This window comes from Pyrus communis, chromosome 14 (genome assembly GCF_963583255.1).
Source record: "Pyrus communis chromosome 14, drPyrComm1.1, whole genome shotgun sequence".
NCBI classification, from domain to species: Eukaryota; Viridiplantae; Streptophyta; class Magnoliopsida; order Rosales; family Rosaceae; genus Pyrus; species Pyrus communis.
Window position 1 is genome coordinate 16,211,911 of NC_084816.1, and position 61,784 is coordinate 16,273,694.

At 37.3% G+C, this 61,784-nt stretch overlaps 3 protein-coding genes, 2 long non-coding RNA genes and 3 pseudogenes across 6 annotated transcripts; 6 read left to right on the forward strand and 2 right to left on the reverse strand.

Moving 5' to 3' along the window:
• Positions 1-9,418: 9,418 nt before the first annotated feature.
• On the forward strand, positions 9,419-11,290 carry LOC137714769 (uncharacterized). Its single transcript, XR_011065459.1, has 3 exons — positions 9,419-9,745; positions 9,898-9,962; positions 10,855-11,290. It is a non-coding gene; the product is annotated as an uncharacterized lncRNA (long non-coding RNA).
• A 760-nt stretch (positions 11,291-12,050) lies between these two features.
• LOC137714447 (copper-transporting ATPase HMA4-like) lies at positions 12,051-12,784 on the forward strand. The gene is made up of 3 exons (XM_068453663.1): positions 12,051-12,138; positions 12,195-12,431; positions 12,684-12,784. Exons 1-3 carry the CDS (start codon positions 12,051-12,053, stop codon positions 12,782-12,784), a joined length of 426 nt encoding a protein of 141 aa, XP_068309764.1.
• A 2,593-nt stretch (positions 12,785-15,377) lies between these two features.
• On the forward strand, positions 15,378-19,819 carry LOC137714101 (probable LRR receptor-like serine/threonine-protein kinase At3g47570). Its single transcript, XM_068453390.1, has 6 exons — positions 15,378-15,997; positions 16,170-16,241; positions 16,896-17,255; positions 17,352-18,117; positions 18,193-19,352; positions 19,449-19,819. The coding sequence occupies exons 1-6, from the start codon at positions 15,385-15,387 to the stop codon at positions 19,817-19,819; spliced, it is 3,342 nt and encodes a 1,113-aa protein (XP_068309491.1). The 5' UTR covers positions 15,378-15,384.
• Positions 19,820-20,326: 507 nt separating this feature from the next.
• On the reverse strand, positions 20,327-24,249 carry LOC137714448 (inactive beta-amylase 4, chloroplastic-like; annotated as a pseudogene).
• Positions 24,250-31,262: 7,013 nt separating this feature from the next.
• Positions 31,263-31,727, forward strand: LOC137714449 (uncharacterized). The gene is made up of 2 exons (XM_068453664.1): positions 31,263-31,434; positions 31,495-31,727. The coding sequence occupies exons 1-2, from the start codon at positions 31,263-31,265 to the stop codon at positions 31,725-31,727; spliced, it is 405 nt and encodes a 134-aa protein (XP_068309765.1).
• A 1,510-nt stretch (positions 31,728-33,237) lies between these two features.
• LOC137714450 (inactive beta-amylase 4, chloroplastic-like) lies at positions 33,238-51,059 on the reverse strand (annotated as a pseudogene).
• On the forward strand, positions 43,961-45,626 carry LOC137714383 (uncharacterized). Of its 2 annotated transcripts, none has more exons than XR_011065423.1 (3): positions 43,961-44,303; positions 44,714-45,256; positions 45,363-45,626. It is a non-coding gene; the product is annotated as an uncharacterized lncRNA (long non-coding RNA). The 2 variants fall into 2 exon arrangements; XR_011065424.1 differs by having other exon boundaries at positions 44,714-44,824.
• Positions 51,060-55,649: 4,590 nt separating the features above from the next.
• On the forward strand, positions 55,650-60,179 carry LOC137716440 (probable LRR receptor-like serine/threonine-protein kinase At3g47570; annotated as a pseudogene).
• Positions 60,180-61,784: the final 1,605 nt, after the last annotated feature.

Sequence of the window (61,784 nt, forward strand, 5' to 3'; positions counted from 1 at the left end):
GGCATGCAAGAGAAGCGAGAGCAAGACAAGATGGTCTTAGCAGCACAATAGAAGATCATCCTAGCACCAAAAATTGGTTAAGTGATGATGAATAGAGTAGTTTTTGTAATCGGAGCTCATAATTTTCCAATCACTTTGGGTTGTAATTTATTATTTATTGAATATAGTACTTTATGTTGTTTCCAATTTAATGAATTTAGTACTTTATTTAAAGTAAGAATAAATTTATTGAATTTGGTAAGTTATTTATACCAAGAGAATATTTATTCAAATGACAAAAACACACCGAATAAAATTACATAAACATACCGAATAATAAAAAAACTCACTAAAGCTGAACTAAAAAAAAAACACACCAACTAAAATTAAATAAACACACCAAATAAAAACAAACACACTAAATGAACTTAATTATCTTCAGCTTGTTTCAATGCCCACTAGTGCTCTATCAAGTCATTTTGCCGAGCATTGTGCATACATGGCCTTTGAAGTGCAGTATATCGTTGAATGACCAATTCATTGTAACGTCCATCCCTTTCTAATGGCTCATGTTGCACGGGTTCTTTGGTGGCGTCATGAGCGCAACATATACGTGTTCTTGAATTGTTCATCGTGTTCGGCTCATATTCATCAATGGCATCATAATCGTACTCATCTTCCACAATCATGTTGTGAAGAATGATGCACGTCATTATGATGGATCGAAGTGACTCTACATCAAACAATCTGACAGCACCCCTGACGATTGTCCAACGAGCTTGGAGGATACAAAACAACGTTCCACGTCCTTCCTGCACCCCTCTTAATAGCTTGCAAAGTGTTTTTCCTTTATACTTTGCGGACGTGGCACTATTTTGACAAATGTTGACCACCTTGGGTAAATGACATCAGCTAAGTAGTATGGCTCGTCGTACATACGTCCGTTGACATAGTACGTGACTTTTTGTGCCTTTCCTTGCAGGACATCGTTGAACACTAGGGATTGGGTAAGGACGTTGAGTCATTTTGAGTTCCTGGAACCCCGAAAAAGGCGTGCTAAATCCATGTATCAAAAGATGCCACCGCCTCCAAAATGATACTTTTTGATCATTTTCTGTCCCCATAACCGCCTTGCCATGCACTTGGACAGTTTTTCCATGTCCAGTGCATACAATCAATGCTTCCAATCATCCCAGGAAAACCACGCATCTCGGCCTTCTTCAGAAGCCTTTGCAAGTTCATGTTTGTAGGTTTCTGGAGGTACTCTGCGGTGTAGATATATTCGATTGCTCCGCAAAACCTTATCAGGGACTCAAGAATGGTTGATTTCCCCATCCTCATTATCTCATCCACTTGGTCTGCAGCTGCTCCATATGCAAGCATAAGCAAGGCAGCAGTAATTTTTTGTTGAGGAAGGAGACCCATAACACCAAAAGCATCATTCTTTTGGACAAAGTAAGAATCATGGTTGCAAACAGCAATCATGATTTTGTTGAACAAATATTGTTCCATTCTAAAACGAAGTCTAAAGTACGTATCAGGGAATGCACTATTACGGACAAAATAATCGTCCAAGAGTTTCATACCTTGTCGTTGCCTGCTTCTATCAAGGTTTCTGGAATGGCTGGGCTTGCAGATCTGACCCACAGCTTGAATGACTCAACGGGAATGTGAGGCTTTGCCCATTCTTGCTTCGTCATCTCTCATTCTACGCTCCTTATCCTCTTCTCTCTCATTTTTTGCCACCTGGAGATTGAACATTCCTTCTGATTGGTTAAACAATTCTTCCTCTTGCTGATCGAGTTCCCACATCATCCTTGACGAAGAAGAAGACATTGTAAGAAAGAAGCAGAAATTATAAATAATGATACAGATTTTTGTGAAGAAGGAAGCAGAAACTATGAATAATGATAGAGATTTTGGTGAAGAACGAAGTAGAAACCATGAATAATGATAGAGATCTTGAGAAAATTGGTGTGAGATTTGTGACGATGGATGGTAGATTATATGGAGGATTCAGAAAGGATTAGGTTGTAGATAATGCCACGTGGTGTGCCGTCATTTGTTAAAAATCTGATGGAAATCTATCCTCAAAGATTGTAAACAGATTATGACACGTGGCGCGACGTGATTGGTTAATAATCTTATCAGAAATCTTTCACCAATAATTGTATTTTTGGATAATGACACGTGGCATGCCGTCATTCATTAAAAATCTGATGGAAAACTATCCTCTAAGATTGTAAACAGATTATGACAAGTGGCGCGACGTGATTGGTTAATAATCTTATCAGAAATCCATCACCAATAATTGTATTTTCGGATAATGACACGTGGTGCAACGAGTACGATTAAAAATCTTATCCGAAATCCATCCCCAATAATTGTCTTTTCGGATTTTATGACAAGTGACGCAACGAGAACGATTAAAAATCTTATCCGAAATTACAAATAAAATTATTTTGTATTATTTAATAATTTTTCAGATAATGACATGTGGCGCAACAAGAACGATTAAAAATCTTATCCGAAATTACAATTAAAATTATTTTTTATTATTTTATAAATAAAAAAAATACTAATATTTTATTGCTTATTGACAGGGATATTGAAGTGCAAAGGTGGAGATGCAAAAGGCGATTACTATTCATTAAGGGCAGTTACTGTTTACTGGGTGGATAGCATAGTGTATTGCCTGGAGGGAGGTTTCACACGCTGGAACTGCTCTTACACATGCGTGACTTGCCACTTGGCACTAACAAACAAACTAGTAAAATAAAATACCACTTAAAAACTGTAAATTGCAAATTGATCCCAAACTATTACAATTTGACCCCAACTTGATTTCTTATGATCAAAGAAATCACAGAACATAACAGTGGTCAGCACGAATCATTTCCAAATTGAAAGGTAAAAATCATTTCCAAATCTTCTGTGCCACTGAGCCTGGATTCTCATTTCTAACCCTAGCCATTTGTGTCTCTCATTTTCTCTCTGCCCTCGAGCCCAGAGCCACCCCCTTCATCTCACAGTCCCCGCAAGAACCACGCAGACAGTAAATCGCCTCCGTCGTTTTCCTCCTCTCGCCTCCGTCTCCCTCCTCTCCCCTTCGTCATCTCCCTCCTCCTCTCTCCCTCTTTCTGGAATCGATCGATCTTCGAAGAGGATAAAATTATATGAAATGGTGTTTAGGTACGCTACTTTTTGACACTTTCGTTTTCTATTTTTAATTTAATTTTTTCCCATTTCTGAAATCAATTCTTGCTATTTCTTCTGCGTATTTGCTAAAATTCCTGTTCAATTAGTATTAGATATGAATCTACAACTAAAAGCATAAACTAACTTCAGCACGCCTAATACTATCGTCTCAAAAAACCCTTCCCGTGGGCGACTCCAAGTCTCAAATTTCTAACGGTACGAGGTTTGTCTTGAACTCAAAGTATGCATTTTTTTTATTGTCTACTCATTCAACCGCCAATAAAAGTTGCACCCTTTTATTTTATTTTCTGTATTTTCTTGGGTTTGCTTCTTCTACTGTGAGTATGTGTATTTTATTTTTTGGGTTCAGCTTCTTCGGTTATTCCACTGTCTATTTGTTTCCCAAAAGAGTAAATTGCTAATTTAGTCTTTGAAATATTACCTGAGTAAAAATTAGGTCCTTAAACTTTTAAAAAAAAAAAAATCAGTCCTTGAATTATAACAATCTGCCAATTACATCCCACTAGATTCGAATGTACTATATTCAATTTTTCGTCAATTTAACTCATGTTACTTGCATGTGATATGTCACATCCCGACTCGGGAGGGACCACTTCCCGGGCCCGCTACACCACCGTAGCACGATATTGTCCGCTTTGGGCTTACCATTCCCTCACGGTTTTGTTTTTGGGAACTCACGAGCAACTTTCCAGTGGGTCACCCATCATGGGATTGCTTTAAGCCCCCATCTCGCTTAACTTCGGAGTTCCTACAGAACCCGAAGCCAGTGAGCTCCCAAAAAGGCCTCGTGCTAGGTAGGGATGAGAATATACATTTAAGGATCACTCCTCTGAGCGATGTGGGATGTCACAATCCACCCGCTTAGGGGCTCGACGTCCTTGTCGGCACACACGCGACCAGGGTTAGGCTCTGATACCAAATTGTCACATCTCGGCCTGGGGCAGATCACTTCCCAGGCCTGCTCCACCACCGTAGCACGATATTGTCCGCTTTGGGCTTACCATTCCCTCACGGTTTTGTTTTTGGGAACTCATGAGCAACTTCCCAGTGGGTCACCCATCATGGGATTGCTCTAGCCCCCTTCTCGCTTAACTTCGGAGTTCCTACGGAACCCGAATCTAGTGAGCTCCCAAAAGGCCTCGCGCTAGGTAGGGATGAGAATATACATTTAAGGATCACTCCTCTGAGCGATGTGGGATGTCACATGATACACATTGGAGGGTAGACTGGTAATTTTCTATAAAGAAATAGTGTATGAAGTTAACTTTGAGGCTAAATTAGATGTTAGATTCGCACCCTATATGAAACATTAAGGGCATGGCAAGAAAATGACGTTATTACACTCTAAAGTGTGTCAAGTGGCTTAAGTTGACGAAAAATTGGATAAAAAGACTTTGAATATAAGAGTAGGGATGAAATTAGCAATTTTTAATGAATAGGGATTTATTTTACCGAAAATATTTCAAGGACCTAATTTTCATTAAGGTGATAGTTCAATGACTAAACCGGCCCTTCACCCTTACCAAAATAATAATTTTTGTACATTTTGTTATATTTCATTGCAATATCAAATAAAGTTCGTATTTTAAAATCTCACTGCAATTTTTTTTGTTATACTGTTGGTTGGTATCTCTAATTATGCCCTGAAGAAGGAAGACAAAGGGAGGACAAACCTGGGTTTGGGGCACAAAAGGGATCTTTAGATTTTTGGAAAAATACTTTGTGTCTTTTTGCTATTGGTGATGAGTGTCCATGAGTATTTATGCTTTAATATAGCTGTTACAGGAGCAAGTTGTTTAACTAAAATCCTAAGAAGATTAAGGTAAAGAACAGAGGACAAACGAATAAAGAACATTCTGGATGTCTCATTATTGATAGTCTGAATTTCTGGAATCTCTGAGATATATTTGGGATAATTTTTTAGTGATATTCGTCAAGGTTCAAGAAAAACTTTGCTGCACTGCAATATAAAAGTATCTGGTTAGAGAAATTTTTCTGATTTAAGCATTTAGCTCCTGGATTGCATGAAATTAGTATTTAAAGAATTTTTTTGTATGAGAATGCATTGATAGAAATTTTTTTTTCTCGAAAAATTAACTCACAGAGCTTCCTTCAACTTTTGACTTAAATTTTTTTTAGCATTATTATCTTCCTTTTTCTCCTTTTTTTTTTTTTTTTTTTTTTTTTTTTTGATCTCTGATGCTGTTTATTTTTTATTTTTATGCGACGTTCATCTGTGTAGGCACTCAAATTAATTTTTTGTGGTGCATCTTGATCGGACCACCACAAAAGAGAAAACGGAAGCAAAAATCAGAGCCATCAAAACAAACAAATGCTGGTCTATCCTAAAAAAGGTTGGTTTGTGTACTTTCGAAGAATATATGGAAAAAGAGAATATTGATCATGGTGTAGAATCTGATGGTAATGTGGTTGAAAAAGATAAAATGTTGCATGAAAAGATCTCGGAACTCATTGACGAAATATGCAGCAGCGAGCTGAGTTGATAAGGAGAAACAAGGAGAAGTGTGAAACAATTGAGCGGCTTTTGTCCCATGTGCATAAGCTAACGGATGAGAACAAAATTTTGAGGATTCATCTGGGAATCCATAAGGATACTACTGATCATACAATTACAATCCATATGAATGCTACTGATCATACAATTACAAGGCAAAACAAGCCTCAGTTTTCAAGGTCTAAGTCCACGGGGCCATCTTTCCTTGGAAGGCTCACTGGATGCACTGGCACCTGATCTTAATTAGCGACTTTTTAACTTAATTACGTAGCTTTATAAGTTTTCAAATGTATCTGTTTATATGCTTTCATAATACAAATGAAGATTCCGAGTAAATTATAACATATTTCAATTTTCAATTTGCTGTGCGTAGAAATGGAACTGAATGCTTCGTTATTTTGATCTTGCATCTGAAGCCGAGTCTGGATTAAGAGAAAAATCTCATGGCAGGAATCATGGACTTGAGGAAGGTGAGGTTAACGAAGTGTGCTTTAGCACCAAGATTGAGTTTTGTTTTGTTACGATTTTTCGATAATCTAGATGCGGAAATACTTGGAGTTGGAATTAATAAGAATCGATTGAAACATGGATTTTTTATTAGATTGGTATGGCTGACATAGTTAAGAAGTAGTTTAAGATGCACTGCAGTGATTAGGGAATTTCTTTAACTGAACATATTTGTTTTCATGAGGTAGGTAGAATCCTCTGTAATTTAATTAATTAGATTGAAATTTGGAGCCATGTCTGGATTCTTAAACTATGGTGGTTAATGTGGTTTTTAGGTGATTTTTTCAAGTGGGGAAAAAGAGGTGGGTGTGGGATTTATATTGTTATTCTCAGTTGGTATATAAGTACTTGAATGTGCAAGACATGGATACCATACAAGAAATGCAAGAACTGAAATTAGAAGGTATGAAGGCATTTTGCAGAGGGTGGGTTCGAGTATGGTAAAACTCGCCTAGGTGGCGAGATTAATGGTGATGGTTTCGTGACGGCGTAGTTCGCCGTGAAAAATGGCTACGGTGGTCGCCTTGCTGTTTCTGTGCAGCGAGCACAGTATCGAGAGAAAGAGGTTAGGGAAATAGGGAGAGTGTAGAGAGGGAGTGAGACATGAGGGTGGTGGCAAGGTGGTGCCTCAACGGAGTGGCGAGTGAGGTGGTGATGGCTGCTCGAACAGGAGATTGATGTTGCACTGGAGAACTTGACTCCTCGCTCAGTCTAGTCTATGGAGAAGAAAACCAAACAGAGCTGTGCATTAGCAAAGTTTGAAATGAGGGGTTTTAATCTTTGGCATGCTCTTTATTTAATCTTCTTTGAATAAAATTCCGATGGACAAGTGAAATAAACTGAATGAAAACTTGGAGAAGAAGTACTGATTTTTAATATCTTCAGTCGGGGATTATTGCGATGCCCTTGACAATTGAAATGTGAATACATTATGTTGCTTAGAACACAAGTCAAAAAATTTTAAACTGGAACAAAAGTCCATTATCTAGACTCGAGTTTTTCTAAAATTGTTTTATAAATTCCAGTGTACTTAACAAAAAGAATAAACTTATGAAAAATGTTAGCTTGAGGTTGGATTGTAGGTAAATACGTGCTATCCCAGACAATGGAATTGCATCATGAGTTTCTATATTTTCTTGAACAAATTTACTAAAAATGTTTCCAACACCTAGGGGTTCAAAGATATTCAACTAGAACTTTAATCTTCAGACTTTCTCATTGTTGCAGTCTCTAATGGTTTAGTTAATCCTATTAGGCTATTGTTAGATCAATTAAAAGAGTGTTTTAGCCTATTGATAGTGTATTGTCTTATATACTTTCTCATTGTTAGATCAGTTGTGATTCTGTGTAGTTTATGTTTCTGGGTGTAAAATTGTTCACACAATCTCACTTTTTCATCTAATTAGTGAGCCAAAAAGAAAATTTTTAACATTTTAAATCCTAATTATCTCCATTTCAGCCAATGCACATTTTTTCTACCTAAAAGTCTTTGATGCATGTCCTTTTTTTTTTTTTTTAAGCATTGAAACATACATTGTTCGAAATTTGTTGAGCACTTGAAACTTTAGAAGTTAAGTTTTTCATTCCTTCCTCCTCCACCTCTTCATCCTTGCTCCACCACGAATTGAAACTAAAAGTTGCTCATCCAAATCAATTTCGGTTCACTCAAATCCTTGGAACCCTAAAACCCAAATTTCTCCAGATCATTCCAAAATTCAACGGCAAACACAAAACCCAGATCCTTAAACTCACTTGATAACGTGTCAAAGGCTGGGCATCCAGTTCTCATACGTGGCTCCCGTTGGATCCAGTATGCTTTTGCTGCTGCCGATCTACAGGTAAAGCTTAAATTTACATACAATTTTTTTATTTTTCTTGATTGGAATTTGGGCATTTTGTTCGTCCTTAATCCCAAAGTTCTGTAATTTATGCAACTTCAATCGAAAGACATGTTTTTTATTGCTGAAAATTGTTAACCCCTGTTTAGATATTCATTTGCTCATTAAAATAGCGTTTTGGGTTCCATAACCGAACCTCCTTGCTCGGAGGCTGCCCTTCCATGCCCTCTTATTTTGTACGGTCACGGTTAAACCACATTAATATTTTATATTTTTATTACTTTGTGTCTTATTATCTCTATTAAAAAATTAATATAAAATGTTGACGTGGCTTAACCGTGATCGCACAAATAGGAGGGCATGAAAGGGCATCACAACTAGGAGGGCAGACAATCTGCCTCCCTCCTTGCTCCTCTTTTAACTCTAGAATCTTCAGAATATATGTGGGTTTTGCTTTGAATTTGATAAACCTGACACGCCCCAACCCCGATATCCCTAAATATCAGGGTAGGCATGTGTTGGCGGACACTCGAGGGTGACGAAGTCATTTTAAACATGCATACAATTAAAACAAATATGCAATTAGAACAATTATACCAAAGCAGAAACGTTTTCAGAGCGTACATCTATTAAGAATAATGTGGGAAAATTACTAGGAAACTGTGCCAGCCCAAAAATGATACATATACTGAGAAGACTCGAGAATAACTACGCCGAAGTGTCCTGATGCCGGGATCCTGTGCCTCGAATCTAAATCCTAAGGGGGCACAAAACAGAAAAGGTGAGTGGACCATAATCTATATTAATACTAGTAATACCAAAAACCATTTTAATGTGAACATAATAACCCCTTGTTTTGAAAACATATATAATACTACATAGTAGATTTCCTAAAAACCCTAGCATGTTGTGCATTCATTAGGAAAACATATATGCGTAAAATGATATTCGAAGATGGTAGTAAAACCACCCGAAGGCAAATCTGTAAAACCTCTGCCCAAAGGCAAATCCATAACTCTCAATAAAATTATACTCTTTACAGGTATCATGGTCGCCCGAAGGCAATACTTGTCCATCATCCAAATGTGAAGTTGTACGATACTGGGTTACACCAGTGAAGAAACATGGTAGGCCTCATCACCCGAAGGTGAAGTTGTACGACTCCGAGTTATGCCGGAGAAGAAACTCTATAACATCTCACACCAACACTAGCAGTGGCTAGTGAAGCTGTCCGACACTGCTTTCAGTAGTGAAGCTTAACAAAGCCCAAGAATTTGGGCCGAGTGAACAAACCAAATTCTATGGCAAACTTGTAAATTATCCTAAAATTTTAAAACAGACTATTACAAAACCTCTCTGTGTTCGTGAGCTGATACAGTTTTTGGGTACTAAGTCGAAATTTTGTTGGATAGGAACCCATAAGCAAATATGAGGAAGTGTGTGAATCTTCACTCAGCAAGGGTGATTGGCGATAGAAATTGGGTTATTCCATTCATTACTGGCTTTATCATATTCATTACCCTCTTTTTCTTAAAAGGGTTTTGGCTTTGGAAGGAGATGGAGATCAGTGACAATGATCAGAGTTCGTCACTGTGTGGATGATCCCAGTGTAGCGCTGGTTTTCAACTCTGGTGATTTGTATGGTTTTGGGGGCGTGAATTTTTGGGGATTTCGTTTGGATTTCTGGGTAGGCAGTTGTACCTCTATTCAACTTAAATTTATTTCCCTCTTTTGTTTCTCAAATTTGTTTGATGGAAAGATTGTTTTATCCTTTACTAAACAGTTGTTAGGATTAATAGTTTTGATCTCTTTTGATTTATTTTTTATTTTATTTTGAAGCCCTGATTTTTTCAAGAACTGTCTACCCTGTATGTACACCAGATGCTCCTGACATTTCAAATAAGGTAACTTCCCAAACACTGATGTTTCGCTTTTTTACTGGTATATGTAATCCATTGAGTTCTGTAACTTTACTAATATTCGTTTACTATGCAAGTTAAATTCTTATTTTTCGGTTTGTCAATAATTTTGCTTTTCTACTCTACTTCCTGGATTAAGAGGTTGCCACATCAAGGAGTTCAAGTTTTGCTTAATAGATAACAGTTGTTTTTAAGCTAGTCTGTAATCTGTATGGTCTTGATCATGTCTTTTATTTTGGTGGCGGTTAGGTGTCACTAGATGGTCTACTAAAGCAGCTAAGGGTATTGAAATCAGTTATTGTTGATTGGTGGTGGGGAATTGTAGAGGGATATGGTAGACATAAGTATAATTGGAATGGATACAAGAGGCTCTTTCAGATGGTACATGCCTGTTTTTTCACTTGCAGAAGCTTTTTTCTCTCAGTGGGCATATAAACACCACCTGTGGTTAATTGTTTTGCAATCTTTGTGGTCATTTTTATTCTGTCCATGGTTTCCTGTAATGCTTGGCAAAGTTTTGAGATTTAGTCTCTACAATGTGGGAACCAAGGAACTCACTTCCCTTTCATGCTCTGAATTCACACTCAGTCTGGAGATTATATAATCATTTGGGCATGGTTTCTCTCTAGGATAAAGCTTCTGTCTGGCTATATATATGGAATTGGGTTTGGTTATATTCCTTGGCTTAAGCTGTCATCTTTCTTCCTTCGTTTTTCAAAAGAGGTTAATTTTATACTCATTTTTTAAGAATTATGCATAGTAGTTGTTAAGTAATTGGGGCATTTGAAGGTCCTTGCTTCTGTAATTGTGAGAAGATTATTGTGTTTTGCTTTATTTAATTATAATATAGGGGTGATGGAAAATTTAATTTATGCAGGTGTTTTCATTTTTTCTTCCTAGCTATCAATTTGGTTTTGCACATGATGCCAAAAAGAACTAGGAATAGCAAAAGAAATCAGATGGTACTCATCATACTTCTAGAAGTCCCCGCAGTGGAGCGCGGGCATTTTTGCTAGTGTACTCAAAAAGGCTTATAAGGTAAGACCACCTTATCCTTGGAAACAAATTTTTTTTTAATTTAGAATCTGGTTTTCATGCATTTTATTTTCATGTTGTTTTTGCTGGTGTGTTTAGTTGCTTCATTATACTTGTTCCTACTTTTCCTTCCGAGGACGTCGAAAACCTGTTTGTTGTGGTTTAGGAAAAAACAATTTCTGATTAGATACATTCTCTATATGCCTTGAGGGTGCAAGTGTAGTTTTTTTTCTCGTCTTTCCTCCATTATGAAGTTGCTCTCCTCATGTTGTTCTGGTCATTTCATATTATGTTAATCTTCCGTATGATTACAAGTTATGCACTTCATTCCTGACCAGTAAAACGCTCTGCCTCGGTTCGATCAACGTTTAGGCTCTTGACATAAAACTAAGTGCAATCTATGTCATTGGGTATGAAGGATGTTCTTTCTGCATATATTGGGATTGAACATGCAACTATTATTTCATAGTTGGAATCTGTCTCATATGACCCTTTGGTTCTGGATGATTGATGGCTGTATGCAACTTGTCCATGTCACCAAGCCGTACTCGCCAAGTTTTAAATCCCCATTTCTTGTAGATGACAGCTCTCATTGGAGAGTTCTCTTTACCCCAACTCCTTTTTTTATAACACAGCTAATAATTGTTTCGTCCTTTTTGGGGTTTTTGTTCTTTCCAAAATTAAAAGCTGAACAAACGGTACCTAATTCATGAAGGTTGATACGTTTCTTAGTATTTGACACTTTGTTGGTGTCTGGACGTTTACGGATGTGTTTGATCCCTGCTAGTGAAAACGGTTGTTTATGATGAAACAGGGACTCTGACAGTTGGGAAACCCGTAATAGTCAATGCTGCGCTCTTCTCCAATTACTCAATGGAGGGTGCTTTGTACATGAAAAGTTTATTTTGCGTGCTTGCATTAAAAAATTTGTGTTTGTACAGTTAAGTTACAGATGAGACAACTCATTGTTATTATGCTATTGTAAAATTATTTTGTCAATCATGCTAACAGGCCTCTATTTGAGAAATATGTAGGTAAATGGTGAGGCTCATGCGGGAAAATAATGTCCAGTTTGGTCCTGAGGTTGACAAGTATGTTTCGGAACATGATAATCTGGCTCGAACGTGTGTGTTGGTTTCCATTGACGGAAGATTGCTGGGTCTTTTGCTGTAACTGATCCAGTGAAGCCAGAGGCTGCACGAGTCATCTCTTATCTTCACTCAATAAACATTACAAGCATCATGGTTACTGGTGATGACTGGGCTACAGTGGCAGCCAGTGCGATGGAGGTTGGCGTTGATAAGGTGTATGCTGAGACGGTTCCACTAGGAAAAGCTGATAGAATCAAAGAATTACAGTTACGATTATATAATAGTTACAGGGGTAGTGTGAGTGGATTACAATTACCCAGCTCCACAAGTAATTTTGTTCTGGTTTTGAACACAGATTGAGGATTACTAAATTATATTTCAAATGACTTATCTAGGGTAAAATAATGTCTTATAGAAATCTTCAAACTCATTTTTCTAACATAGTGTTTCTGACTTGAGATGTGAGTTATCTATCTAACATAGTGTTTTCTGACTTGTTAAAGTGGATTTGGATGCAGATGAAAGGAATGGCAGTGGTAATGATGGGGGATGGAATTAATGACTCCGGCTATGGTTGCAGGAGATCTTGGCATGGCAATTGGTGCTGGCACCGACGTAGCTATAGAAGCTGCTTATAGTTCTGATGAAGAGCAACTTGGAAGATGTAGTTACAGCCATTGATCTCTCTAGAAAGACCATGTCTCGAATTCAATTGAATTCTGTCTGGGCCCGGGGCTACAATATCCTCAGCATGCTGGTGGCGGCTGGAGTTTTGTTCCCTTTCACTGGAATTCGATTACCACCTTGGCTTGCAGGTGCATGCCTGCTTCCTCTCTAAGTGTGGTATGTTCTCTCTTGTTGCAGTCATATAAGACGCCTTTGCATATTCAGAGCGTCTCCAATGGCAAGTCTGCATGATAGTGTATGTACATATCTGAACAAGTTTTCAACCTCTGGTTGTTACTTCCCTTCTTCGTTATTGCTGCATTGAATTTGTACATGCGATCGTGATTAATAATTTAGAAGCATAAGACCGTAATTCTTGGACTGGTTGCGTATCATCTATGCTTTGTTCTGTTCAGAAAAACTAATTAGCCAAGTTTAGATGATTTTCGAATCCGAAGAGTGTTCAACTAGAGCTTGATTATATGTAAACGTCGTCGAAAACATTTCATCCGGAAGAATGTAACTGTTATGTGTTTGGTCGCATTTGCATTTGAATCAAAATGTATGTCATCATTAAATATCAATCTTGAAAGTTATGGTGGTGTTTGTTTTGATGGTGAACTGAAAACTAAAATTCCACATTTGGGCATCTCCAGCTGTGCCCACAAAATGGACAGAACTCGTCGGCTAGCAGCACCAATTACCAAATATCACCACCACAGACCAAAACATCCTTACCTCTCGTTGCTGATTTCCAAGTTGAAATTGGTAGGTGTTACTTACGGCGTACGCCACCTTCAAGCTATCAGCAAAAAATGAATGGTGTGTGATAGGTATTTTACCACCTGCAAAAGTAGGGATAAAAACACTTTAAGATACTTTCAAGAAAACAAGGTAGTTGTAGTATAAACGGCTCAAGCAAGGTCGTTTTCCGTAGGGATTGAATGAATAATTTGTATTTAAACTAATTCTTAATTAGCTATTTGAAAACAAAGATTGGAAAAAGTTGATTTTGAATTTAAAAATAATAAAAACGAATTTAATTAAAATGATTAAAGAAATTAGCAAAGAAAAGAAAGCAAAGGAAAGCATTTTGAAAACCAAAATTGTAAAAGCCTAGGGTTTCGCTGTCCCCTTAACAATCGTATGTAGATTTACTAATTACTTATGAACTACCCATACAACTTTGAAGGTTAGGTTATCCTAATTCATATTCTACTTGTGGTATTCAAGCTAGAACGTATATCAAACATGCAATCCGTCTGTGATATTTAGATCAAATATAAACATGCATGACTTATCATGCTTTGTGAAAACCCTTTGAAAAACCATGCAACCCCTAAGACGTGGTATTCATCCTAGGTGAAATTACAACTATCAACCACAAGAAGCAATACTCAATCCCTTGGTGGTATTCCGACCGAATTGCATATGATTACTTATCTAAACATCTTAATGGTAGCTAAGCATTAAGATATAGAGACAGTTTAAAGCACAGTGATTAATAATTCAAAGTATGCATGTATAATCATAAGCAATTAAATAAAAACTACATATTCATGCTAAGGCTCAAGGCATCGTCCTAACAAACGAAACTAGTTATGAGCAACCATAAAACAAAAGGAATTTTATTGAAATAGAAAAATGATAGAAAACACCTTGAAAATACAAAGTGTCAAAGCCTAGCTAAATTCTCCATGTACGTTCCCTCTAATGTTGTGTAAAGAACTCTAATGGCTAACAAGCCTTATTTACTACAAAATAAAACCCTACCTTGAAAAGGTCTTAGAATAAAACTAGGAAACATAATTAAATGATAAAACAGAAAATAAAAGGTTTCCTATTTGAACTAGAATTCGGACTTCTCAGAAAATTAGTCTTTTGACTGACCAAATCAATTCTGATTTGGTCCCAAAAGGTTTCTTTTTAAACCTGAAGACGTCCCCTACAAATCCTCAGAAGGAATCTTCCTCAAAATATACCATATTGACCTCCAAAATACCCAAAACGTCCAGAAACGTTAATCTGAGAAAGCTGCGCGCTGGGCCTTTATTTCATCGCCACGGTCAAACGGCTTGGTAAAAAAATCTGGAATTTTGATACAATCATCTTGAAAGGCACACAAACATCCTCCACTTGGAATCACTCCAAAATTCATCCATTTAATCACTTTTTGCTCCAGAGGAAGTCAAATGTCCTGCATTGAAAATACATAACAAAGTATCAAAATTCTACCAAAATAACCAATAAATTAATACTAAGATTAGGGTAAAATATATCGTATAATATGGACTCATCAGTGTGTGTTTGATATGTAAAAAAACCAAATCACAAGCCTTCGTTCCACTAGTCTAAGTCTCCTCACTTGGACAAAAAAGTCGGACTTAGACTATTCCTCCTCACCTAGCTAAGCTATCAGCGAAAAATGAATGGTGTGTGTTTGATATGTAAAAAAAATCCAAATCACACGTCTTCGTTCGACTAGTCTAAGTCTCCCACCTTGACGTACAAGCTGGGCAAGTCTAAGTCGTTCACAAGTCTTGGTAACACCAACTTGTTTCCCGATTTATGTGAATGTAATGAGTTCTAGTTTTCGATCGAATTTAAACCGAAAGATGAAAACTACTACAATTAAGGAGAGAAGTCGTTTCCTACTAGCAAAAATGTTGTCGATGATACACTGCTTGTGTTATATCTATATGATGATTATGGCTAATTACTTTACTGCAGGTGCATTAGCAATAGCTCATACCAATTTCAACACAGATCAGTCTGCGCTTCTTGCTCTCAAAGCTCACATCACTAGTGACCCTCAAAACATCTTGACCGCCAACTGGTCCTCTACCTCCAATTCCAACATTTGCAACTGGATTGGCGTTACCTGCGGTGCTCGCCACCAGAGAGTCACGGCCTTAAATCTCTCGCACATGGGTCTTGTCGGAGTTATTCCTCCGCATCTTGGCAACCTCTCATTTCTCGTTGATTTGTACCTTAAGAATAATTTTTTTAATGGTCCCCTACCCCAAGAATTGTCTCGTTTGCACCGGTTGAAGGGGATTAACTTTCAATACAACAACTTCACGGGAACCATTCCTTCGTGGTTTGGGTCCTTCGCTACACTTCAAAAGATCGGATTGGACGGTAATGGCTTCTCTGGTTTCATACCCGCTGCTATCTTCAACTTATCTGCACTCGAAATAATTGGTTTGAGCATGAACCAACTATCAGGTACGTACGTACCACCATTACCAACCACCTAGGAATATAAATTAATGTTGCTTGCTTCATGATTACATTTTAACGTCTTTGTTTCATTTTAACATCTATATATAAGATGTCTAACAATCATCTCATTTTTTTTTCTTTCTTTCTTGTTGGAATGGATGCACATATTTAACAGGTAGCATACCCAGAGAAATAGGCAACTTAACAATGCTGAAGGGCATATACATTGACGACAACAAGTTCAAAGGTATAGTGTATGGCTTAGGTTTTGTTACATGTATACTCGCAAATGTCCAGTGTGTGAATAATTTCATTTCATTTTGTTTTTTTTTTTTTTTTTTTACTATGAAGTGTGATTAGTTTTTAAAATTCTAAAAAAATAAATCAATTATAAAAATTGAGACAATGATGAGCAGTTTCTTCTAAAGTAAGCATGTTTTTTATTTACTATTTTATTTTATTTTTAAATTTTAAAAAGGGCATGCTATGGTGACCTGGCTGTGAGGTTGCCGTAAATAACAAAAAAATGTATGTTCATGTAATTACTAAATTGCCCATATATTTTTTATGTTTGTGCAATTTTGGTGTGAGGTTAAAATTGTAATTGCATGTAGTTTTGGTTCAGAGCAGAGTTCTATGAATAGGTACTAGGTAGTTTAGATACGAGCCCCTTTTTAGCAGGGATATCGTCCCACTTTAGAGAAAAATGAAAAATTGTAATTGCATGTATATTTACTGTGTAAGACCATCGTATTCTGGAGCAAAAAGAGAACCTATATAGTGAGTACATGGTCCTTATAATGTTATCCCACTTTTGCTACGGTAGAATGGGATTCCCAGTAAGAAGCAACTCCTATATATGTTTACATGATTTTAACAATATATACGAATTGATTTATAGAACTTCCAAACGAGATGGGCAGTTTAGATCAGTTGGAGGTGTTGCATGCGGAGTCTAATGCCCTAAAAGGCTCTGCTCTTGTGCCTGTCCTCAACATATCTTCTTTGACTACTTTGGATCTATACGGAAACAACATGAGTGGCAGCCTTCCGGACAATATATGTGAGCATCTTCCGAGTATTCAAGAGTTTCATTTGGGTAAAAACCAGTTTGACGGTCTGATTCCCTCCAAACTGTGGCAATGCAAGGAGCTTCGTGTATTGGTATTAGAGGTTAACAATTTTCGTGGAAGCGTACCCAAAAGTATTGGCAATTTGACCTACTTAACCGAGATTTATCTTGCTGACAATAATTTAACAGGTAGTAAATTTAAGACTATTTGATAATCATTTCGTTTTTAATTTTTAGTTAAACTGAAATTAAAAATTTAATGCAAACGTGTTGAAATTGTGACAGGTACAATACCAGATGAGATTGGTGATCTTTCGCAGTTACAGATTTTGGCACTGAATGAAAATAATCTCAATGGCGTCATCCCATCCAAACTCTTCAATCTCTCCATGATAAGAGTAATAGGGCTTTCTTTTAATCAGCTCTCAGGTAGCCTCCCAGCAAACATTGGTCTTACCTTTCCAAACCTAGAAATGCTTAATGTAGCCGAAAATAACCTTGTGCCCGGACCACTCCCTAACCTCTCCAATGCTTCCAAGCTCAAGGTGCTAGACATGAACACAAACTCATTTACTGGGTTTCTTCCTAGCACGCTATGTTCCTTGAAAAACCTCATTTTTCTTGGCTTGTTCTCGAATAGTTTGACAATTGATGCTTCTACTCCACAAGCAGCAAGCACTCTCTCTTGCTTGTTTAATCTTAGAAATTTGATATACTTAGACTTGGGAGCCAATCCACTTAACACCACGATTCCAGCTTCTCGTGGGAATCTCTCTACATCACTCCGATATGTTGACATAAGCAGTTCCAACATCAGGGGTAACATTCCAATTGATATTGGCAACTTGAGCAGCTTGATAATATTAAGCCTGCCAAACAATCAGTTGAGTGGAGCAATTCCAGGTTCAATTCAAAGGCTACAAAATCTCCAAGGTTTGTATTTGTACAATAACGAACTACGAGGACATATCCCGTATGAACTCTGTCAACTAAACAATCTAGCCGATCTAAATTTGGGTGGTAATCGGCTCTTTGGTTCTATTCCTTCCTGCTTGGGTACTTTGGTAGTAGCTCTAAGATATTTATCGTTAGGGTCCAATTTGTTAACTTCAAAAATACCATCTTCCTTGTGGGAACTCAAGTATATATTGCACCTAAACTTGTCTTCCAATTCTCTGGTTGGACCACTCTCAGAAGACCTCGGAAAGTTGAGAGATTTGGTGGATATGGATTTATCAAATAACCATTTCTCTGGAATCATTCCCGATAGCATTGGTGGTCTTCAAAATATGATTAATTTGTCCTTGGCAAACAATTATTTAGAAGGCCCAATTCCCAGTTCATTTAAAACCTTGCTAAGCCTAGAATTCTTGGATTTGTCCAAAAATAATCTATCTGGAGTGATCCCAAAATCATTGGAAGCACTCTTGTATCTCAAGCATCTGAATTTGTCTTTCAACAAACTCCAAGGAGAAATTCCAACTGGCGGGCCTTTCGGAAACTTCTCTGCTGATTCATTTATATCAAACGGCGCACTCTGCGGTGCTTCCCGACTCCGTGTTCCACTGTGCAAAAATAGAACAAAAGTTAAGCCAAATTGGAGGAAAGCAAAATATATCATCTCAGGGGTCATATCAGTGATACTCCTAGCGGCTGCTACATTGATTCTGATACTATGCAAGAAAAGGAATGTCGAAATTGTTAGAGAAACTGCCTCGCTACATCAAGTTCTTTGGAGACGAGTTTCGCGCCTAGAACTTGTAAGGGCAACAAATGGATTTCATGAAAGTAACTTGCTAGGCACGGGGGGTTTTGGCTCAGTCTACAGAGGAACACTTTCAGACGGGATAGATATCGCCGTCAAGGTTTTCAATTTACAGCTAGAAGGGGCATTCAAGAGTTTTGATAGGGAATGTGAAATGCTAAGCAATATTCGTCACCGGAATCTTATTAAAATCATAAGTTGCTGCGATGAACTTGATTTCAAAGCCCTGATACTTCAATTGATGCCTAATGGAAGCCTCAAAAAGTGGTTGTATTCTCCAAACCACTCCATGAATATCCTGCAGAGGCTAGACATAATGAAAGATGTTGCATTGGCACTAGAATATCTTCATCATGGTTACTCGATACCTATCGTTCATTGTGATGTGAAACCAAGCAATATACTACTAGATGATGATATGGTTGCACATGTTGCTGATTTTGGCATTGCAAGACTCATCGGCTGTGGAGATTTGATGACAGAAACCATGACCCTAGCCACAGTTGGCTATATGGCTCCAGGTGATGTATTTTCTCAATTTTGTATATGTTGGTCGTATTAGGAGTTATAATTATCTTTTTATCATATATAACTAAATTCACATACAAACTTTGCAGAGTTTGGGATGGAAGGAAGCATTTCGACAAGAGGGGATGTGTATAGTTTTGGTATTGTACTCATGGAGACATTCACAAAAAGGAAGCCAACAGACGAGATGTTTGTCGGGGAAATGGATTTAAAGCAATGGATTGCAGATTCATTATTTCCAGATGCTACAATAGGTGAAGTTGTGGATGTCGATATACTTGGGGTGGAAGAAGATGGTGATTTCGTGAGCAGGAGGGATTGCTTATCATCCGTTATGAGATTAGCTTTAGCTTGCTCTGCAGCATTGCCGGGAGAGAGGATTAACATGAAAGATGCCGCAATCACACTCACCAAAATCAAGACTAAGTATTTGAAGGACTGTGGAGGAGTGAACTCTTAGTTCTTTTTGTTCTCTATATTTTCGGATCCATTTTCTTATTGTTGTTTTCAATTTGCAAAGACTACATTATTTTCTTATAGTGACGGATATGAGAATATGACGATATTCCTAAAATTGAAATGTAGTACCTGGATTTGTCCATGCAATGAGACCAGTAGTACCAAAATTGCAATTCCAATTATTCTTCCCATATTTGGTAGTAAAGCATTCAATTTCTACGGCCAACCAAATCCATTTCAAAAAAATTACACTTCCAGATTAAGAATGCCTGTCATGGGAACACAAAGTTATTTCAGTAACATATCAGGAAGTTACAAACTTCTACACATGCCCTTGACAAAAAATTATAGGGCAGTGAGGCTGCTCCTCTAGGTAGTTCAATAAACTTACTGGTAAGTTGGGTTTTTTGGCTGCTACCAATTTGTGCTCATCTTTTTAACAAAAGGAACAAGTTACTCCAATTTTTAGCCCTAAAGATCTTATCATTCATCCTTAAAATTTAGAATCTTACGGAACATGCAAAGCAGCACCATGACGAGACAAAAGTGGACCAATAGGATCATAACCATCTCAAGTAGCAGTGTTGTAGTATCCTGTTGTAAGTTCAGCAGGGGGTGTTATCGCCTCATACCACGAATATATTCCACCAATTTTAGTTGCCAATACAATTGAGGTTTGCTTGTTTTCTTGATATTTCTTCAGAATGTTAGCTGCCTTTGCAAGAATATCATCTGCATGATGGAGCAACCTACCACTGTACCATTCCTACAACGAATCAAGCCACTGTTAGATCTCCTAAGCTCCACAGTGTTTTCCAATAAGTTTAATCATGTTATGCCAAGTATTGCATGACAAAGAACCATAACATAATTTAATTTTCCACTTATACTCCACAATTATCCGTAGTTTACTAACCAGTACACCTATGATGATTTATTTTTCCTCTCTAGAAGATAAGCATCAATGCATTTTCTTATTAATCAAATTGCATTAACTTAGTGCAGTTTCTTAAAAACCCTTTCCCTTGTCATGACTTCATTTTAAATCATTAAAACATATCTAGTTTGTAATCATGTTGCGTAAGAGTAGTTAAGACTTAAGTAGCAAACAGTCTGCAAGTACAACCCCTAGAAGCAAATAGAGTTGGTTACAAGAAAAGTTCCAGTAAAGATTGAAAATATATATTGCAGGCCCATATTGTTTACATGCACCTACACAGAAATGTTGCATGGCTAAAGAAACACAACTTCAATTCAGTGTTTGCATTTTATTCTAAGTGATAGTTCGAGGATGAAATGTGCATGAACAGAACGATAAAAGCAATTATGTCATACAAGTTACACCAGGCTTTAGCTATGCAAAAAAATTTCATGGGAAATAATTAAGCAAGCCGCTTTCATCAGTTTCATACAAGGAAAAAACACCCATAATCAGAAAGAAAGCTTCCCTCTCCCTCTCCAAAGAAAGGAACTTCAGATGGGAGACTGTTGTAACAGCCAGTCTTTTGTGGTCCCTTCTCTTCCCACTGAGGTTTTCATTGCGTGCAGCCATATTTAGGTCACCCATCCTAAAAGGAAGTTGTAAATAGTAAAAATTCAATAGCAACCAAATTTCCGTTAGAGGAATGAAAGATTTTTTTTAACATACATGTACTTGTCATAGCACTGGAATTCACCGATTCTAGGAAACTTCCATCTACCATCACCAAAAGGATGTGCAGGATATCTGTGTGAGCAATGTAACAATGTTGCGTAAGAAATCATTGGATTGGCTTCATACTTGTAGTTCTAGTGTAACTGTAACATACTTAAGTTCACCAGAAGGACCAAGACCAACACTAATTTCTTCTATTACAGTTCCGATTAAGAATTCAAATTTCTTAGCAAACCTTGACATGAAATCTTCATAACAATGGAGGGCAGTCTGTCCGCAAAAGAGAGGAACATGGTCAACTCTCAGTGTAAGATAACCATAATTGGAAAATCCATTTTGGCTCCAATAATATATGTGCTTATTCTGATCACCAATCTGGGAGGAAAAAAAGAAGAGGCCAAATTCTTTATCTAGATTCACGATTCAAACTGATAGGTGTGTAATGAAGGCCAAACTATAGTTTTTCTTTCACATCCCTTTGGATTGATAAACTTTTTAAGCACATCGAAGCTAAAATCAGGTATGCTAATGGGAAACACAATACCATAGCACGTTGCAGAGCATGAAACTGAAGAAACATTGATATTATCTCTACTCATCCAAATGGGTTATGTTTCTTAAAGTATGACCGGATAAATTGAGAGTTGCAATACAACCATGTGCATTGTACTAGACTAATAACTTCAAATGGGATTTCAAAATATCAAGGAAGACAAACCTCTATGATCCAAAATGGAAGAGTTACACCCCCTTTTCTGCTAGAAGAAGAGTTAACGTTTGAGTGAAAAGACAAGGCAACATGCAACTTCAAACCTGAGTCAGAAATCAGTTATAAAAGCTCTTCATATAGAGACCAATCATATGCAAAAGGAGAGAAATGCTCTACAATTCCCCACCAAACCTCAACTGCAATTCCGTGGACACCTGCCAACTTGAGTGCTTTTAGAGCTACAGTTAAGGCCTTGATTCTGAAACAACAATAAATCGAGCAATATATAAGGAGATTCTGTCTCACTTGAAAGGAAATTAAATTCAAAATAAACAAATTTAGAACCATTTTGAAACGTACGTGTATATAACTTGAATTGGGAAGAGATCAAAATAGTTAGCTGCAACCTTGTAGCTAATCATACTCCGTCATTTAAGAGTATAACAATTAAATGAAGAATGAAAATGCATCATAGCCTCAACAACAGAAAGTCATAAAAAACTTACTTCCTGGTCCTTGGACACCCCGTACCTTCACTGAAGAAGGCATCGACAGGCATCATCACGTATATGGGAATTCTCGTATCTCGGGAAGATGACAATATCGAGGACCTCGAATTCTCTCGTGCATCCACACTGCAAGCAACAAATCATCTAATTATCACACAGACACATTTATACGATCCAATTTGAACATTCAAAAGCAATAAACTAGCTCAGAAACTTCTTGTCAAATCGATTATAAGCATTCGTGCCTAAATTTCATTGTTTTGAGTTTATAAGCAACCCAACTGAACCTAGTCAAGTATTCACTTCAATAAACTCTACAGTAACTCAAAAATTTTATAAATTTTCCTGCGTTTTCTCAGTAACCAAACAGACCGTGCAACTCAAAAGAAAACGGAAAAAAAACCGTAATTGTGTGAGATAAACCTGAGAATACTGTTTCTGGCAAGGGATGGGCTGCAGCGAGTGGAGTGGCCTTTTTTAAAGACGGGAGGATTCCGTGGACACCTGCCAACTTGAGAGCTTCTAAAGCTACAGTTAAGGCCTTGATTCTGAAACAACAATAAATCGAGCAAAATGTAAGGAGTTTCTGTCTCACTTGAAAGGAAACTGAATTAAAAATAAATAAATTTTGAAACATTTTGAAATGTACGTTTATATAACTTGAATTGGGAAGAGATCAAAATAGTTAGCTGCAACCTTGTAGCTAATCATACTCCGTCGTTTAAAAGAGTATAACAATTAAATTGAGAATGAAAATGCAGCATAGCCTCATCAACAGAAAGTCATAAAAAAGGAGGCAGATTCTCAGCTCCTTTTTTCCCATACACTTCCATCCTCCCCTTTGTCTGGTCACAGTTAAACCACGTCTTTTTGTCTTATTATCTCTATAAAAAAAATCAATACAAAATATTGACGTGACTTAACCGTGATCACACAAACAGGGCCAATGAAAGTGTATGGGAAAAAAGGAGCAGAGAATCTACCTCCCATTATAAAACTTACTTCCTAATCCTCGGACGCCCCGTACCATCACTGCAGAAGGCATCGACATGCATCATCACATATCTGGGAATTCTCTTATCTCGGGAAAATGGTAAGCAACAAATCATCTAATTATCACACAGACACATTTATACAATCCAATTTGAACATTCAAAAGCAATAAACTAGCTCAGAAACTTCTCATCAAATCGATTAAAAGCATTCACGTCTAAATTTCATTGTTTTGAATTTATCAGCAACCCAGCTGAACCTAGTCAAGTATTCACTTCAGTAAACTCTACAGAAGCTCAAAAATTTTATAAATTTTCCTGCGTTTTCTCGGGAACCAAGCAGACCGTGCAACTCAAAAGAAAACGGAAAAAAAATGTAATTGTGTGAGATAAACCTGTGTTTCCAGCAAGAGATGGGCTGTAGAGAGTGAAGAGGCCTTTTTTAAAGACGGGAAGGGTCGAAACGTTTCAGAGGAGGTTTCGGCGGTCGGGCTTGTCGTCGAAACTGACTTCTCTGAAGCAGAAGAAGCTCCTCCTCATTGTTGTGCATTTGCAGGCGACTGCCATGCAGGCCGGCCCAAAGAATTTGGCCCTAGGCGAGCCTTCGAAGTGGGCCTAAAATTCTTTGATCTTTGGTTCTTTGTATATTAATTTGTATAAAAAAAAATTTACTAAATGCATAAAAAGTTCTATTTTCACATCAAATATCATAAAAATTAATATCAAAAGAAGATAAATATACAAATATTATTTAAACATTACACGATTCACGTTTTTAGACACAAATGTACTAAATGTTTGCAGTCAAGAGTCTAAGATTGAGAGTGAAGAACAATAAAACTTGATGATCAAGAGAGTAAATAATAATAAAACTTGATTGACGAGTATAATAAATTCAATGTCAATTGTTTCTCTTGTATTTTTTTTTCTTTTAAAATCAACATCACAAATTGAATATTAAAATAATCCATTGAATAAAAAGTTATTGAAAAGAAAAATATAAATTCAAAGTTTTGATTACCTTAAAGTACAATCTTTAAGACCATATAATAGTTGGTTTAAACATTCAATAGAAATGAAGAGAATGTGAAGTTAGTTTAAACATTCGATAGAAATGGAGAGAATGAGAAGTTGAAAGAAAAAAGATTGCAAAGAGACTTGAGTTTTATAACTTTATATGCATTTGGACAGATGAATTGTCAGTAAATTTGAAAAACGCAAAAAAAAATCAAGAAAAATCTAGTGATTGAAAGGCACCTTCGTGTTTCGAACTCAACACCCCAAAAGAAAATTGAAGCCAACATTTCCATTGCACTAACAAATGAATTATGATATTTCTTACTTTTTTTTTTATTTATATGTTAATTACAGGATATAAATTTTTTTTGGAGGCCCTTCCTAAGTGGGGGCCCTAAGCGGGCACATACTTGGGCTACCCTCAGGGCTGGCCCTGCTGCCATGTCCGCCATTGCCATGGATCACAGAGAATCTCTCAACGATGGAGAGATCAAATCCCAGTGTTTGTAATTTTCATTTGCAACTGAAATGTACTGACTCCGTGTGTTGTGGTATTTTTGGGTATTAGTTTTGTGGCCACTCGAGACGCTTATTTCTACTTCTCACATATTACTTATTAATTTATGTTATTTAATTATTTCAATTGATCGATAGCCGGGAAATAGCAGAGATGTGTGAAAGGTAAAAATAGATATAGATATCACCACAAAAAAATTATCCTTGTATGTATTTTTTATTTGTCAAAAGATATTTGCATTAGGATAATATCAGGTAACTAAAATTTTAATTGCTACCAATAAAAAATAAACATTTTGATTTGATTCCTAATTTTCAAGCATTGAGTTACGAATCAACTAGCCCTTCAGACTCCATGCTTGTTAGTATAGTAAACATGCAAAAAGTCGAGAACTTGGTGAAAGCTTGAGTTGGTTCTCCCCCATAAAGCTAATAGAAGGCTGCTCCCATTGCTTGGGAACCTGCTGATATTTGTTGGTATAAGCATAATGTTGATGGTTCAAAATTGGTGCGGGTGGAGTTCTCTGCCAATTTGGGACAAGGAGATCTTTTATTGACAGGGGTGTTTGCTGTCACTTTGTTCTAACAAAATATGGTTAATAGCTATTATCCTCTTAATACTTGATACAATTCTGAGCAGATGCAAAACATTGATGAGTCAATTGGTTAGATGTGAGCTGAGATGAAGCATGAAGCATGTTTTCTGGGAGCAAAATTGTGTTGCTCATTAGTTACCAAATTGGAGTTTTAATATGGATCTCGACAACTTTGTCTTTAATAACCCCCCATACAGCCTACGTAGATTGGATCAACTCTCGTAGTTGGTTTTCTTGGCGTTGCTAAGTTGCGGTGCTTCCCGCAATGATCTAAGCCACACATCTCTATTTATACTTTTGACTGTCTATCTTAAAGCTCTCAGTGAATGGCATAATAATTAGTCATCTGTTTCCAATGGGTCAACAGAAAAAAGTTTGTGTATAGATTAGTAATAGTTAATTCCTCTGAGGAGAAAAGATGGAAATGATGATTATTTCTCCAAGCAATGGAGACTCAAAGAATTTGCCAAATTACATCTATGTGTTACATAGAGACCCTGATCCACCTTAATCTGATCCATCTTTCTACACCGTTTCGTTCTGTTTTTCAAATTAATACACCGAAAATTAACTGCTATTTAATTAACAATTTCACCCTTTAAATTACTTTCGTTTCAACGTATTATCCTCTTATTCTAATCTGACAACAATTCTTTTTTCATGATCAATTCGTTATGATTTACTACATTCAAGTGTATTTTTCAAAAATATTCTTAGGCTTTTTACATTTTTGGCACCACTTTAATTCCATTTCGATTAAAATTATCAAATTTGATTAGAATCTTCACATTTTTGTCAGCACCCCTCTCTTCATATTTTCTTAGCCGTTCCTGTTAATAAGCTTAAAAACATTTCTCATTACTTCTTTTAATTAATTTATTAGTAAATACTAAAATTCCAAATGCTTGCTTTAAAATTGTACTATTTATACTGTATTACCGCTTTTGGTCCATCGATGTACTCCTGTTGTACTATGTGGTAAATTCAGTTGCTTCACTGTTGCAGTACATTGCTATCAATTTGTTGCTTTGGCGTTGAGTATTCTAACGCCAAAAATTTAATATAAACAATACTAATATTTGGTTAGTTAGAATTTGTTGTTTTTTTCGAACAAAACAAATGCCTCATGTTAGCAGCGCCATTATTTTCCACCTCTGCACACCTTGGACGGTGTTTGCCTTGATGCATTTACCTAAACTTGAATCACTTCTGTCTCTATTGGTCTATTGAGTTTTGTATGCTTCTACGAATCATTTTCCGATTCGATTAAATGCACCGCATGTTCTCAAACACTGATGCCCGTTGAACACAAGATTGTCATCACCAAAATCCACAATAATATAGTCTTTCAAATATTCATTTTCATAGGAGACAGATTCAAAATCACTGATGGAATTCTACTGTTTTATGCTGCAATTACGCTTTTTGACAAGCAACAACGCATAAAGTGTAAGGTATCCTGATCTTTATTTTACCTCCCTTTCTTTCTTTCTTTTTTTTTTAAAAAAAAATTATATCGTTTCAAATTTATAATCCATGCATTGTATTATGTTCCTGTCATAATTTAAAGACATAAAAAATAAATTAGACAAAGAAACAGAAACAAATTATACTCTTCCATCTCCACATGACATTTCACTCACATAACATATAGATTGTACTAATATGAGATATTCAAGAGAAAGTACATTTATTAGTGTAAACAACACTCTTTCATAATCTTTGGTGGACATATGCTTATATTCAAAATCACATCTCCACAGTATTTTCAACATTTTTTGCATCAAAATCACATCTCCACACTTGGTTTCACTTATTTTGTATGTAAAATAAATTTTATTCATTACATTTGTTATAAATAAATTCAAAGGTTAATCTAGTTTACTATCCTGAATCTTGATTTTCAACATTTGGCACATGAAATTTTTTTTGTTCTACTAAAGTCAAAATTCTGGAATACTTTCATTCATCCGTTAAGTTTTTCGTCAAAACCTCAGTTAACTAATGATGTGGCGCTAAGGGGTGGGCACGGGCCGGGCTCAAATTTTAAGGAACCGGATTGGAACAGGTTAAAAATGAAACAGGGCGGACTGAGCCGGGTTCTGAGATTTCTAAATTTGGAATCGGATCTGACCTAACCCGGTCTGTTTCAAACAGGCTAATTCGAGCTGGTTTCATGGGTCCAAGTACATTTTTTTTTTGGGTCAGCAAGCACATATGGGAGCCATGGGATGACCTCATTGAGGTCGTCTTCTTCCACAGCGTCTAACCCAGCGTCGTCTTCCACAACGTTTGACGTAGCGTCTGAAGGCTAACTCTTCGTCTTGACTACATGATATCGTGCTGTAACTGCAACATCAAGGTCCACGGCGCCAATTTATGGTGGCTCGCCACTTCTGGAGCCTCTCTGCCACGAGTGCCAATGGCTCTTTTCTTCAACTAATGTCTCTTTTGAAGAGATTAACTCTCTATTCCCAACTCAAGCTAGCATATGTGAAAGCACATTAACTCTCTCACTTGCCAACCAAAAATAGCAGATGTGGCTTCTTATACACCAAGCATTTGTCTTGGTGATGTTATATTATATTAATATTATGAGTAATGCTATTCATATCATGTTTTTATACCACATTTCTATACCACTTTATGTAGCATCTGATGTGAACAACCACATCATTTGAAAAATTTGCAAAACCCAAAGAAAGGAAGGAGAAAGACTTCTCATATACCACAATCATCATTTAATTAACTAGTTTTTCTTAATTATTTGTTTATTAAATAATGAACTAAATTTAAAAATCTGATTAATTCAAATGATGTGGCTATCCACATCAAATGCCACATAAGGTGGCATGAAAATGTGGTAAAAAACATGGTATGAATAACATTATTCTACGATTATAACCTTACAAGCTCATCTACGCTTTTCGATGTGCAAGAGTTGTGCATTGTTCAAGAAGGAATTAGAAGAAACAAGTTGGGACTTAGGAAATGGTCCAGGCCGGGGGCCCGTTTCCTCAAAATCTATTACCCGCCTCTGCCCGATAATAACATGGACGACCCACCCCACCCTAGCCTATTTTACATTTTCATTTTTTAGACCCGCCCCGTACCCAGCTTGAACTGCATAAACATGCCCCAACCCGCGGGTCCAGGACTCGTTTGCCCACCCTTAGATATAAATACGTCCAATTGATAGAAACCTCAAATAAAATTGGATATAACTTGGTTTTCCTATCGAAGATAGAGACTTATCTACAAGGCGATCCACAACTTCCATTATTTCTTTCCAAAGAATACTTTTCATTTCTATATATACTTTTTTTTAGCACCCGCCCCGACCTGCGAGTTTAGGACCCGTTTGCCCACCCCTACGTGGCACCCATGCTGGACATGGGCTTCGTTTTGGGCCTCCATTCTTGTTGGGACCGAGTCTTGGCTTTCCTCGATCTCCCTTTCTTCTGGGCCTTGCTCACTGGGCTCAATGGTGTCTGCTATTGTGGCTCTTTGGGCTTAGCATCCCTGTTATCCAACCATCAAGAAGGCTTAATCCTCTCTGGTTTTCAACAGTTGACGGCATATTATCCGGTCTGCATCTTTCCAAACATAATGAGTCTGGAAGTCTTCAATGGCTTTAAATATGCTATGAGGGCGCGGTCACTTTGTTCGACGGCGTCCGTTGCATATGGACCTACCCATCCGTCTACTTGCTCCATTGCTTTTATTGCCGGGATGTCGTCCATCCTGACGTCCCTTATCAGATGAAATGAAGGGAATTTAATTGCCCTTCTTAAAAGCAAATCTGACAAGTGTCTCCAAGACCTATTGAAGAACAGTGGAAGTCCTGACTTGAACACCAAAAATACTTCTGGCAGATTGCTGGTCTGGATGGTGATGAATGTGATAAATTCTTGAACAACTTGAGGAAGTCTTAGGATCATTTCCGTATTGTAAACTTTTACATTTGCTAGGAACCCATCTCCAAATATTTCTGCTAATAGATGTGCATCTACTGCTGCTTGGATACTGATTTTGTACCCGTTGTCTTTAACGATCTTGACGGCTTTAAAGTTGTCATCCGTTAGAGCGTCGTATGCCTCTAGGAACTGCTCAAAAAAACCTCTTGATAGGGCTTCGGCTTTCTTGTCCCATTGTCTGGCTTGATCAAAGAATGCTGGTAGGATTATTTGTTCTACGAAGTTTTGGACCAGGGGCCTTCTTGGTCATAAGCTTCGATATTTGTTTGGAAAGGGAATACTTTCCTGTTGTACGTCTCCCATTGAGTCTGGACTTGGGAAACTGCAGCTTGAGAAGTAGTTTTTACTACTTTGTTGCTTTTGCCGAAGAGTCTCTCAACGGCTCTGACTGGCTTTGGATCCATCGTCCCTGCTCGGATATGGTTCCATACCTGGTTGAGAACTGCTTTTTGTTCTTCAGAGATTGGCTTGCTAACTTTCCAAGGAACAATTGATTTCTGGCTGATGAGATACCTCCTCTTCTGTAAGTAAGTATGGGCTTTCTGTAATGGATGTTCTAGCCGTAAATCTGGATGATCTACATCTTCCATTTCTACTTGCTGTTTGGATAGCTGATCAATAATGGATAATGGCCATTTTGGGGTAGGCCTTTCGGCTGCCAAAAGGGTTCAAGGATAGAGTTTTGAGGTTTAGCAGTGGGCTGAACACCTCTTTTGATGTGCTCACAGTAGGTGAGACACTTTGGGTCTTGCTTCCAGTACGAATAGCAAATGATTTAGTTTTTCAACTTTTGTCCACTATCAGCACGCTTTTGGAGGAATTTGAGGCCATCTCCAACAGAGGGCTGGCCAGAGGGCTCGTTTTAGCCTTCTGGCCCTCCAAGATTCTCCAAGATATTAATATTTTAATGAACAGTACAAGGTCAAATTTGCCTCCGTCTCCAACCGAGGGCCAGAGGACTCGTTTTAGCCCTGTCACAAAAAACCATCTCCAACCGAGGGCCAAACATAATTTATTATTTAAAAACTACAACTTAAATTCAAATCCAACTGCTAAATGACGTCAGCATGATGTCAACTAGCCGTTGGTAGCTGACATCATGCTAACGTTAGTTGGCCATTGGATTCGAATTTTTCTTTTGCTATAAATAAGGTGGATATTGGGCTATAATTCACATAACTTTGAATTTAATCTATTTCAATTCAATCTTTTTCAATTCAAGTTTGCAATAAATTCCAACCTTGGATCCTCTTCGAATTCCAACTGGGGGTCCTTATCCAATTTCAAATTGGAAGCAAAATGGGCACAAATGAGACGAGAAGATGAGGAGTCTGATGAAGAAGTTCAAGTAAGGCGCAACAAACAAAACATAGTAGCAGCCATGGCTGCGGCCATGGTGTGTCAGCCAACTGAGGAACAACCTCAATGGGGTGGCTCTATTGCTGGTCACTCTTACAAACCGTGAAACAGAGCGATGTCGCATAGCAATCTAATGAACAACTACTTCAACCCCAACTCGGTGTACACAAAAGAGGATTTCAGACGTCACTTCCAGATAAAGCATCATGTCTTCGAGCGTTTACTTCGTGATCTTCAACAGGTCAATCTATACTTTCGACAGAAGAAGGACAAAGCAGACCGTCCTGGTTTCTCACCTCATTAGAAGGTTACTGTTGCACTCTGAATGATGGCCTATGGCTCCTTAGTTGATTCGATGGATGAAACCCATGGTATGTCTGAGTCTACATGCCTTTATACACTTGAACAATTCTATGACACAATTGTTCAGGTTTACAAAGACGAGTACCTCCGCAAGCTAAATCAAGAAGATCTGAATCGGCTCCTTCGCAAAGCTAAAGACCGTGGGTTTCCGAGCATGATAGGGTCATTAGACTGCATGCATTGGGATTGGAAGAACTGTCCCACCGGATGGCAATGAGGCTTTAGTGGAAGGTTGAGAAAGCCAACTGTTGTGTTAGAGGCGGTTGCCTCATATGACATGGATTTGGCATGCTTTCTTTAGAGTCCTTGGATCCCAAAATGATATTACAGTTCTTGGGCGTTCACCCCTCTTCAATAACTTGACGGAAGGTAAAGCACCATAACTTCACTACTACATCAACAACCGTCAATACAATATGGGGTATTACTTGGTATATGACATCTACCCAAAGTGGGTGACACTTGTCCAAGGAATTCCAAACCCTAGGAATGACGCAGAAAAGTTGTTTACCTTACACCAAGAGGCATACCGGAAAGATGTTGAGAGAGCTTTCAGTATTCTACAAGCACGGTGGAAGATTATTAGCGAACCGGCAAGAGGGTGGAGTCAAGAAAATTTGGACTCCATCATGATGTCTTGCATCATATTACACAATATGATAGTGGAGGATGAGCGAGATTGTATATTGATGGAGAGTCCGATGATGACCAAGAAGATCCAAATAGGTCAAGAAGGGCTCGTGCAAAAATATATGATGGGCCTAATGTGCATTTCAATCCAAGAACTGGTAGTATCTCTATAAATGAGTACATGAGGTGCTATAGAATGATACGTTCTCGTGCCATAAACAAGTACCTACAACAAGATCTTGTTGCACATCTTTGGGCCAAAAGAAGCATGGAGTAGGCGTTTAAGTTTTATGTTGTTAAATATTTTTTAAAATGTTGTTTAAGTTTCATGTTGTTAAATGTTTTTTTTATGTTGTATAATTTGTATGTTGGTTAATGTTATTTAATGTTATTTCATATTGTTTAATGTTGTTTCATGTTACTTAATTTAATTTAATGTTGTACAATGGCTTAGGAAGTTATAGGAAAAAAAATATAATTTAAAAAAAATATGAAACAAATTTTGTGAAATAGAAGTTATAGGAGGATAAAAATAGAATTTAAAATAAAATAAAAGCAAATTTTGTGAAATAGAAGTTATAAGATAAAAATAGAATTTAAAAAAAATATTAAAAATAGAAGTTATAGGAAAAATTTTGTAAATAAAAAATAATAATAAAATTATAAAAAAAAAAAATACAAATGCAACGGCTAGCTAACGTCAACTAGCTGTTACATTTGAATTTTTTTTCTTAAGAATTCTTGTCGGTTATAACCGACAGGAAAGCTGATTATTCTGGCCAGCCTTCCAGCCATCTAACCCTCTCCGATTCCGTAGGGTCCTCTCAGATTCCACAGCCCTCTGACCTAGTCCTAGGTTGGAAAATATTTTCAAGCTATTTTTGACATTTTGACCCTCTAAATCCTTCGATTAGAGATGGCCTGAGAGCCAGATAGAGATGGCCTGAGAGCCAGATGTGGACCAGACGCACTAAGCATGCGTATAGCTTCAATAAAGTAAAGATGCCTACTTTACTTTATTTAAAAAGCAAAAAGAACGGTTGCCTATGCTACGAGACAATGGCATCAGCAATAATGGAGATAGTGGAGTCACGCTGTCAAAAGCCAACTATAGTTACTTTAGGAAAATCATCTGCATGATGCAGCAACCGACCACTGTACCATTGCTACAACTAGTCAAGCCACCGTCAGATCTCCAAAGCTCCACATTGTTTTCCAATAAGTTTTTGGAAGTTTTAACGAAGAACTCATGATACTGTTTATTTTAACAAAAAATCACATTTTTACACTAAAAAAATCAAACCTGGTACTATTTACTTTACCATTTATTTTGTCTTTATCGTTAAAACTCAAAGTTTTCAAACCCCTTTCATTAATTTTTTTTTAAGTTTAATTACGTTATGCCAAGTATTGCATGATAAAGAACCATACATGATTTAAATTTCCACTTATACATCCATAATTGTCCTTAGTTTACTAACCAGTACATCCTATGATGATTTTTTTTCTCTCTAGAAGACTAGCATCAATGCATTTCATTCTTAATCAAATTGCATCTAACTTGCTAGAGTTTCTTAAGAACCCATTCCATTGTCATGACTTCATAATAAATCATCAAAACATATCTACTTTTTAATCATGTTGCATAATTAAGAATATTTAAGACTCAAGTAGCAGACAGTCCAAGTACAACCCCTAGAAGCAAATAGAGTTAGTTATAAGAAAAGTTCCACTAAAGATTGAAACAGGCACCTACACAGAAGTGTTGCCTGGCTAAAGAAACACAAGTTCAGTTCAGCATTTGCATTTTATTCCATGTGGTAGTTCGAGGATGAAATGTGCATGAACAGAATGATACATGCAATGATTTCGAGCAATTTACACTATGAAAGCTGCTTCCACTAGTTTCATACAGGGAAAAAACACCCATAATCAGAAAGAAGGCTTTCCTCTCCCTCTTCAAAGAAAGGAAATTCAGATGAGAGACTGTTGTAACCGCCAGCATTTTGTGGTCCCTTCTTCCCCTACTGAGGCTTTCCTTCCTTGCGAGCAGCCATCTTTAGGTCGCCCATTCTAAAAGGAACAATGTTGTAAATTGGAAAAGTTCAACAGTAACCAAATTTCTGTCACAGGAATGAAAGATTTTTAGCATACATGTACTTGTCATAGCATTGGAATTCACCGATTCCAGGAAACTTCCACCTACCATCACCAAAAGGATGTGCAGGATATCTCTGTGAGCAATGTAACAATGCTGCATAAGAGATCATTGGATTGGCTTCATACATGTGGTTCTAGTGTAACAGTAACATACTTAAGTTCACTAGAAGGACAAAGACCAACACTAATTTCTACTATCACAGTTCCGATTAAGGATTCAAATTTCTTAGCAAAACTTGACATGAAATCTTCATAGCATTGGAGGGCAGTTCGGCTGCAAAGGAGATGAACTGGTCAACTCCGAGTGTAAGATAATCATCATTGGAAAATCCATTTTGGTCCCATAATATATATGCTTATTCTGATCACTAATATGGGAGGAAAAAAGAGGAGGTCAACTTCTTTATCTGAATTCAGGATTCAAACTGATGGGCATGTAATGAAGGCCAAAACTATGGTTTTTCTTTCACATCCCCTTGCAAAGAAAAACTTTTTACGCACATCAAAGCTACAATCAAGTATGCTAAGGGGAACACAGGACCATAGCATGTTGCAGAGCAGGATACTGAAGAAACGTTGATATTATCTCTAGTCATCCAGATAGGTTATGTTTCTTTTGTCACAACAGAAAAGTATGGCCGGGTAAATTAAGCATTCCAATACAGCCATGTGCACTTTACCAATAAAAGACCAAACAGTCAAATGGGATTTCAAAATTGCAAAGAAAACAAACCTATATGATCCGAAGCGGAAGAGTAACACCCCCTTTTCTGCTAGAAGAAGAGTTAACGTTTGAGTGAAAAGACAAGGCAACATGCAACTTCAAACCTGAGTCAGAAATCCGTTTGAAAAGCTCTTCATATAGAGACCAATCATGACCAAGAGGAGAGAAACGCTCTACGATTCCCCACCAAACCTCAACTGCAATTCCGTGGACGCCTCTACTTATGCTTGGTTGAGAACTACCGATTTTTTTGTAAACACAATCTACTGATATTTCCATATAAACAGATATTTTCATCATTGCTGCCTACAAAACCAATTGTCGAATTAGAAAAATTTATTCAAAATAATTTTAGGAAACATATAAATCGACTTGGTTGATTAAAAACCATACCTTTACCCAGCTTCATCGGGAAAACAAATGAGGCGAAGTTCTCAAGAAAGTCCCCCATACCTTGCATGTGTATGTGTGTGCATATATATCGAACTCTGCATGCAAAGAAAACCCTGAAATACAAATTCCCTACCTGCAAATTACAATTCTAAGTTGCGCCTTAGAGGGAGTGGCCGAATGGCCCAACGTGTATTACCTGTTATCTTAGATTGACTAGAATCAAACTGAAAGCCAGTGCAGATTCCCTCGATAGGAGTCGAACAATATCTAGATAAATTAATCTCTTTGCGAGTTGAGTAAACAAAGAAGCAATCTTCGGTTATAACAGTCTAATGAGGAAGAATTTGTTCGCGTTAGGTCTTGTACTGTTTAATCAATATTTTATTGGTGTTCAGCTTCGTGGGTACATGAAAAAAAAGAATTAGGTAAACAATCTCAACCTTTCCCTACTACGGTACATATCTGACTATCCGGCAACACACTTGGATAAGTAACATGATGAACCGTACATGTATCTCTAGGTGCTATGATATCTTATTATGTGGATCATGTCTTGCTTGAGGGTTCCAAACCCCGCCCTTCTCTAATAGAGAAAAGTTCAAAAAAGATACGGCAGTCAAAACTGCTTCTGTCCTGAGTTTTTTTTTTGGCTGAGAGCAAGAGAGAGTAAGTTGTCTCCAATATATATATATGGCGATGTTTCCGCTAGGCAACTTCATTTTGCTGAGGAGTGTGGTGCTAGGATCGTTGGGGAAGCGCTTTGTAAGTGAATTGAGTTGAAACATGTTGATTCCACTCAGTAGTTGGCCCAGTCAGAGCACCAACTGAACAAATCCTAGCCCGCATCCCTGTTGTTTCGAGGCGTTCCTATTTATGTTACGAGAAATGGCTATGTTTTGATAGAGTGCATTGCCTGTTATTCTTAGCAACCCTCTCTCACGAACGATGTGCAATAGTATTTTTTTGTGTTTTTTTAGAAAGGGTTTACCCCTTGTATTTCCCTAAACACCATTCACTAACCAGTATACTGTGCAAAGGCAAAGAGAGATTATATATTCTATATATACTAAAACCCGATGAAAATTACTGTTTACGAGCAGTGTAATGGCTTAAATGGCGCTTGGTGTCTACTTTGTTTCCCGTGGTCTTACCTGCTTGGTACAGTTAAATGGCAAACTTGCCCCAGAGATCCACGCGTCAGTCCGCTTCAATACAATGGAAAAGTCAGGGTACTACGGGCTGATTTGGTATTGCTGTGCTTTGAAAAAAAGCTGCTTCTGCTGTGCTGTGAGAATAAGCAGCTGTGAAATAAAACAGCAGAGTGTTTGGTAAACTTTTTTGTAAAAGTGCTTTTGAAAAAAAAAAAGCAATATTATAGTGTTTGGTAAACTTTTATGTAAAACAGATGTGAAAAAAAGCCAGTTTTTCAAAGCTGGGTTTTGTAGCTTCTTGTTTTTGGCTTTTTTTCACCCAAAACTGTGAAAAAAAGCTGAAGCTGAATGTTTACCAAACACAAAAACAGCTCCCAGCTTTTTTTTATACCAATTTTTTTCAGAATCACCTCAGTACCAAAGCAGGCCTACCTTTGGTTCCAGACTCCTATACACGTGTTGCTCATGGGAAGGAAAGACGGATGGAAAAGCCGAGCTCTCTCTCAAGCATGCAAGAAGGTTCGTCTCTCTCCCTCTCTCTCTCCCCCCTTCTCTTGCTCTCAAACCTCAACTTCTCTCTTTCACTTTCTCCGTTTTGCTGAAAAACCACCCAACCAATAAACGCTTTCGGTTTGATTCGAAGAAAAATTTTACCCAAAAAGGATAGCATCTCTTGGTGAGTTCTTTGGATCTTACATCTGGGGTTTTCTTTTGTTCAAATATGGGGTTTTGTGATCGTGGTTTTCCATTTCTTTCTTTTTTTTTCAAATTTTTTTTATTTGAGATTTTGTTTGGGTTCTCTGTTTTCAGATGAGTTTTGCATCCCTGTAAACCTAGATTTCTCGGTGCTATGTGGAAGGTCATAAAATTGGTTTCCAAGGCTTTTTTTCTTCCTGATCTTGCGATTGCTGATGCAAGGGTTTCAGAGTGTTTCCCAATCTCTCCTTACACAGGTAACTAAATCTCACTTCTTCTCAAGTACCCAGAAGCCAAATATTTAATTTTTCACTGTACTTAATCTCTTTTAGCAACCTCCAGTTGTCCTCTGCTTTTCTCACTCTCCAGTGTTCATCAACACCATCAGGTCTCTCTCTACCTCTACCTCTCTCTTTCTCTCTCTATATCTCTGATATGTTTATACATGTCGTTGTGTATCTATATATCAGGTTGAAAAAGTTGTCAATTTGATAAATTTTGTTAGGGAAATTATTTGTTTTGGTGATGGATTTGTGGGTTTTAATCATGTTTTGGATATACTAACAATTTTGTTTTGCAGTAAATTGCAATGGGTTGTCCACGGTTTGCCCGGTAAAACCAGATTTGCGTGTGGGTTTATTCGTAGATGAGTCTATGATTTTTCAGGAGTTGCAGCGTTGTTGGTAAGGCTTGAGCATTTTCATCACATTAGCTATTCCGTACATCAGTCCAATATGTTCTTATCCCTTGCACTCCGTTGTTTATGTTTGGAATTTGTGATTAGAAATTAGAGAATTAACTTCTTGATAATTGCATGTGTTTATGCCCCCTCATGATATCATGAGATCTAATGAGATTGTTTGCGATCTGGTTAAATACATAGTAATAAGGACAATAGTTCATATTTTTAAGGAAGGTTAATGGTTCTGGGTTTTTACATTTATTGTTAACAACTATAATTGTTATGGTTGATTATCGTTCTTTTAGTCTAACTGGGTTTCTTTGTTCAATGGTTTGGTCCATCTTGTTAAGTTTCTCACCAGAGATCTCTGCTAGCACTGCTCTTCTCTTGGACCAGGTACAACTTCTTTGACTTTCTGTTTGTTTCCGGGAAAATTTAGAGCTTGAAAGTGTGTAGAACTGTAGAAGTAAAAAAGTCTCAATCTTTCTATTGTCCTGTACAAAAAGAAATTGAATTTTGAATTTGTGTTTTGGCATACCATTTACTAGAATTTTGTGATTTGGGAATTGTAGAAGTTGGTGGCGATTCAAAACCCATTAACTCGGATGAGAATTAAGAGTAATTTGAAACCAGACAGCAAGGAATTGCAAGTGGGTAATGATAATGATAATGGTGAGGATAATGATGATGACACAAATCCGCTATTTTGCATATGGTTTTGAAGATTGATTTTTTTTTTTTTTTTCATTTTGATTTTTCTTTTTTGTATTTTTTAGCAGGTGTTGTTTTGGTTTTTCATTCCTTATCGTCGCTACTACAAAAGAGGTTAGTTTTGTTTTCTACATTTAAAGAGTGTTTAAAGAAAAGTTGCATGTAATTGATTTTCTGCTATAATGTTTTGAAATTCCTTATTTATAGTGTTCTACATATTCTTGGTTTGCATTTGTTTTACGTGATAGTATTAGTGCTTGCTTTTGTTTTTACATAGCTACCAATTTGTTGCTTTGGGTTGTAATTTTGTAAATACAATGCGCAAAGCAACTAGAACCACCCAGAAAAGTTTAAACATACAAGGAAGCCATAGTTCTTTTACTTCAAGCGGAATTGAAATGTCTAATAAAAAAGTTTGTTGCACTAACAATGAGCATCAACATTGTGAATTTTATTTGTTCCCTAAAAGTACTATACCAGCCAATAGAAAAGTATAAAGCCACAATGATGAAAAAATTTGTCGAAGTCAAAACAAACGATAAAGAATCCTTGCACCATTGAGCCATGACTGAAATAAATTTGATATTAATTTTATGTGTGCACAGCTGAATGTGAAACAGTGTAATTAAATGTGAAACAGTATGTTTTCAGTACCTTGGTATATAGTACAAGATTGGGGGTAATGACACCAATAAAAAACTGGGGTTGTAATAAGTAACTTTTTCTCCGTTCTTTATTGTAGTGTTATAGATTCAAATTTATCATTGTGCATTTTTTATTTTTCTACACAGTTGGATGATTAGGTTTTGTGCAAAGTGAATCATTCGAATGCTCATAACATATTATATTCGTAAATTCCAGCCAATGCTGCTCTAACATGATACAAGAGATCAACACTTTCATCCATATGTAAGTTCCTCTAATAAGTACTTTGCACAAATGCTTTACAAATTTGAGCTTTTATCTTCTGATTATTTTATGTAGGGGTTTTTATTACTTTTTCTTTGATTATAAATTTGAGGGTTTCTTAAGATATAATGATATAAAATTAGATTTTTCTAATTTTCTGATTTTGGTGTTTTGCAGGGAGTGCTAATATACTGATATCTGGGATTTTTTATCTTTGAAATAGGTAAATGCTATTTTTAATGTTTTAGTTCTGGCATGTTTGGTTCTTTGAATTCTGTAGTTTGCTTGCTTCTTCGTTGCTTCGTGATTTTCATTTTTCAGTGTAATTAAATTCTTGAATTTTGCATATTGAACTAATGAAGTTCATTCTGAATTTCCAATTCAACATTATAGAATTATAAAATTGTTTTGCAAAGAAATTGTGTGTTGTTCATGTGCATTCTTCATTGTTTGTACTTTCAATTCAAGATAATGCAGTATATTTTCAACAGTAACCAATGATATATTCTTAGATAATCGTGGCAGGATGCCCATGATGTGTTATTTAGGGTACTTTGAGTGGAATAATTTTGTGATGGTTATTAGTTTGAAACATTGATGTTTTTTAGTTATTTGACTACCTTTACATCTCTTTCATTTAAATACTTGATTGAGAGCTTAATCTTTCTTTTGGTATTTGTTTAGTTTTCTTTTGTTTGCTGTGTTTTGTATCTCATTAACAACAGTAAGCAAGTGAAAGCTATAAATAATCTATTACCGGTATCCATTTTAAAAAAATCATATGATGATCCTTGGTAGATATTATTTGAGATTTCTTATTATTGTAGTGGTGTTGTGTTAACATTTCTTTTGCAATTTGATACTTTTCTATTTACACATTTCTTTACATGCAATTTAATCTGCATATTTGTGATTTCGTAAATTGATAAAATTGATATTTTGATTCTACAACTTTGTAACTGAATGAAAATGGTTTCAACTCTGCGATTCGCCAGCTTTTAATCCAACAAGAAAGATGAAGATTCGTGCATGTTGAGTGTGGAGGAGTTAAAGTAGGTGAGTTCGAAAAATGTAAGAATGCAAGAATGTAAGTAAGATTAATCTTTTTCACATGCACATCATCTTTTGTATATAGATTGTATCAATCAAATCTTTCATATATAAAGATTTATTCAGTATTTTCTGTCATACAATCTTTTATATCTTTGAAACAAAATTTTCACACAATTTGTGATCTCGCAGCAACGCGCGGTCAAAACTATCTAGTTCATTCTAAAAGTTGGAAGAGAGAGAGTGTGGCTTGCCATTTGGCGCATGTGTGACTTGCCACTTGATGCTAACAGAGAAACTAGTAAAATAAAATACCACTTAAAAGCTAATCGCAAATTGAACCCAAACGATTACAATTTGAGACCAACTTGATTTCTTATGATCGAAGAAATCACAGAACATAAACAGTGGTCAGCAAAAATCATTTCCAAATTGAAAGGTAAAAATCATTTCCAAATCTTTTGTGCCCCTGAGCCCAGATTCTCATTTCTAACCCTAGCCGTTTAGGTCTCTCATTTTCTCTCTGACCTCGAGCTCAGAGCCACCTGGTCATGCCTCTCTTCGTTCATCTCGCAGTCCTTGCGAGAACCACAGAGACAGTAAATCACCTCCGTTGTTTTCCTCCTCTCGTCTTCCTCTCCCTCCTCTCCCCCTCCGTCGTCTCCCTCCTCCTCTCTCCCTCTCTTTGGAATCGATCGGTAATTGAAAAGGATAAAAATATATGAAATGGTGTTTAGGTATACGGCTTTTCGGCCCTTTGTTTTCTATTTTTAATTTAATTCTTTCCCATTTCTGAAATCAATTCTTGCTATTTCTTTTGTGTATTTGCTGAAATTTGTGTTCAACTAGTATTAGATGTGAATTTACAACTAAAAGCATAAATAACTTCAGCTCGCCTAATACTGCCTTCTCATAAAACCCTTCCCGTGGGCGACTTAAGTCTCAAATTTCAAACGGTACGAGGTTTGTTTTGAACTCAAAGTTTGCACTTTTTTATTGTCTACTCATTCACCTGCCAATAAAAGTAGCACCCTTTTTGTTTTATTTTCTGTATTTTCTTGGGTTTGCTTCTTCTACTGTGATTCTGTGTTTTTATTTTTTCTGGGTTCGGCTTCTTCTGTTGTTATTCCACTGTCTATTTGTTTACCAAAATAACAATTTTTCTACGTTTTGTTATATTTCATTGCAATATCAAATAAAGTACGTATTTTAAAATCTCACTACAATTTTTTTTGGTTATACTGTTGGTGGGTATCTCTAATTATGCCCTGAAGGAGGAAGGCAAAGAGAGGAGAGACCTGGGTTTGGGACACAAAAGGGATCTTTAGATTTCTGTAAAAATACTTTGTGCCTTTTTGCTATTGGTGATGAGTGTTCATGAATATTTATGCTTTAATATTGCTGTTATAGGAGCAAGTTGTTTAACTAAAATCCTAAGAAGATTAGGGTAGAGTATGGAGGACAAACGAATAAAGAACATTCCGGCTGTCTCATTATTGATTGTCTGAATCTCTACAATCTCTGAGATATATTTGGGATAATTTTACAATGATATTCGTCAGGGTTCAAGAAAAACTTAGCTGCACTGCTATATAAGAGCATCTGGATTAAAGAAATTTTTCTGATTTAAGCACTTAGCTCTTGTTTGTGACATCCCACATCGTCCAGGGGAGTGATCCTTAAATGTATATTTTCATCCTTACCTAGCATGAGGCCTTTTGGGAGCTCACTGGCTTCGGGTTTCGTAGGAACTCCGAAGTTAAGTGAGAAGGGGGCTAGAGCAATCCCATGATGGGTGACCCACTGGGAAGTTGCTCGTGAGTTCCCAAAAACAAAACCGTGAGGGCGTGGTCGGGACCCAAAGCGGACAATATCGTGCTACGGTGGTGGAGCGGGCTCGGGAAGTGATCCGCCCCGGGCCGGATGTGACAATTTGGTATCAGAGCCTAACCCTGGCCGCGTGTGTGCCGACGAGGACGTCGGGCCCCTAAGGGGGGTGGATTGTGACATCCCACATTGCCCAGGGGAGTGATCCTTAAATGTATATTCTCATCTTTACCTAGCACGAGGCCTTTTGGGAGCTCACTAGCTTCGGGTTCCGTAGGAACTCCGAAGTTAAGCGAGAAGGGGGCTAGAGCAATCCCATGATGGGTGACCCACTGGGAAGTTGCTCGTGAGTTCCCAAAAACAAAACCGTGAGGGCGTGGTTGGGGCCCAAAGCGGACAATATCGTGCTACGGTGGTGGAGCGGGCCCGGGAAGTGATCCGCCCCGGGCTGGATGTGACAATTTGGTATCAGAGCCTAACCCTGGCCGCGTGTGTGCAGACGAGGATGTCGGGCCCCTAAGGGGGGTGGATTGTGACATCCCACATTGCCCAGGGGAGTGATCCTTAAATGTATATTCTCATCCTTACCTAGCACGAGGCCTTTCGGGAGCTCACTGGCTTCGGGTTCCGTAGGAACTCTGAAGTTAGGCGAGAAGGGGGCTAGAGCATTAGGCGAGAAGGGGGCTAGAGCAATCCCATGATGGGTGACCCATTGGGAAGTTGCTCGTGAGTTCCCAAAAACAAAACCGTGAGGGTATGGTCGGGGCCTAAAGCGGACAATATCGTGCTACGGTGGTGGAGCGGGCCCGGAAAGTGATTCGCCCCGGGCCGGATGTGACATTGTTTGCATGAAATCATTAGTTAAAGAAATTTTTTGTATGAGAATGCATTAATAGAATTTTTTTGCCCAAAAAATTAACTCACAGAGCTTCTTGTGAGTTAGGCTGGTTTGGTATTGCTATGTTTTGAAAAAAAACTGTTTCTGCTGTGCTGTGAGAATAAGCAGCTGTGAAATAAAGCAGCAAAGTGTTTGGTAAACTTTTTTGTAAAAGTGATTTTGGAAAAATAAGCAGTATTATACTGTTTGATAAACTTTTATGTAAAACTGCTGTGATTGTGTGAAATGATCAAAAATGATATAATACTAGATGTGTCATGAATTTAATTTTCCTAACAAATAAGGGTGAATTACTAAATATACTTTATTTTAAAAAAAAATATTTATAAACTTTATCTTAAATATATAATCCAACGTTTAACAAGAAATCATAATCTAACATTCAACATATAATCCAACATTTATAATATCTATTTACTATACAACTATTACTCTTTATCATAAGCATTGCAACACTAATAGTTATTTTATAAAAAAAATTAAACTAGTTTATTATTTGAAATCCTTATCTTTTTATGTTTTATTATCATAATGAAAAATCAATCCACATTTTTCTAAAAGCATCTCTCAAACCCTTTTTCTCTCACATGGCTCTCTTTTCTTTCCCGTTCTCGTCCTTTCCACCGCTCCAACCCATTTCACATTTTCTTTCTCAAACCCTCGTCCTTCCCGTTCTCGTCCTTTTCGCCGCTTCAACCCATTTCACATTTTCTTTCCTGTTATTCTTCCTCTCTCCATGCGATATCTTTCTTTCTCAATTGAAATCCTAAAATAAATTTCCTCTATGCTAGATGGTTCGTTGGCGAGTCAGATCGCAGGTTAAAAAACCAGTTCGATAATGGAGGAGGAGCTTGGGATAGCTTTGCTTGGTCCAAAAGCTCAAGGTCCGCCGCTCCAAGTCTTGAAGTACGGCCTCATGATCTTGAACAACCTCAAAAAAATATCTAGTCTCGGCATGGAAGGTGAGTGTTTGAGCTTCGGATTGTTGGTAATTCCATTATTGATTGTCTGAATCTCTGCAATCTCTGAGATATATTTGGGATATTTTTAGAGTGATATTTGTCAGGGTTCAAGAAAAACTTTGCTGCACTGCAATATAAGAGTATCTGGGTTAAAGAAATTTTTCTGATTTAAGTACTTAGCTCCTGGATTGCATGAAATCAGTATTTAAAGAAATTTTTTTGTATGAGAATGCATTAATAGATTTTTTTTTTTTTTTTTTTTGGCCCAAAAAATTAACTCACAGAGCTTCCTGTGAGTTAGTCTTAAGCTTTTGATTTAAATTTTTTTAGAATTTTGTCATTTTTTTTTATCTCTGCTGCTGTTTTTGATTTTTGATTTTCTGATTTTTATGCGATGTTCATCTGTGTAGGCACTCAAATTAGTTTTTGGAGTGCATCTTGATCAGACCACCACAAAAGAGAAAACGGAAACAAAATTCAGAGCCATCAAAACAAACAAATGCTGGTCTGTCCTAAAAAAGGTTGGTTTGTGTACTTTTGAAGAACATATGGAAAAAGAGAGTATTGATCATGGTGTAGAATCTGATGGTAATGTGGTTGAAAAAGATAAAATGTTGCATGAAAAGATCTCGGAACTCATTGACGAAATATTCAGCAGTCAGTGAGCTGAGTTGATAAGGAGAAACAAGGAGAAGTGTGAAACAATTGAGCGGCTTTTGTCCCATGTGCGTAAGCTAATGGATGAGAACAAAAGTTTGAGGATTCATCTGGGAATCCATAAGGATACTACTGATCATACAATTACAATCCATAAGAATGCTACTGATCATACAATTACAAGGCAAAACAAGCCTCAGTTTTCAAGGTCTAACTCCATGGGGCCATCTTTCCTTGGAAGGCTCACTGGATGCACTGGCACCTGATCTTAATTACCGACTTTTCAACTTAATTAGGTAGCTTTATAAGTTTTCAAATATATCTGTTTATATGCTTTCATAATGCATATGAAGATTCCGAGTGAATTATAACATATTTCAATTTTTAATTTGCTGTGTGTAGAAATGGAACTGAATGCTTCGTTATTTTGATCTTGCATCTGAAGCCAAGTCTGGATTAAGAGAAAGATCTCATGGCAGGAATCATGGACTTGATGAAGGTGAGGTTAACGAAGTGTGCTTTAGTACCAAGATTGAGTTTTGTTTTGTTATGATTTTTCTATAATCTAGATGCTTAAATACTTGGAGTTGGAATTAATAAGAATCGATTGAAACATGGATTTTTTTTATTAGATTGATATGGCTGACATAGTTAAGAAGTAGTTTCAGATGCACTGCAGTGATTAGGGAATTTCTTTAACTGAGCATATTTGTTTTCATGAGGTAGGTAGAATCCTCTGTAATTTAGATAATTAGATTGAAATTTGGAGCCATGTCTGGATTCTTAAACTATGGTGATTAATGTGGTTTTTAGGTGATTTTTTCAAGTGGGGAAAAAGAGATGGGTGTGTGATTTATATTGTTATTCTCAGTTGGTATATAAGTATTTGAATATGCAAGACATTGATACCATACAAGAAATACAAGATTTGAAATAGAAGGCATGAAGGCAGTTTGCAGAGGGTGGGTTCGGGGATGGTAAAACTCGCCTAGGTGGCTAGATTAATGGTGATGGTTTCGTGACGGCGTAGTTCGCAGTGAAAAATGGCTACAGTGGTCGCCTTGCTGCTTCTGTGCAGCGAGCACAGTATCGAGAGAAAGAGGTGAGGGAAATAGGGAGAGTGGTAGAGAGGGAGTGAGACATGGGGGTGGTGGCAAGGTGGTGCCTCGCGGGAGTGGCGAGTGAGGTGGTGATGGCTGCTCGAATGGGAGATTGATGGTGCACTAGAGAACTTGACTCCTCGCTCAGTCTGGTCTATGGAGAAGAAAACCAAACAGAGCTGTGCATTAGCAGAGTTTGAAATGAGAGGTTTTTATCTTTGGTATGCTCTTTATTTAATCTTCTTTGAATAAAATTCCGATGGACAAGTGAAATAAACTGAATGAAACTTGGAGAAGAAGTTCTGATTTTTAATATCTTCAGTCGGGGATTGTTGTGATGCCCTTGACAATTGAAATGTGAATACATTATGTTGCTTAGAACACAAGTCAAAAAATTTTAAACTGGAACATAAGTCCCTTATCTAGACTCGAGTTTTTCTAAAATTGTTTTATAAATTCTAGTGTAGTTAACAAAAAGAATAAACTTATGAAAAATGTTAGCTTAAGGTTGGATTCCAGGTAAATATGTGCTATCCCAAACGATGGAATTACATCATGAGTTTCTATATTTTCCTGAACAAATTTACTGAAAATGTTTCCAACACCTAGGGGTTCAAAGATATTCAACTAGAGCTTTAATCTTCAGACTTTCTCATTGTTGCAGTCTCTAAGGGCCCGTTTGTTTCACCTTCTTAAGTGGGATTGGACTGGCTAGGATTATTGTCTCATGTTTGGTAAGCTTGGGGACTAACTTAAATGAGACTAGCCCGGACTCGTGTGGACTATCTCCCTCGTTAGGTCGTCTTAGCGAAACCCCCCGAAAACCACGGGACTGCTAAGACCTGCTTCGTCTCCTTTGTGTCGCTTGGCGTCCTCCCTTTGCGAAGACTTTGCTTCGTCTGCGTTGCGTCATCTCTCCAACGAGATCACAGCACCACACCAAGACGGTACGCCGCGCAGGTGGAGACGTTTCCGACGGACTCGCCGGTCAAGAGCAAGCTCTGCAAGGTCATTCTGGTGGTGCAGAGGGCGCAGGGCGATCCATTTTCAAGAGACTAGTTGCAGGCGGAGGCACCCAGCAGGACTCGAAGGCGTTGGGTGGGGGAAGGAAGTTGCCGGTGCGGCGGAGGTACTCGAGGCCGACGAGGCGAAGGCCCTGGATGAAGTACTGGCATCCGGTGTTGAGATCGTAACGGCGGCGGTTATGGGAGACCATTCCCTCATCTCAAATCCGAGAGAACTATGACGGCGGCGGTTATGGGAGACCATTCCCTCGGAGGCGTTGGTTTTGATTTGATCTCAAAGTATGGAACTGGGTTTTGATTTGATCTAAAGTATGGAACTGGGTTTCGAAGAAGGGGAAGAGCTTTCAGAAAAAAGAAGGAAAAAATGAGAGAAGTAAGAATAAAATATTAAAAGAGATATAGATAAATTAATATAATATTAGAATTTATTATTTATCCTGTTTCTTAGTCCGACACTGCACCAAACGCTTCACTAAGTTAGTCCAGCTTAGTCTAGTCTAAGCCAGTCCAATTTAGTCCCTGCAGCTAGTCCAGTCCGAGACAGTCCGATGCAACAAACGCACCCTAATGGTTCAGTTAATCCTATTAGGCTATTGTTAGATCAATTAAAAGAGTGTTTTAGCCTATTGATAGTGTATTGTCTTATATACTTTCTCATTGTTAGATCAGTTGTGATTCTGTGTAGTTCATCTTTCTAGGTGTAAAATTGTTCATACAATCTCACTTTTTCATCTAATTAGTGAGCCCAAAAAGAAAATTTTTAACATTTTAAATCCTAATTATCTCCATTTCAGCCAATGCATATTTTTTCCACCTAAAAGTCTTTGATGCATGTCCTTATTTTTTTTTTATTTTTAAGTATTGAAACATACATTGTTTGAAATTTGTTGAGTGCTTGAAACTTTAGAAGTTAAGTCTTTCATTCCTTCCTCCTCCACCTCTTCATCCTTGCTAGACCGCGAATTGAAACTAAAAGTTGCTCATCCAAATCAATTTCAGTTCACTCAAATCGTTAGAACCCTAAAACCCAAATTTCTCCAGATCATTCCAAAATTCAACGTCAAACACAAAACCCAGATCCCTAAACTCACTTGATAACGTGTCAAAGGTTGGGTACTAGGTTGAAATTTTGTTGGATAGGAACCCATAAACAAATATGAGGAAGTATGTGAATCATCACTCAACAAGGGTGATTGGTGATAGAAATTGGGTTATTCCATTCATTACTGGCTTTATCATATTCATTACCCTTTTTTCTTAAAAGGGTTTTGGCTTTGGAAGGAGATGGAGATCGGTGACAATGATCGGAGTTCGTCGCTCTATGGATGATCCCAGTTTAGCGCTGGTTTTCAACACCGGTGATTTGTAGGGTTTTGGGGGCGTGAATTTTTGGGGATTTCGTTTGGATTTCTGGGTAGGCAGCTGTCACCTCTATTCAACTTAAATTTATTTCCCTCTTTTTTTTTCTCAAATTTGTTTGATGGAAAGATTGTTTTATCCTTTACTAAACAGTTGTTAGGATTAATAGTTTTGATTTCTTTTGAATTTATTTTTTATTTTATTTTGAAGCCCGGAATTTTGGAAGGACTGTCTATGTACACCAGATGCTCCTGACATTTCAAAAAAGGTAACTTCCCAAACACTGATGTTTCACTTTTTTACTGGTATATGTAATCCATTGAGTTATGTAACTTTATTAATATTCGTTTACCATGCAAGTTAAATTGTGTTTTTTTGGTTTGTCAATAATTTTTCTTTTCTACTCTACATCCTGGATTAAGAGGTTGCCATGTCAAGGAGTTCAAGTTTTGCTTAATAGATAACAGTTGTTTTTAAGCTTAGGCTGTAATTTGTATGGTCTTGATCATGTCTTTTATTTTGGTGGCAGTTAGGTGTCACTAGGTGGTCTACTAAAGCAGTTAGGTGTCACTAGTGTCACTAGGTGTCACTAGGTTGATTGGTGGTGGGGAATTGTAGAGGGATATGGTAGACATAAGTATAATTGGAATGGATACAAGAGGCTCTTTCAGATGGTACATGCCTGTTTTATATAAATACCTTTTTTTCACTTGCAGAAGCTTTTTTCTCTCAATGGGCATATAAACACCTGTGGTTAATTGTTTTGCAATCTTTGTGGTCATTTTTATTCTTTCCATGGTTTCCTGTAATGCTTGGCAAAGTTTTGAGATTTAGTCTCTCCAATGTGGGAACCAAGGAACTCACTTCCCCTTCATGCTCTGAATTCACACTCAGTCTGGAGATTATATAATCATTTGGGCATGGTTTCTCTCAGGATAAAGCTTCTGTCTGGCTATATATATGGAATTGGGTTTGTGTAATTAATGTCAAATAATTGAGTTCAACATAGTTATATTCCTTGGCTTAAGTTTTCATCTTTCTTCCTTCGTTTTTCAAAAGAGGTTAATTTTATACTCATTTTTTAAGAATTATGTATGGTAGTTGTTAAATAATTGGGGCATTTGAAAGTCCTTGCTTCTGTAATTGTGAGATGATTATTGTGTTTCGCTTTATTTAATTATAATATAGGGGTGATGGAAAATTTAATTTATGCAGGTGTTTTCATTTTTCTTCCTAGCTATCAATTTGGTTTTGCACATGATGCCAAAAAGAACTAGGAATAGCAAAAGAAATAAGATGGTACAAGATCATACTTCTAGAAGTCCCCGCAGTGGAGCGCGGGCATTTTTGCTAGTGTACTCGAAAAGGCTTATAAGGTAAGACCACCTTATCCTTGGAAACAAATTTCTTTTTTAATTTAGAATCTGGTTTTCATGCATTTTATTTTCATGTTGTTTTTGCTGGTGTGTTTAGTTGCTTCATTATGCTTGTTCCTACTTTTCCTTCGGAGGACGTCAAAAACCTGTTTGTTGTGGTTTAGGAAAAAACAATTTATGATTAGATACATTCTCTATATGTCTTGAGGTGCAAGTGTAGTTTTTTTTCTCATCTTTCCTCCATTATGAAGTTGCTCTCCTCATATTGTTCTGGTCATTTCATATTATCCCCTATGCTACCACCATACATTATGTTAATGTTCCGTTGATTACAAATTATGCACTTCATTCCTGACCAGTAAAACGCTCTGCCTTGGTTCGATCAACGTTTAGGCTCTTGACATAAAACTAAATGCAATCTATGTCATTGGGTATGGAGGATGTTCTTCCCGCATATATTGGGATTGAGCATGCAACTATTATTTCATAGTTGGAATCTGTCTCATATGACCCTTTGTTTCTGGACAATTGATGGCTGTATGCACCTTGTCCATGTCACCAAGCCGTACTCGCCAAGTTTTAACTCCCCATTTCTTGTAGATGACAGCTCTCATTGAAGGAGAGTTCTCTCTACCCCAACTCCTTTTTTTTTATGACAAGGCTAATAATTGTTTCGTCCTTTTTGGGGTTTTTGTTCTTTCCAAAATTAAAAGCTGAACAAACGGTACCTAATTCATGAAGGTTGATACGTTTCTTAGTATTTGACACTTTGTTGGTGTCCGGACGTTTACGGACATGTTTGATCCCTGCCAGTGAAAACGGTTGTTTTTTATGAAACAGGGACTCTGGCAGTTGGGAAACCCGTAGTAGCCAATGCTGTGCTCTTCTCCAATTACTCAATGGAGGAGTTCTGTGCTGTGTCTATTGTCACAGAGGTTGGTACAGTTAAGTTACAGATGAGACAACTCATTGTTATTATGGTATCGTAAACAGACTGTGCAACTCAAAAGAAAACGGAAAAAACCCGTAATTGTGTGAGATAAACCTGAGAATACTGTTTCCGGCAAGGGATGGGCTGCAGTGAGTGAAGAGACCTTTTTAAAGACGGCAAGGGTCGAAACGTTTTGGAGGAGGTTTCGGCGGTTGGGCTTGTCGTCGAAACTGACTTCCTTGAAGCAGAAGAAGCTCCTCCTCGCTGTTGTGCATTTGCAGACGACTGCCATTGTCCGACATTGCCATCAATCACAGAGAATCTCTTAGCGATAGAGAGAGCAACTCCCAGTGTTTGTAATTTCATTTGCAACTGAAATGTACTGACGGACTTCTTGTGTTGTGGTATTTTTTGGTGGAAGAGGATCCTCTACTGATCTCAGGATGGGGATCCTCCTGACCAACCCATTAAGACCGTTCAAATTTAATTCAGCAGCTCCAATTATTATAACTTTAAGAGGGACTCCTGTTTGGAGTCATTGGATTAAATTTGAATGGTCCGGATGGGTTGGTCAGGAGAAGCCCCATCCTGAGCTCAGGAGAGAATCCTCTTCCACCAAAAACATCCTTACCACTGATTGCTCACTTGCAAGTTGCAACTGGGTTGGTACGCCACCTTCAAGTCGTGGCCTTGAATCTCTCTTACATCGCGGTCACCGTTCCTCCTCACCTACCTACGCTATCAGCAAAAAAATGAATGGTTTGTGTTTGATATGTTAAAAAATCTGTCTCCTCACCTTGACAGAAGCCGGGCAAGTATTAAGTCGTTCACACGAGTGTTGGTAACACCAACTTGTTTCCCTATTTATGTGAATGTAATGAGTTCTAGTTTTCGATCGAATTTATACCGACAGACGAAAACTACTACAATTAAGGAGAGAAGTCGTTTCCTACTATTAAAAGTGTTGTCGATGATACACTGCTTGTGTTGTATCTATATGATGATTATGGCTCAAATCACTAGTGACCCTCAAAACATCTTGACCGCCAACTGGTCCTCTGCCTCCAATTCTGACATTTCCAACTAGGTTGGCGTTAAGAAATATTATAAAGACAAATCTCGTTTCATCCTTGTAATTCTATGCTGTTTGTTTTGATTGAGTGTGAACTGAAGACTACAATTCCACTTTTGCGCATCTTCAGCTATGTGCACAAAATGGATAGAACTCGTCGGCTAGCAGCAGCACATATTATTAAGAAAGGATCAGTTTTGGGTTTCTTGTAATGTAATCATTTGCCTACATTAGTGGAGCAATTAGTGCTGATGGTGGAACACTAAGGGCTGGTTTGGTATTGCTGTGCTTTGAAAAAAAACTGATTCTGCTGTGCTGTGAGAATAAGCGGCTGTGAAATAAAGCAGCAGAGTGTTTGGTAAACTTTTTTGTAAAAGTGCTTTTGAAAAAAAAAAACAGTATTATAGTGTTTGGTAAACTTTTATGTAAAACAGATGTGAAAAAAAGCCGATTTTTCAAAGCTGGGTTTTGTAGCTTCTTGTTTTTGGCTTTTTTTCATCCAAAACTGTGAAAAAAAGCTGAAGCTGAATGTTTACCAAACACAAAAACAGCTCCCAGCTTTTTTTGATACCAGCTTTTTTTAGAATCACCTCAGTACCAAACCAGGTCTAAGTGCTGATAGTAGAGCAAGCAATTAGTGGAGTTGGTAGCAATAGCGGAATCAGGAATTATTTGGTGGGCGGGCTACTAAAATTATTACTTTTAATTAAACTACCAATACCTTTTTAAACCCAATTTACTACCTAAACTACTTTCACAAACCCAATTCAATATAAATTTATCTTTACACCTATTTAGAAAATAAAAACCCAAAATCAATATTCTGCCACTCCTAAGCGGTACACATCACTCAATCTTTTATGAGATTAGCATCGAACGACACTGCCAGCCATAACATTCATTTTAAGTGTTCATTGAATTTTTCCACATCAAAGTTGATGGAGACGAAGATTATCTCAAACTCTGTCTTCCACTCTAAGCATTTCATAAAGGCTCACCAGCTGAGGGTAGCCTTCCAATGCCTACACCAATTTGTAGAGAAGTAGAGGCACACATTATATGACAGTAAGGGTACCTAATAATCTCACAAACAAAACAAGATTATGTTTTGATAATCAAGAGAAACATTTCACCTCTAAAAATGAAGGCATATTTTCTATGCCTGCTTGAACCTCATGTTCCTATATTTTCATGGTTAAAATATTTTCAACATCCAACAACCGAATTAAATTATGAAAAAATAATATTGATTGGAACAAGAGGAAGAAGGGGAAGCTTTTGGAGGCTACACATTTTTTTAAATTTAAAATCCCATATATGTTTCTACTAGTAATTATACTTTCGAAAATGTGTTGATTTTGTTCCTAAATCCTAAAAAAATTGAAATCAAACTTGGATAAATCGATTCATACTTTAGTTTGATCATTGTTCAGAAAGAGCTTGTTTTTCTCTATGTTAGGGTTTGATTATTGGTTGTAGATTATTAATAAATTTTAGTTTTATTAATTGGGTTATTATACAAGATGGTATCTGAGATTTGCATAATCAATATAAATGGTCTCTGAGATTTGCATGATCAATAGAAATGGTCCCTGAGATTGAAAATCAATAGGAATGGTCCTTGAGATTGTCCACCATCCATGATTTTGGTCATTCCGTTAAAAATGATTTTGGGCAATTTTCAAAGCTTTGTAACTCAATCGTTTCTTAACCAAATTCGACCCATAATATATCAAAATGAAGATAGGAAAGTGTAGAATAAGATTATACCTATTTGGAAGTTCAATGGTTGCCGGAGATGGCCGGAAAATAGCCTAAAAGGTGACTGGTTCGCGGGAAAACTGGAAAACTCGACAAAAACTGGGTAAAATTTAAACGTTCATAACTTCTTCAATACTCAACCAAATCGAGTGATTCAAAAACAAAAAAAATACTTCTTGACGAGACGAAGAGAATTGTACCTTTTTCTAAGGCTAACTTGCCGTGGTTTGGTTGGACAATGGCTCAAAAGTGGCTAACCATCTTTGAGTTAGCCACTTTCGAGCAGCTTTACAGCCAAACCACAGCGATTTAGCAGTAAAAAAAAGATACCATCCTGTTCTTCTGGTCAAGAATTATGATTTTCGTTTTTGAATCAATTGATTTCGTTGAGTATTGAATTAGTTATGAACGTTTAAATTTTACCCAGTTTCCGGCGAGTTTTCCAGTTTTCCCGCAGACCAGTCACCTTTCAGGCTATTTTCTGACCATCTCTGGCAATCATTGGGCTTCCAAATAGGTATAATCTTGTTCTACACTTTTGTATCTTCATTTTGATATATTATGGGTCGAATTTGGTTAAGAATCGATTGAGTTATGAAACTTTGAAAATTGCTCAAAGAGTTTTTAACGGAAGAACCAAAATCATGGATGGTGGACAATTTCAGGAACCATTTCTATTGATTTTCAATCTCATGGACCATTTATATTGATTATGCAAATCCCAGGAATCATTTTGTATAATAACCCTTATTAATTTCATCTTGTACTAAATAGTAATTAAGTAATAGGGTATAAAAGACAATTCATATTTAAAATTTAAGTTCAACGTAGAGAGAATATATGAGATCAAATAAAGTTTAAGTTGGTAGAGCAATCAGTGCGCACCAGACGGTGGAACTTTAGTGGAATAAGTTAGGTCCAAGTCCTCCTTACTTCAGCAATTAGTGCGCACCAGACACTGGATATTATATATATTATCCAGTGGAAAGGATCATAATCAGGTCAAACGAAGCTCCATAGGCTTCCGTGCATAGCTCAGCGCCTAAGAAGCCCATCGGCTGTTCAACTTCCTATTCCCGATGCCACCAGCTGCTCCCCAGCTACATTCGAGCTCCCAGCAGATACCCAACAGTTCGACCCAACAAACCTTGACGACCTTCTTTTGTGGTTTTTTTTATTCGGATATTATAAATTTCTTTCGACTTGTACGGACATTCAAATATATATTATAAATAAATAATTTCTTTGTTTATAATTTAATTAAAATAATTACAAAAAATAATCAAAATATGTAATTAAAAAAAACATATATAAATAAACAGATAAAAAAAACAAAACAAAAAAAACCTTTTCCCAACGAAAGATCTTCGACGCATAAGATTAAAAGCAAGGAAAGCTTTCGTCGTGCATCTGCTTTGAGTACTTGTGTCCGTATAGTCTGGTGTCGATTCGGTGTGCTTATACTCTTACAAATATAATCACCATGACCGAACCTGGCACCGACGATCCGTAAACTTCGCAAAACTAGTAGCCTTGTCTTCAGGCTCGAGAACTCGAAGGCCGAGACGTGTTCCTTCCTCGGCCACAGTTGTAGGATCAAGAAGTCAGTAGCACTTTCAACGCAGTATCAAAAATTTTACTCATCGGCCGACGAGTTGGCATGCCCCACACACAACCGAATGACGTAGTTAGCTTATTAATTATTCGGCCTGCATGCCATGTAGACTTAGTAGTTTTTAGGGCCAACAATTTGATATGTAAAAAATCCAAATCACAAGTCTTCGTTTGACTAGTCGAAGTCTCCTCACTTCGACATAGAAGCCGGACTTAGACTATTCCTCCTCGCCTAGCTAAGCTATCAGCAAAAAAATGAATGGTGTGTGTTTGATTGAGAAAACATCCAAATCACAAGTCTTCTTTTGACTAGTCTAAGTCTCCTCTCTTCGACGTAGAAGCCGGGGAAGTCCAAGTCTTGCACAAGGTTTGCTAACACAACTTGTTTCCCTATTTTATGTGAATATAATGAGTTCAAGTTTTCTATCGAATTAAAGACGAAAGACGAAAGCTAATAGAATTAAGAAGAGTATATATACACTGCGTACATACAGAGGAGAGAAGTCATTTCCTACTGTCAAAATGTTGTCGATGATACACTGCAGGTTTTATATACATATGACGATTATGGCTAATTACTTTACTGCAGATGCATTAGCAATAGCTCATACCAATTTCAACACAGATCAGTCTGCGCTTCTTGCTCTCAAAGCTCACATCACTAGTGACCCTCAAAACATCTTGACCGCCAACTGGTCCTCTGCCTCCAATTCCAACATTTGCAACTGGGTTGGCGTTACCTGTGGTGCTCGCCACCACAGAGTCACGGCCTTAAATCTCTCATACATGGGTCTTGCCGGAGTTATTCCTCCGCATCTAGGCAACCTCTCATTTCTCGTTGAGTTGGGCCTCATGAATAATAGTTTTCATGGTCCCCTACCCCAAGAACTGTCTCGTTTGCGCCGGTTGAAGAAGATTAACTTTGGAAACAACAACTTTATGGGAACCATTCCTTCGTGTTTTGGGTCATTCGCTAAACTTCAGTCCTTCGGATTGCACGGTAATAGCTTCTCTGGTTTCATACCCGCTGCTATCTGCAACTTATCTACGCTCGAAATAATTAATCTAAGCAGGAACCAACTATCGGGTACGTACATACCACCAGTACCTAGGAATATAAATTAACGATTGCTTGCTTCATCATTACATTTTGATATATTTGTTACATTTTAACATCTATATAAGATGTATAACAATCATCTCGTTTGGTTTCTTTTTTTTTTGTTTTTTTCCTTCTTTTTTGTTGGCATGCATGCACATATTTAACAGGCAGCATACCCAGAGAAATAGGCAACTTAACAATGGTGAAGAGCATATACCTTGGCCACAACAAGTTCGAAGGTATACTGTATGCCTTAGGTTTTGTTACATGTATACTAGCAGATGCTCACACACATTGTGTGTGAACAATTTCATTTCATTTTATTTTTGTTACATGTATTCTAAAAAAAGAAATCAATTATGAAAATTGGGACAATGATGAGCAGTTTCTTCTAAAGTAGGCATGTTTTTTATTTACTATTTTATTTTATTTTTAATTTTTTAATAGGGCATGCTATAGTGACCCGGCTGTGAGGTTGCCGTAAATAACAACAAAAGTTATGTTCATGTAATTACTAAATTGCCCATATATATATATATATATATTTTTGTGCAGTTTTGGTGTGAGTGTTAAAATTGTAATTTCATATAGTTTTGGTTGAGAGCGAGTTCTATTAATAGGTACTAGGTAATTTAGAGACAAGCCCCTTCTTAGCAGGAATCTCGTTCCACTTTAGCAAAAATGAAATGAGAGGACTATCATAGGAATCATATATTTGATGTGTAAGACCCTCATATTCTGAAGCAAAAAAGAGAATATATATAGTGAGTACATGGTCATTATAATGTTATTCCACTTTTGCTACAGTAGAACGAGATTCCCAGTAAAAAGCTATTCCTATATATGTTTACATGATTTTAACAATATATTCGGATTTATTTATAGAACTTCCAAATGAGATGGGCAGTTTAGGTCAGCTGGAGGAGTTGTTTGTGCTGTACAATGCCCTAAAAGGCTCTGCTCTTGTGCCTGTCCTCAACATATCTTCTTTGACTTATTTGATTCTATACGAAAACAACATGAGTGGCAGTCTTCCGGACAATATATGTGAGCATCTTCCGAGTATTCGACAGTTTAATTTGGGTAAAAACCAACTTGACGGTCTGATTCCCTCCAAACTGTGGCAATGCAAAGAGCTTCGTGAATTGGTATTAGAGTATAACAATTTCCGTGGAAGCATACCCAAAAGTCTTGGCAATTTGACATACTTAACCAGTATTTATCTTGGTTCCAATAATTTAACAGGTAATAAATTTGGGGGCGTTTCATAATCAATTTGTTTTTAGTTTTTAGTTAAACTGAAAGTTAATGCAAACGTGCTAAAATTGTGACAGGTACAATACCAAATAAGATTGGTAATCTTCCGCAGTTACAGATGTTGGCAGTGGATAATAATAATCTCAATGGCGTCATCCCATCCAAACTCTTCAATCTTTCCACGATAAGAAGAATAGGGCTTTCTATTAATCAGCTCTCAGGTAGCCTCCCAGCAAACATAGGGCTTAGCGTTCCAAACCTAGAAATCCTTGATATATCCAAAAATAACCTCGTGTCCGGACTACTCCTTAACCTCTCCAATGCTTCCAAGCTCAGGGTGCTAGACATGAGCACAAACTCATTTACCGGGTTTCTTCCTAACACGCTCTGTTCCTTGAAGAACCTTGAGTATCTTTTATTGTACTTGAATAATTTAACAATTGATGCTTCTACTCCACAAGCAGCAAGCATTCTCTCTTGCTTGTTTAATCTTAGAAATTTGACAAGATTAGACTTGGGAGATAATCCACTAAACAGCACAATACCAGCTTCTCGAGGGAATCTCTCTGCGTCACTCCTATATGTTGATTTAATTAGTTCCAACATCAGGGGTAACATTCCAGTTGATATTGGCAACTTGAGCAGCTTGATATCATTAAACCTGGTAAACAACCAGTTGAGTGGGGCAATTCCAACTTCAATACAAAGGCTACAAAATCTCCAGGGTTTGTATTTGAAGGATAACGAACTACGAGGACATATCCCATATGAACTCTGCCAACTAAAAAACCTAGCCGAGTTAATTTTGGGTGGTAATCGGCTCTCTGGTTCTATTCCTTCCTGCTTGGGTACTTTGGCCGTAGCTCTAAGATATTTATCGTTAGGGTCCAATTTGTTAACTTCAAAAATACCATCTTCCTTGTGGGAACTCAAGTATATATTGCACCTAAACTTGTCATCCAATTCTCTAGTTGGACCACTCTCAGAAGACATCGGAAACTTGAAAGATGTCGTGGGTATGGACTTGTCAAATAACCATTTCTCTGGAAACATTCCCGGCAGCATTGGGGGTCTTCAGAATATGATTGATTTCTCCTTGGCAAACAATTATTTAGAAGGCCCTATTCCCAGTTCATTTAAAACCTTGCTAAGCCTAGAATTCTTGGATTTGTCCAAAAACAATCTATCTGGAGTGATCCCAAAGTCATTGGAAGCACTCTCGCATCTCATGCATTTAAATTTGTCTTTCAACAAACTCCAAGGAGAAATTCCAACAGGCGGGCCATTCGGAAACTTCTCTGCTGATTCATTTGTATCAAACGGTGCACTCTGCGGTGCTTCCCGACTCCACGTTCCATTGTGCAAATATAAAACACAAGTTAAGTCAAATAGGAGGAAAGCTAAATATATCATCTCAGGGGTCATGTCAGTAATACTCCTAGCGGCTGCTGCATTGATTATGATACTATGTAAGAAAAGGAATGTTGAACTTGTAAGAGAAACTGCCTCGCTACATCAAGTTCTTTGGAGAAGAGTTTCACGCCTAGAACTTGTAAAGGCGACAAATGGATTTCATGAGACTAACTTACTTGGCACAGGGGGTTTTGGCTCAGTGTACAGAGGAGCACTTTCAGATGGGATAAATATCGCCGTCAAGGTTTTCAATTTACAGCTAGAAGGGGCATTCAAGAGTTTTGATAAGGAATGTGAAATGCTAAGCAATATCCGTCACCGGAATCTTATTAAAATCATAAGTTGTTGTGACGAACTTGATTTCAAAGCCTTGATACTTCAATTGATGCCTAATGGAAGCCTCGAAAAGTGGTTGTATTCTCCAAACCGCTCCATGAATATCCTGCAGAGGTTGGACATAATGAAAGATGTTGCATTGGCACTAGAATATCTTCATCATGGTTACTCGATACCTGTTGTTCATTGTGATGTGAAACCAAGCAATATACTACTAGATGATGATATGGTTGCACATGTTGCTGATTTTGGCATTGCAAGACTCATCCGCGGTGGAGATTCGATGACTGAAACCATGACCCTAGCCACAGTTGGATATATGGCTCCATGTGATGTATTTTGTTTAATCTTGTATATGTTGGTCTTATTAGGAGTTATAATTTTCTTTTTATCATATATAACTAAATTCACATACAAATTTTGCAGAGTTTGGGATGGAAGGAATCATTTCGACGAGAGGGGATGTGTATAGTTTTGGTATTGTACTCATGGAGACATTCACAAAAAGGAAGCCAACAGATGAGATGTTTGTTGAGGAAATGAATTTAAGGCAATGGATTGCAGATTCATTTTTTCCAGATGCTGCTATAGATGAAGTTGTGGATGCCGATATACTTGGGATGGAGGAAGATGGTGATTTCGTGAGCAGGAGGGATTGCTTATCATCCGTTATGAGATTAGCTTTAGCTTGCTCTGCCGCATTGCCGGAAGAAAGGATTAACATGAAAGATGCCGTAGTCACACTCAATAAAATCAAGGGTAAGTATTTGAAGGACTCTGGAGGAGTGAATTCATAGTTCTTTGTTCTCTATATTTTCGGATCCATTTTCTTATTGTTGTTTTTTATCTTCAAAAACTACATTATTTTCTTATAGTGACGGATATGAAAATATGACGATATTCCTAAAATTGAATTGACGTACCTGTATGCAATGAGACCAGTAGTACCAAGATTGCAATTCCAATTACACGGGTCATGGGAGCACAATTTTATTTCAGTTAATATATCAGGAAGTGACAAACTTCTAAACTTCTACACATGCCCTTGACAAAAAATTATAGGGCAGTGAGGCTACTACTCTAGATCAATAAATTTACTATTTAAGTTGGGTTTTTTGGCTGCTTCACCAATATGTGCTCATTTTTTTAACAAAAGGAACGAAGTTACTCCAATTTTCAGCTGTAAAGATCTTTTCATTCATTCTGTAAAATGTAACTGATCTTACAGCTTTGGCCTGGGAATGGTAATAGTTAGCATGTATTTGCCATAAACCAACGTGCAAGAGAAAAGCAGATGTGTGAACACGCAACACAGAAAGGGCAAAAGAAGAAGTGTTTAACCAAAGCTATCAGAAGCCATATTTTTCTAGTTATAAGACACTTGCAATATCCAATATATGTCGAATAGAAATAAATGTTAGCTGAAATTTGATTCTGTTCTTGAGCAAAGGAAGAACTTACCCTGTCAAATCCTTCATTGGTACTTCTCCTGATCAAATGTACCCCTTTCTTTGAAACACTCCATATCTGGTGCAAATCGGATCATGTTAGACTACATTGGAATTGTATAATATACCCAATAAACAAAGCATAAGGCCAGACATTTTATCGAAGAAACCAATTGACTGACAGAATTGTAAACAACACAAGCCACCACTAGGCACTACCACCACCCACCGGTGTAAATGGACAGACCATGCCAATCTAAAGTAGCACGACACTAATATACAGTATAGTGATAAAATTCTATTTTTGTTGTTTAGTAATATCAAATTATCAATTGTCTTCCAAATTTCATTAAAACAGAAAGATGGTTATTGATCAACTTGTCATATGTTTCTTCTTTATTTTCTGAGAATGAATTATAGGATAGTAAAAGAAGCCAATTAAAGATTTAGCTGAGAATGAATTATAAGATACTAAAAGAAGCCTAAAAAACAGATCAATAATACCCAATATCTGTAATACTGAAAAAGTAGATTAACCTGTTCCAAGCCCATGTTGAACCTAGAGACCCTGCATGACCTGCTGTGCCAAGCACAGCTGCATGGGCTAGTCCTACCTAACTTAAAAGCTTGAATTATACAAATTAAATTTCTAAAGTAAGTTAAAAAAAGTACCAACAAAGCAACAAGCTAAGGAAGCATTATTAATTAACAGGCCCCGTACTTGTTGGCGTAATTCTTCTGGACTGCAAAGATAGGATGCCAAGTTATCACCATCCATCATTTCTAAGCAGCTGCAATAAAATATTTAATACGTGAACATGGTAGAATAGATACATTTAAAATCAAGCAAATGTGTAAGCAACCCTAATTATCAAGTTGGACAATGAACAAAATTCCAGTCAGAACCTTAAAACTTGGAATCTTACGAAACATGCAAAGCAGCTCCATGATGAGACAAAATTGAAGCAACAGGATCATAACCATCTCTAAGAGCACTGTTGTAGTATCAAGCTGTAAGTTCAGCAGGGTG

What these genes read in the sequence shown, in the direction of transcription:
- LOC137714447 (XM_068453663.1), top strand. Translation starts at nt 12,051, where the DNA reads ATGGTGAGGCTCATGCGGGAAAATAATGTCCAGTTTGGTCCTGAGGTT. An exon ending in TGATAATCTGGCTCGAACGT is followed by an intron (nt 12,139 to 12,194) that starts GTGTGTTGGTTT and finishes TAACTGATCCAG; the next exon opens with TGAAGCCAGAGGCTGCACGA. An exon ending in ACAATTACCCAGCTCCACAA is followed by an intron (nt 12,432 to 12,683) that starts GTAATTTTGTTC and finishes CTATGGTTGCAG; the next exon opens with GAGATCTTGGCATGGCAATT.
- LOC137714101 (XM_068453390.1), top strand. Translation starts at nt 15,385, where the DNA reads ATGAAAACTACTACAATTAAGGAGAGAAGTCGTTTCCTACTAGCAAAA. An exon ending in GAGCATGAACCAACTATCAG is followed by an intron (nt 15,998 to 16,169) that starts GTACGTACGTAC and finishes CATATTTAACAG; the next exon opens with GTAGCATACCCAGAGAAATA. An exon ending in AGTTGGCTATATGGCTCCAG is followed by an intron (nt 19,353 to 19,448) that starts GTGATGTATTTT and finishes CAAACTTTGCAG; the next exon opens with AGTTTGGGATGGAAGGAAGC.
- LOC137714449 (XM_068453664.1), top strand. Translation starts at nt 31,263, where the DNA reads ATGTCGCATAGCAATCTAATGAACAACTACTTCAACCCCAACTCGGTG. An exon ending in GGACAAAGCAGACCGTCCTG is followed by an intron (nt 31,435 to 31,494) that starts GTTTCTCACCTC and finishes ATGGCTCCTTAG; the next exon opens with TTGATTCGATGGATGAAACC.